The sequence below is a fragment of the Diospyros lotus genome, chromosome 1, assembly GCF_014633365.1.
Source record: "Diospyros lotus cultivar Yz01 chromosome 1, ASM1463336v1, whole genome shotgun sequence".
Classification (NCBI taxonomy): domain Eukaryota; kingdom Viridiplantae; phylum Streptophyta; class Magnoliopsida; order Ericales; family Ebenaceae; genus Diospyros; species Diospyros lotus.
In genome coordinates, this window is record NC_068338.1 from 4,014,803 (window position 1) to 4,086,891 (window position 72,089).

General features: G+C 39.1%; 1 protein-coding gene and 2 long non-coding RNA genes across 3 annotated transcripts; 1 reads left to right on the forward strand and 2 right to left on the reverse strand.

The window, feature by feature from the left end:
• Positions 1 to 14,113: 14,113 nt before the first annotated feature.
• Positions 14,114 to 14,470, forward strand: LOC127814122 (uncharacterized). The gene has a single exon (XM_052355396.1). The coding sequence runs from the start codon at positions 14,114 to 14,116 to the stop codon at positions 14,468 to 14,470; it is 357 nt and encodes a 118-aa protein (XP_052211356.1).
• A 15,900-nt stretch (positions 14,471 to 30,370) lies between these two features.
• On the reverse strand, positions 30,371 to 31,672 carry LOC127792909 (uncharacterized). The gene is made up of 3 exons (XR_008021232.1): positions 31,332 to 31,672; positions 30,951 to 31,044; positions 30,371 to 30,581 (listed from the first exon to the last, which is right to left on the reverse strand). It is a non-coding gene; the product is annotated as an uncharacterized LOC127792909 (long non-coding RNA).
• Positions 31,673 to 36,464: 4,792 nt separating this feature from the next.
• On the reverse strand, positions 36,465 to 37,269 carry LOC127799788 (uncharacterized). Its single transcript, XR_008022656.1, has 3 exons — positions 37,065 to 37,269; positions 36,713 to 36,773; positions 36,465 to 36,591 (listed from the first exon to the last, which is right to left on the reverse strand). It is a non-coding gene; the product is annotated as an uncharacterized LOC127799788 (long non-coding RNA).
• Between the last annotated feature and the right edge of the window lie 34,820 nt (positions 37,270 to 72,089).

The window sequence follows — 72,089 nt, forward strand, 5'->3', positions numbered from 1 at the left end:
CATTTCCAACCAAGTTGAGGTAAGTACACTATGAACTATGTACGATGTTTAAGCACGCTCATGAATCATGTTAATGTGGTCCCTCTCGTTAAGTTTCAAGCAAGTTTCATGTTCCCAAGCAAGTTACGAGACCGGGGTTTAGTAGTGCTACGCACGGAGGTTCTTACCCTTACAAGTTGGTAGAACTTATCGTGTCCCCTCATGTTATACGTTCATGTTTCAAGTTCATGTCATGTCATGTTTAAATACATTTGATAGTTCTCTTGTACTTACTGAGATTTGTGTAATGTCACTCCGTATGTTGTTCCCCCCCAGGTGATCATGAATGAGGAGATCGGGACGCGGACGTGGAGCATGGTGGCTCGTTGAAAAAGAATTTTCAAGAATTTATGTTTTAGTTTCCTTTTGAAACAAAGTTTTTCGAGGTTGAACTCTGATCTTTTCCTATATGTATGTCATAAAGCATGTCTTGGATTTTTATTTAATTTAAAGGAAGTATGAGTTTGGTTTTAAGCTCCGGATATTTTTATATATGCTATTGTTATAAAGCATCTTTGCAAAGTCTTTCATTCTTATGTTGAAACCATGTTTTCCATGTCAAATTTTATATTTACGCAAAACATGCTTTGAATTTTATTATGTTCGAAACTTTACTTAAGTTTATAAAAGTCTGGTTTCTCCAGTTTTTCTGCACTAAACCTTAAAGTTCATTCAAATATTATTATTATTGTTAAGTATGTAAGTAAGTTACGGGTGTCACATGGTGGTATCAGAGCAGAGTTTTACTTTCCTGTAGACTCAAATTGTTTTTAAAGAAAAAAAATTTGAGTTTTTTAGAATGATTTGTAAGGTAAATCTTTCAAGGCAAGTTGAAATCCACCACATCCTGTCCAAGCTTCCAATCTCCGAGTAAGTTATAAGAACTGCTATGCTTATTTCTTATGGATACCATGCTTATACATCATAGTTATTCTCAAGCAAGTCACGTCCCGCTTAACTATGCATTTATTCTCTCAAGCTATATTTATGAGCATATGTTGTTATATGTATGTACACGTATGAAGCTCACGTTGGAATAAGTATGTGAGAGATATGATTCTTATTTGGATTAATTAGTTTGCATTTTTCGCTAGTGATATTGCTTCAAACGCAAGAGTTCATGATTATAGCGGAAATACTTGCATAGGAAGGGCTTATTAGAGTGAAAGCAATTAGGAATCAAGTCCATCAAGAAGAGCTTACATAATGAATCGTAATAAAACACAAATTTATTGTTAAGTTTATTGATATGTGTGACCGCGCTAAGGGCTTTGTCACAAAGACCTAAACTGTCTAAGGCGAGCTTGGGACTTAAGTGGTCTACATGACCCCCCCTCCTTACCTGGAAGCTCTTTAGTTGCATGTTATACATAGGTAGACGAAACGATGGACTAACAAATCATAGTTAACACGTAGTTCCACAATAGTACTCTTTATCCTTCGGGACCCTATATTCAGGAATTAATTATTCTTTTTCACATAAGTTTATGGAAACCCATGCAAGAAGTGCCAATAGTAGGGGCATGCAGTCGCAAAATGAGGCTAACGAAACTAGCAATCTCAATGAGCAATTCATGCAATTTATTGACACCATTCGCAACATAACACCACCTGCCACACCTCCCCAAGGAAACTCAGGAAACAATGCTACCCTGGTTGAGCAGTTTTGGAAGCTTCAACTTCTAACTTTTAAGGGTGGCTTGGACCCTCTAGTAGCTGAAGATTGGATAGCAACAATTGAATGGATCTTTAACCTCATAGATTGTCCAGACCCTAGGAAGGTAACTTGCGCTATATATATGTTACAACATGGAGCAAGGCATTTGTAACACCCAATAATCCTAGTGTTATGAGAATGAGAAAAGAAGTAAGAAAACTTTCGAAAATGCCCTTGAGAAGGTGTTAGATCCTTGAGAATATTGGTGTCCTATGAGAGGGGCATTTTGGTAATTTGGATAGTGAAGTCCAATAAAAGGGTATTTTGGTGAATTGGAAATAATTCCTATGTGGAGTTAGGTGTGTAAGTGAATTAAATCCCAATTTGATATTTATGTGGAGATATATGGGATTAATAAATTCACAAAGGGTATTTTGGGAATTTTGGAATTAATTCCATGGAGGAATTTAATTATGGAAAATAGGGAAAATGGAGAATATGCAATTATTTGAGAAAATAATTAATTTTCCCTAAATTGGTGAATTAATGTGGTAATGCCACATGGCGAGATGAGATTAGAACTTGGGAGCCAAGGTTAGTGTCTTGTAGTGACACATGGCATTTTGTGGTCCAAGTTAAATGGAGAGATTTAATTAAATGCAAAAGATTTGAAATTAGTCTTTCAAGCATTAAAGGAGAGGCATGATGGTTTGGATTAAAAGAAAATCCAAAAAGAAATTAAATTAGTCATGCATTAATGCTTTGAAAAATATGGGATTTATTTAAATACATAAGAAAGTATTTATGTCTCTCAAATGTGATGGATATGAAAATAGTCTCATTTAAGTAAATGAGAAATAAATGGATAAATTCAAGAATCCAATGGATGAGATCTATTCTTGAAAAGAGAATGAATCCAAAGGTGGGGATTTAAAGAGAAGAAATGGCATGGATTGCCAAATATTAAGAGATGAGTGGTTGAGATTAAAAGCTTTCAAAAGCACTTGGATTGTGCTTTTAATTGAAGGTTGAGATCTTCTCTTGAAAAGTGAATAAAATCCAATGGATGAGATTAATCAAGGCAAAAGCACATGGATTGTGCTTTCTTGTGTGGTTAGGATTTTCTCTCAAAAAGCAAATGGAAATCAAGGGCTAAGATGAAGTCTTGAAATTGAGATTTCAAGACAAGAGTAGTATATAAAGGGAAAGAGAGCTCTTGTCTCAAATTTTGCCATTTGAAAGAAAGAAAGAAAGTAAGAGAAAGGAAGAAACCTTCCAAGGAGAAGAAAAGAGAAGAAAAGAAAAGAAGAAGGAAGTGAAGAATGCAAAGGTAAGGTTTCTACCTTATGGTATTAAAGAAAAATCCTTTTATCTTTCTTGAATGGTGGCTTGGCTACCTTATTTTTATAGGGGTTTTTTGAGAAGGAGCAAAGGTTGAAAGCAATGAAGGCCTTGAAGTTAAAGCATGTGAAAGCTTCAAAGAAAAGAATGAGGTAAGGGATGGCCCCATGGGAGGGTGGCCTTGCAATGTGTTGTAAGTATGGTTCATAAATGTGTATGTTGCATTAGCATACTCTATTGTGTTCATGAGACTTATGGCCATAGGGTAGTTTGGGAACATGGTTGGAATGGTGGGTTGATGCCTCTAACCTTGGTGGGTTGTGAGGGCAAAGAGACCTAGCCACACTTGCATGCATTTGGCATCATATAATCTTGTTATGTTCATATTTACTTTGCATTACACCCTTATTGAGTTTAATAGCTCATGAGGTTTTATGTTCACTTATAGGTTGTTAAAGCATGAGAAAGTCAAGGCAAAGTGAAATGGCATGGGAAAGCATGGGAATGAAGATCCAAGAGTTTATTTGGCTTATGGAAGCCTATGTTGTTGCATTTGATTTATGAGATGTAAATTTATTTGTTTGATAATGGCTTGTTAAAGCCTAAGATCATGTGTGTATTTTATATTTTGGAATGTTTGATTTTATTTTGAAATGAGATATTGGCTTATGGCATGTTGAAGCCTAGGTTGGGTGAAAGTCTCATTTTTGGGTGTGTGTTGTGGGGAGCAACAATGAAGTAAAATAATATAGATTTTGATTGGAAATGTGGAGATTTTAAATGCATTTATTAGTGGTGTAATTTCTGGAAAATTTGGGGTTTAAAGCCTAAGAAAAAAAAAAAGTGAAGATGGCAGTAGGTGGCAGTAGCAGTAGGCACTGGGGGCGCCCTGGGCTGTGCAGGCGCACAGCCCGCGGCCAGTGGGTGCTCGCGGGCTCGCAGCTGGGCCCCATGCGACCCTGGGGCGCATCGCAGGCCCCGTCAGCCAATTTTTTTTTAAAATTCCAGAAAATTAGGGATTTTTGGGATAATTCTTAATTGATTTTGGGCCCTGGAGAAATTTTCAAAATAAAGGGATTTTTCGGGCATTTTTGGAGATAAATGCCGAATTTTGAAAAATGAAAATTTTTGAGTTTTTCTTCCAAAATTGGTAATCAATCAATGTATGGATTGAAATGGTGGATTTTTGGAGCCTGGTGAAATTCTTGGATGGAAAAAGAATTATATATAAATATGAGAATGGCGATTAGGCATCATAATGAGATTTCTTTTTAGCCAAGTGCGGTGTGGTTAAGCTCAATTCTGCTAGTGAATCCTAGGGTTGAGGGAAGGGAAGGACAAACTTAGTTCCTACCTAGGGTGTTTTGTCTTGAAACATGGTTCGCCTTTCACCAATGGCCGGGTAGGTGGAGAATTCAGGTAATTGTTCATGAGTGGCACTTGTAAGTGGGAATGGGGCGTCACAGCATTGGTGGGATTCTACTACCAGATCCCGACCCCAGGGACATGTGCAGACCTGGGATCAATTCAAGGAACTTTTTCTTAAGAAGTATTACCCTGCTAACATTCATAACCAAAAGGAAGTAGGGTTCCTCGTGTTAAAACAAGGTAGCATGACCTTGATGGAATACGAAAGGAAGTTTGATGAGCTATCACGTTTTGCCCCAGCCTTAGTGGATATAGAACAAAAGTGGGTAAGGTGCTTTAAGCAAGGGTTGAGAGATGATTTATGGCAGGTAATCGTAACTTTTAAGTTAGGCACGTATCATGAGGTGCTAGCTAAGGCCCAACTGGCAAACTTTAGAGAAAGCTCTAGCAGCAATAGCAAGCTATCACAGTTGGGACCACCAAAAAAGCGTAAGTGGGAGGATAAAGGTTAAGGGAAGTAGGATTATTTGAAGAAGAATAAAGGAGGAGGTCTAACATCGGGAAATTAACAACTGAACTGTAATACCCCAAAATTTTATGTAAAGGTTGGATAATGCAATAAAGTGTTTTAAATGGAAGTTTTGAATTTAAGTGTAAATGGAAAATGGTTTAGGACCTAAATGCAAATATCAAAGGATAACTTCTCCAACAATAAGAATATTGCAATGATAAATGCTTATTTATGAAGGTTTGAGTTGGAGAAATTGGATTGGAGGGTTAACTTAAAAGTCCTAAAGTTTATGATGATAATACTTACTTTCACCCTTAAAGTCGAAGTGAAGAAAACTAGGAAGAATTCTATTGGCTCACCAAAGCAAATGGATAAGAAGGGTTGTCTTGGAGGCCACGTTAGGAGCAATTGGAGGCATGAGATTGGAAGAATGAAAGGCTTCTAAAGGAAGGAAGAATCAAGTGGAAAGAATTTCAAAGATAAGCTATCATTACTAGGGAAGAAAAGTAGATAACTTAAAGGCTAAGTGTGATCTTGAAACTTGGAAGATTTGTATTTGGCTTGCAAAAGAAGAGAATGATAGAGCTTATCCTAAAGCCACGTGAATGAGTATTTGGAAGTTTAAGATTGGAAGAAAGGAAAAGCTTGAATAGGAAGATAAATTATTCAAAGGAAGTAATGATTGATTCTTACCCCAAAAGTCTTAAGTGGCATGAGTTGGAAGACTATGAGTGGCTTGGAAGAGAAGAGATAAGGGTCTTTGGGTGCTCTTATCATGGAAGTCACGTGAATGGGAGATTTGATTGGAAGGAAGTAAAGGCTTGTTTGAGAAGCCTTGAGTTGGTAAAGGATAACGTCTCCAAATGAATGTCATGATAAAAGCTTGTTAGGAAAGCTTTGAGTTGGTAAACTTTCATTGGAAGACTTATGGTCATAATAAAGGCTTGTGGGAGAAGCCTTGAGGTGGAAAGATTGTATTGGGTAATTGTATTCAAAAGTCTTAAACCATGATTATCTTTATTTCTTAATTCAAAAGTAAATGGAGTTGGAAGCATGTTATTGGCTTGCTAAAAGATAAGGATAAGATGGGTTGAATAAAGGGTCACGTAAGGGGCAAATGGAAGGAGTGGATTGGGAGAGAAAAGGTTTCCAAGAGAAGAATAGAATCAAATGTGAGTTCTTTCAAAGATAGTAATCATGGCTAGGATAGAAAATAACCAAATGTGATCTTGAAGCTTGGAGGTAAAAGGACTATAAAAAGGGGTGGAGAGTTGGAACACGTAGAAGGAAAAATAGAAGAGGAAAAGCAAGAGAAGAAGAAACCAAAGAAGAAGGCAAGAGAAGCCAAGTGGGAGACCAGATTGGAAATCACCAAAAACGGAAAAGAAAGCTAAAAGGTAAGTCACTTTTCTCTCTGTAGGGTCATAGTACTCTGAAAGGGGAGTTCGTAGGTTCAAACGGAAGTCAAATCGGAGTTAAAATGAAGGAGTTATGGCTGTTTTAATTTTGGGTTGCAAAATAGAGAAGGGGTAGCGCGTGGCCACCCTTCCGGGGGCCCGTGAGGGCGCATCCGACCTCCATTTAGCCTGAAATTTTCACCGTTGTTCTCCTATTTTAATTACCTAGAACCCTGTATAAGAATATTTAAGGTTCAATTCACTTAAATACGTGATTTCTGCAAAAATAGCCCCTAGTGCATGAAACCGGGCTGTAAACTGTGCTATCAAGGGGAAATGATCGAGGTGAGTGGTTTCTTGCATTATTTGTGCTTCATATTGATCATTACTTGAACCATTTGTGTTGAATGTGGACATACTCACTTTCTCTCTTTGATTAGCATGATACTTTACTTGTTTCATCACTTCATGGCATGTGGTTGTTTATGGCAAGCTAGTGGCCGCCATGAGTGACTCGCGGAGTCACATATGCGTGTTTGAGGTGAGCATGGCATGCGTGGAGGTGATTGCAACACCCTGGCATGGCTTCCACAAAGGGGGTTTCACTTTGCATACTTGCATTTCATACATGATCTACTTCTTTCTTGAAACTATCTCACTTAGATGTAATTATCTAACTTGGGTGTTTCATACCCCTGAGATATTCAACGTCCCAGGTGTGTTAGATGTGCCAGGTGATTCAGGTTCCGGATTCTGATTCCGGCTAGAGCGAAAAGGTGGTGCTTGGCTAGCTTTTGGTTTATTTCATTATGTACCTTTGTAACCAAGTTTTGTATTGTGAATAGCAACTAGGGTACTCGAGTTTGTAATAAAAAGGTGCCCTACAGTTGTACTACAGTAATAAGTTGTGTTTTTGGAGTATTGAGAGTCTTTTATGTTTCTTGTACTTGGAAATGAAATCTAGTGGAAACCCACTTTATTTAGCTTTAGTTAAGCTTGCAGGTTCGATCCAATGCTTCCGTTGATAAGGGTTTCCATAACGCCCGTAGGTGATGATTTCTTATATTTCAAGTTATTGTATATTTGGAAAAGTGGGGCGTTACATGAACTCAGTGTGTGGCAAGTGTCAAAAGCGTCATACTGGACCGTGTCTCATTTGTGGTGAAATGGTCATGTGGCCAGATTCTGTCCCAAGGGTCAGCTAAAGAAACAGTAGCAACAACCATATCAATAGAAGCCAGAAAATCCCCCTAAGGGTTAAGCTAGGGTGTATGCACTCACAAGACAAGAGGAGGATCAGGACCGCAACGTGCTGGCCAGTAACATTTTTATCTCTAGAATACCTGTTTATACTTTGTTTGATTCTGGTTCGCAAGCAAACTCAATGCATATGTGGAACATGTAAGTACTCCCTTAGGAGTAGTGATACCCTCGGGAGGTATAATAAGCACGAATCATGTAGTAAGGACAGCTAAGGTGGAGGTCGAGGGAAAGTTTTTAGAAATAACCTTATATGTCTTAGATATGCAAGAATTAGACGTGATTTTGAGAATGGACTATTTTTCTAAGCCCCATGCGACCATTTTATGCTTCGAGAAGGAAATAGTTTGTAAGTATCCTGAAGGGATAAAACTTTGCCTTTCAGTGGCTGAGACAAAACACCTTCCATGTGTCATTTCAGCATTAAAAGCTAAGAAATCATTGTAGTCGAAAGGATGTATTGGATTCTTAATGTCAGTGGTGGCTAAGGGAGGAAAAGAATTAACAATGAATGACATTAATGTAGTAATGGACATTCCAGAGGTCTTCCCTAATGATCTGATTGAAATGCCACCAGAACGAGAAGTAGAGTTCACTATTGATCTAGTGCCCGGTTTCGCACCTATTTCTAAAGCTCCTTATAGGATGGAGCCAAAGCAGTTACACGACTTGAAAAATCAGTTAGAGGAACTATTGGGGAAAGGATTTATTCGACCTAGTGTATCCCCTTGGGAGCATTAGTATTGTTCGTCAAGAAGAAAGATGGATCAATGAGGATGTGTATTGATTACCGAGAATTAAATAAAATCACTATTAAGAACAAGTATCCTCTTCCCAGAATCGAGGACTTGTTTGATCAGTTATGGGATGCACGAGTATTCTCAAAGATTTATCTAAGGTCAGGATATCATCAGTTGAGGATCAAATCTAGTGACATCTCGAAGACAGCTTTCAAAACTCGGTATGGTCATTATGAGTTTTTAGTCATACCTTTTGGTTTAACTAATGCACCTGGAGTTTTCATGGACCTAATGAATCGAGTTTTCTATGAGTACTTGAATAAATTTGTCATTGTCTTTATTGATGATATCTTGTTGTACTCTCAAAGTGAAGAAGAACATGGAAAGCATTTGAGGATTGTTTTAGGGATTTTGAAGGAAAATAAGCTATTTGCGAAGTTCAAGAAGTACGAGTTTTCCTTGGGCATGTCATCACAACTCAAGGAATAAAAGTAGACCCCAGCAAGGTAGAAGCAGTGTTGAATTGGTCAAGACCAACCAATGTAACTGAGGTTCGAAGCTTTTTGGGTTTAGCTGGATACTATTGGAGGTTCATTGAAGGATTCTCCAAACTGGCAGGGCCTTTGACTCAGCTGACTTGCAAAGGTACTAAGTTTGAATAGACAGAGAAGTGTGAAACTAGTTTTGAAGAATTAAAGAAAAGGCTGGTAAACGCGTCAGTATTAACTATTCCTGAAGGGTCAAAAGATTTTGTTATTTATAGTGATGTGTCTAAACAAGAAATTGGATTAGTATTGATGCAAAAAGGTAAGGTAGTTGCTTATGCATCAAGGCAGTTGAAGCCTTATGAGCAAAACTACCCTACACATGACCTAGAGCTTGCAGCGGTAGTTCATGCTTTTAAAATTTTGGAGACACTGTAACATCCCAGATTTTCAACACAAATATGATGTAATACCTGAGATTATTAGGTTCTAATACTTGAGAAAATAGGTCCTTTCAAGGGATTATAAAAGCCTTGAGGCAAAGGTTCAGTTTCTGAACTAGTGGCAAAATCGTAAATACTGAAGTTTGGGTAAAAGTGTAATTTACTTAAAATCTTGGGGTGCTAAGTGTAATTTATCCATTTTTCAGGGACCAAAAAATGCAATTAAAAATGGCCCGGGGACCAAGTTGCAAGGGTCTAAGTGCAGTTACGTGAAAAGTTGGGGCCAACGCGTCGTTTCTTGAAACCTTAAAAATATCATGGATTTCAAACTCAAATCAAATGGAGGTTTGGATTCCAAATTCTATTAAATTCAATTAAGAGATGAGTGGTGCATTTGGGTTGGATGCACATGGGAGAAATGATGAAGCCTTATCTTCAATGACACATGACAATCAACCATTGGCCTCTTGGAAGATAAGATAAGATCACATGATGGCTCATAATGACCCTTTGAGGTGGCATTGCATAATTGGCTAAGGAAAAGCTTACTTAGCTTCCAAGTTTGCAAAAGTCTCCAAACCTTATCCCTAAGGACATGTGGCAAGCATTCATTGGCCACTTGGAGATAGGATTTGAAGTGTAATGATGAGAAATGTGGAAAATGCAATTAACCGTGTGGGATGTAGTTGTAATGATGGGAAATGTAGAAAATGTAATTTACCATGTGGGATGTAATGATGGGGAATCTTGAAAATCTAATTAAACATGTGGAGGCACAAATCTCTAGGGACACGTGGCATATTTTAATTGGATGCTCATGGATGGAATGATGACGTGACACGTGGCGCGATTTGGTTTGTTGAAGTTTCCTATAAATAAGGGCTTTGGGGTTATTAATTTTGGGCACCAAGTAAGGAGGAAAAGGAAAGGAGTTTGAGAGAGGAAATGCTGTCGAAAAGAAGGGAGAAAGTCGAGGGAGAATAAGCCTTGACAGAATTTTTGGGTCTTTCTCGAAGTTCATGCCAAGCAGTAAGAAAAACTGCGAGAAAACCCATTTCGCTCATTGAAAATCGTGCTTCCTAAGGTAACCGATCAAGGTGAGTGATTCCTACATATTTTGTGACACTTTGAGCATTTGTTGCTTCACTTGTGTGTGAATGTTGGCTTGCATATCATGCCTTTGTGGCTTACATGTCATATATCATGTTCATGTTAGTGACTGTGGCTAGTTGTTGGGCATCATGGAAGAACTCGTGCTCTTACAGTGAGCCAAGGGGTGATTATGATGACTGCGGGGGTGATTGCAACACCTTGGCATTGCTACCACAGGGTGGATTTCATAATGGCATTATTGCATTTACACACATGTACTCTCATTTTCTGTGTCACTCTGTAATACCCCCTCTCCTAGAACTGCTCGAGAAGAGGTGCTACGGGAAAAATAAAATAAACTAACTGACAAACTGAAATCTGATACCAACTGAACATCTCAATCAACTGAAATAAAATTTTGAGTCAACATCAATTGAAAACCATAAACTACATCTAAGGGGGAAAATCTCTAAACTGGAATATAAAATAAACCTAAACTGATAAAAACACCAACTAATAAACTCCCAGACATCTTTGGTCTTGAGCTGCTCCACGTACACACACTACTAGACACTACTGCTAGTCCTCACATCTAGTACTCCCCCACTAGGACCTGGAATGGTGAAGAGTATAAGGTGAGCTACAAAGCTCAGCAAGTAATAAACTGAAGAGAATAACTGAAGCTGAATCGAAGAATATCGATACTGATAAAAATACTTACTGAACTTGTACTAAGAGATATAATAATCACTGGATGGCATTTATAAGATGTAATGCACATAAACTGTAACTAAATGCAGATATGCAACATTGGCACATAGGCCCACATAACTGTAATACATACCTGGCTGATCTGAATCTTGCAAACATAAAAACTGTAAACACATATTGTGGGCAATATGCCCCTAGCCCCTTGGTCGACATCAGGCGAGCATCTCATAACTGAGATATAACTAAATTGATACTAGTGGGATCCCCGCGGACAAGTCGCCTGTGGCCCATAATGCAATGCTCATATAAGTGCTAGCACACGATATGTAGTGTTCCATATAAAGTCATGCTCAATGCTCATACAAATGTGTATGCACAATAATTTCACAAAATAATGCTGACCATGTCATAATGAACTGCTAAACATGGTATATGATTTTTACTAGCAATATTGAGATACAAAGATTCTGAAATTTCTGAGTATAGGCAAGGCATATTGGATTTTATCATATCTTGGCATAAAAATCAATATTTGAATAATTGAATATTTATATTAAATTTAAGACTTGCATCAAGAATTTATTGAAAACCATTCAGATGCCATATGATACTATTTGGATGGTTGAGGAAGCATAAGCAAGCAATTCGAATAAAACAGCAGCCCATTCGAATGAAAAAAATGGACTACAGCAAGCTCATTCGAATGGCAGAAACTCATTCGAATGACAGAGGCTCATTCGAATGATAGATAATATATAACAAAGGCTATTCGGATCTGATCAAGGAGTCATTCGAATGACTCACAAATTCATTCAAATGAATTTTGACAACTTCCAACTTTTGAACTGGCAAAAAGCGACTCATTCGAATGCAACAGTACCCTCATTCGAATGAATGAATGGATACTCATGGGTCATTCGAATGACAGAGAGACTCATTCGAATGCTAAACTATACAAAGCAACAACTTATTCAAATCTTCAGGGACTCATTCGAATGACAAGAAAACTCATTCGAATTACAGTCTCAAAACTTCAAAAACACATACGAATGATACGATAACACATGACTCATTCAAATGACAAAGGACTCATTCGAATGACTGATACATTATAAGGGAAAAACTTACGATAACACTGAAAACTCATTTGGATACCACTGAACTCATTCGAATGACAAAGAGACTCATTCGAATGATTGGAAACTTATACAAAACGAAGCTTACGATAACAGAGACCATATCTTGAATCAAAACTTAGCATCACTACACCATTCCAAAAGAAATCTTGGGAGAACAATCCCAATTGATATAAAATAATATCAAGATGTGTTAAATCAATCGCTTATGAAAGAAACACAGTAAAGAATTATGCATAGCTTAACATAACTCACTGGGTAATGATATACCGCATGAAAATATATATATATATATGCATGAACATTCTGACTGATTAAACTGGAAATCCAAAACAAGAGTCTTGGTATTCTGAGATCACTGCTAATATGATTTGAGGATCATATTTAAAAGATTCACTATAAAGAATCACACATATCTTCTTCATGCACTCACTGTTCTACACACACATATATATATATACACTGGAACTGGTATAAATATGAGAACTCATTGAAGAATTGGAATAAACTGAGAACGAACTAACTTGAATCTGTAATGAAAGGAATTATAGATAGGATACTTGCCTTATGCTAACTCTGATCGAATCGAACGATTGCAATGGAAAATCTAAACACTGCAATGCTTCTCAAACTCTCTGTTCTTCACAAACTTCTTCTCTTTCCGCGGCGTGAGAAAATTGTGACTTAAGAAACTATATATATACACTGATCTAAGAAGCCCTAACGCCATAACTCATTCTCCTATTATAACCAGGAGACTTCACCAACCCAAAACCTTCTCACGCTCGGATACCTCAATCCCTTAAGAGTAATAACTCTAATTAATTAATTAAATTCTAATCACAAATTGCTAAATGACTCTTATGTCTTTGCATTTAATTTCCATAATAAGTAACTATAATTAAATGCTATTTCTTCAATTAAAAATCTCTAAATTTCCACATTAAAATTTAATTGGCAAATTCTTTCAATTAAACAACAAAAATTAATTAAATAATTCTAAATAAATGCTGGGCCCTCTAACGGGTCATTACACACTCACTTAGATGTCATTATCTAACTTGGGTGTTTCACACCCCTGGGACATTCAACGTCCCAGGTATATTAGCATGCCAGGTACCCCGCAGTCAAGTAGGAGAAAAGGCTACGAGGAGGCTAATGTTTAGTTTAACTCCATGTTGTTCATATGCTATGGATCTTATGTAACCTTTGAATTCGTTTGAGACTTGTATATCACAATTGTATAAACAAGGGTTATGTAAGGGTTGGTTTTACCTTTTATGTTGTTAAGGGTGTAAGTCGGGGTTACTATGCACTATGAACATGGTAAGGGTTGTTTGTTGGATTTTGGAAGTCTTCGAATGATGCATTGTGAATAGCAGCTAGGATACTCAAGGTTGTAAGAAGTGTGTGTGAGAGTATCCAATTGTACCTACAGTGATGTGTTGTCATTTAGAGAATTAGAGGTCATGAACATTTATTGTAATTATAAAGGAAATATAGTGGAAACCCCTTTTATTTAGCTTTGGTTAAGTTTTCAGGTTTGATCCAATGCTTCTGTTGGTAAGGGTTTCCATAACGCCCATAGGTGATGTCTGCTTGTATTCCATGTTGTTTTGTATTTGGAAAAGTGGGGCATTACAGACACTATCTGTACGGAGGTAAATGCGATATCTATACTAATCATAAGAGTCTCAAGTACATCTTCACACAAAAAGAGTTGAATATGAGGCAAAAGAGATGGTTGGAATTGGTAAAGGATTATGATTGTGAAATCCACTACCACCCCGGCAAAGCAAACGTGGTGGCGAACTCCTTAAGTAGAAAGAAAATGGGCCAAGTAGCAGCTTTAACAGCATAAAAGCCTTTGTGGTAGGAGTTCGAGAGCTTAAGCCTAGAGATTATTGCTACGCTATCTAATTCTAATGCTTGTATGGTAGCACTCTCTGTCCGACTAACCCTCCGTGATCAGATTAAGAGCCATCAGAAGGGAGACCAATTCTTTGAGTACATCAAGGATGAGGTTAATACTGAGAAGCAGAAGGACTTCACAATAGCTAGTGATGACACGCTCTATTTCCAAGGGCGACTGTGTGTGCCAAACTTTGAGGAACTAAGGCAAGAAATTTTGGAAGAAGCCCACTCCATTCCTTATTCTGTACATCCTGGAAATACAAAGATGTATTGTGACCTAAAGGTAGTGTTTTGGTGGATAAATATGAGGGAAGACATAGCTAAATTTGTTGAAAAATGTTTGACATGTCAGCAGGTGAAAGCTGAGCACCAATGACCAGCAAGGTTACTGCAATCGTTAGAGGTTCCAAAGTGGAAATAGGAACATGTGACGATGGATTTTATTATAGGATTTCCAAAATTAATAGTAGGACATGAGGCTATTTGGGTGATCGTGGATCGACTTACCAAATCAGCTCACTTCTTACCTATTTGGATGACATTTTCAATGGATCAGCTTGCACGACTGCATGTTAAGGAAATAGTAAGACTACATGCTGTTCCAGTTTCCATTATATTAGATAGGGACCCGAGGTTCACATCCAACTTTTGGAAGAGCTTACACAGAGCCATGGGAACCAAATTGAGTTTTAGTACAGCTTTTCATCCTCAGATAGATGGGCAATCTAAAAGAATAATACAAACTTTAGAGGATATGCTTTGTAACACCCCCTCTCCTAGAACTACCCGAGAAGAGGTGCTACTGGGGATAATAAAATAAACTAACTGATAATCTGAAATCTGATACCATGACTGAACATCTCAATCAATTGGAATAAAAACTCTTAGTTAATACAAACTGAAATGCATAAACTCTTACTGAGGGACAATCCCTCAACTGAAATATAAAATAAGATCTAATCTAAGAAAACTCTATAGAACTCAACAGACTCCCAGACATCTTTTATCTTGAGCGGCTCCACGTTCACACACTACTGAACATTGCTGCTAGGCCCCACATCTGATACTCCCCTGCTAGAACCTGGAGGGGTGAAGAGTACAAGGTGAGCTACAAATGCTCAGCAAGTAATAAGCTGGAAAGAATACTGAAGCTGAATCGAAGAATATCGATACTGATAAATAACTGATTAAACTTGTACTGTATAATCACTGTCTGATTGCATTCATAAAAATGTAATGCACATAAACTGTAAACTAAATGTAGGTATGCAACTTTGGCTCATAGGCCCACATAATCTGATAATACATACCTGTCTGATCTGAAACCTGCATACATAAAAACTGTAAGCACATACTGTGGGCAAAGCCCCTAGCCCCCTGGTTGCCACCAGGCGAGCAACTCATAAACTGAGTTGAAACTGAAACTGATGGGATCCCCGCGGACAAGCCGCCTAGCGCGCATAATGCAATGCAATGCTCACATAAATGCTGGCACACGATATGTAGTGCTCCATATAAAGTCATGCTCAATGCTCATACCAAAATGTATGCACATAATTTCACAAAATAATGCTGATCATGTCAAAATAAAATAATATTGAACATGATATGATCTTCATCTATATATTGGAATACAAAGATTCTATTAATTATGATTTATGGTATGGGTATGATTAACTTGTCATGTTCTGGCTCATGAATTCAATGTTGGAAGGTATTGAATACATTGATTGAATTAAACTTGAATTAGTACTCACTGGAAGCTAAATTAGATTTCTGGAAAAGTCATCCGGATATCAGAAAGGATATCAGGATAAGAAGAAAGACATCCAGATATGAAGAAGGCTCATCCGGATACACTGACATTCAAAGAAGAAGCTATTTGGATATGCTGGGAAGTATTCGGATATGAACTAGGACATCCGGATATGATTCTGGTCATTCGGATATCTCACTGATGCATTCGGATATAACTGGGGACTATTCGAATGAAAAATTCAACTTTTTGAGGGAGGCATCCAGATATCAGGCGAGACATCCGGATATTATCTTGACCTTTCCGGATGTATAAACAAACCATTCGGATATCATACTTGAAGAACTTTAGATACATCTGGATACGATACAAGGTATCCGGATATTAGAACTTAGAGTAATAGAACTTGCAATCCAAAATGGATAAGGATTAATAGAACTTGCAATCCAAAATGGATAAGGATTATTGGAACTTGCAATCCAAAATGGATGAGGATTAATAGAACTTGCAATCCAAAATGGATAAGGATTACTGGAACTTGCAATCCAAAATGGATAAGGATTAATCGAACTTGCAATCCAAAATGGATGAGGATTAATGGAACTTGCAATCCAAAATGGATAAGGATTAATGGAACTTGCAATCCAAAATGGATAAGGATTACTGGAACTTGGAATCCAAAATGGATAAGGATTACTGGAACTTGCAATCCAAAATGGATGAGGATTAATAGAACTTACAATCCAAAATGGATGAGGATTACTGGAACTTGCAATTCAAAATGGATAAGGATTACTGAAACTTGCTCATAACTTCACTGTTATATGCATATATATATATATATACGTCTCTGCTTACTAATATAAAATCTGAGAACTCAATGAAGAACTGGAATAATCTGAAAAATTGATATGAACCTGTAATGGAAGGGATTACAGGAAGAATACTTGCCTGATAGAACTCTCTGATCGAACCCTGGAGCGATCCTGAAGACTCTAGCAAGCCTCTATTATCTCTTAGCCTCTTGGTTCTTCACATGGCGTGAAGAAAAGCTAAGCTAATGGGCTCTATATATAGACATAAAGTCCTAGATCTCTTTCCTTTTATAACTTGGAATCCCTCTCCCAATTGAACTTGGAGACTCTCAAAACCTTCTCCTATTGAGACTAGGAGACTCTCAATCCAATTCCATCTCATACATGGATTCTCATTCTTCTTTAAATACATAGTCCCACTTAATTAATAATAATACAAAAATTATTATTAAAACTCTCAAATAATAATAAAACTCCAAAATTACCTTCATGCCCTTGCATTTAATTTCTACAAAATAAATGTCATTTAAATGCTATTTAAATTCTATTATCTCAATTAAAAATCACTAGTTTGCCACCTTGGCAAATTCTGAAACTCCAAAATTAAAAAGAAATAAACGCTATTCTTTTCCTTCAAAATCTCTAAATTGCCACATTAAATAATTAATTGGCAAAATCGCTTAATCAAATACTTCAACAATTAATTAAATAATTCCTGAATAAATACTGGGCCCTCTAATGGGTCGTTACAATTTCTCCCCTCCTTAAAAGAATTTGGTCCTCCAAATTCGTACTTGGTTACTCAAACAACGAGGGGTAAAGACTCCTCATCTCTTATTCTTATTCTCACATCGCCTCTTTTGACGAGTGTTGCTGCCATTGAACCTTAACAAGAGGAATTGATCGGTTCCTCAAAATCTTTTCTCTTCACTCTAGAATACTGATAGGCATCTCATCATAAGACACATCTTCTCTAACTTCAAGAGTCTGAAAATCAATTACAAGCTGAGGATCTGGCACATACTTCCTCAACATCGAAACATGAAACATGTTATGAACATGGGACAACTGAGGTGGCAAAGCTAACTCATATGCCAAAGTCCCTATCAGTCTCAAAATCTCAAACGGACCAATGTAACGAGGACTAAGCTTCCTTGTTACGCCAAATCTACAAACTCCTTTAATAGGCATGACCCTTAACCAAGCATGGTCACCTACCTTAAACTTGAGGTCTTGATGTCACTTATCTGCATAGCTCTTCTGTCTGTCTTGGGCTATTTTCATTATAGCTTTGATAACTCGAATCTTTTCTGATGCCTGCTCAATAATTTCAGGACATAATAAAGCCCTATCACCAATCTCTTCCCAACATATTGGCGATCAACATGGTCGCCCATACAAAGCCTCATACTGTGACATTCCAATACTTGAATGGAAACTATTATTGTAGGAAAATTCTACCAAAGGTAGATACTCATCCCAACTACCTTGCAAGTCTAGAACATAAGTTTTCAACATGTCTTCAAGAGTCCTAATAGTCCTCTCTGACTGGCTATTTGTCTGCGGATGAAAATACTGTATAAACTTCAACAGAGATCCCAATGCTCATACAAAGCTCCCCAAAAATGAGAATTAAAATGAGGATCTTGATCTGATACAATGCTGGATGAAACACCGTGTCACTTCACGATCTCCTCAATATTAATTCTTGCAAATCTATTCAATGGATAAGTCTTCTTGATAGGCAGAAAATGAGCTGATTTAGTCAAACAATCGACAATCACCCATATAGCATCATAGCCTCTAGTAGTCCTGGGTACCCATCACAAAATCCATAGCAACATTATCCCACTTCCACTCTGGAGTAGGTAATGGAAGTAATAAACCTACTGGTTTCTAATGTTCCGCTTTAACTTGTTGGCATATTGAACACTGCCAAACATATTTAGTTACATCTTTCTTCATACCACTCCAGCAATACTGCCGCTTTAGGTCGTGGTACATCTTCGCAACACCTGGATAAATAGTATAACGACTCTTGTGCGCTTCACTCAAAATCTCTTACTTAAGATTTCCATCATCGGGTATACAAATACATCCTTGAAATAGGAGTATACCATCACTTCATAGAGTATATCCCAAAGGAGAAAGTTTCTCAATATCTGCTAAAATCTACGCCACCTTCTCATCTTTTGACTGTTGGTTCTTGAGTAAAACAAATAACTCGGGTTGTATTCTCATGTAAGCATAACTCATCACTGTACTATCTTCTGGAGCTGAAATAGATAAAACACTTAATTGCTCAAATAACTTCTATTCTTGAACCATCATTATAGCCACAAAAACTCCTTGCCGACTCAAAACATCGGCTACCACTTTAACCTTTCCTGGATGATGTAGAATCTCATAGTCAAAGTCCTTAAATAACTCAACCCAACGCCTTTGCCTCATGTTCAATTCTTTTTGGGATAAGAGATCATGTAGGCTCTTGTGATCTGTATAAATCTCAACTTTTTCACCATATAAATATTGCCGCCATATCTTCAATGCAAATACTACCACCGTCAACTCTAAATCATGAGTAGGGTAGTTCACCTCGTGTTTCTTCAGTTATCTGGAAGCATAAGTATTAACTCGACCCTCTTACATCAATACGCATCCCAAACCTGAATGGAAAACATTACTGTAAATGGAATATTTCTCTCCACTTCTTGGTATAGCTAAGACTGGTGTGATGGTCAACTTTCACTTTAATTCTTAGAAAGCACGTTCACATGCGTCATTCCATTCCAACTTTTCTCATTTCCTTGTTATCTTAGTCATAGGGAAGATAAACAAACAAATCTCTTAATGAATTGCTTATAATAGCCTGCAAGACTTAGAAAACTACATATCTTTTTCACTGTCATCGGCCTTAGCTAATCCATAACAGCTTTAGTCTTATCTAGATCCAATGAAATACTGTCTCCTGACACCACATGGCCTAGAAATCCAATTTGAGTGAGACAAAACTCACACTTACTGAACTTGGCGTACAATTGCACTTCTCTGAGCCTCTATAGTACTAAAGTAAGATGCTCTGTATGCTCTTCTATATTAGGTGAGTAATTATAACTCGATTCATCAAATCCATGAAAACAGCTAGAGCATTTGTTAACCCAAATGGCATCACCACAAACTCAAAGTGTCCTTAGTGAGTCCTGAAAGCAATCTTCGGAATATCATTATCTCTTACTCGCACCTGATGGTAACCTGATCTTAAGTCTTATCTTTGAGAACACTTTAGCTCATCGCAACTGGTCTAATAAATCATCCACTCGAGGTAAAGGATACTTGTTCTTCACTGTCACCTAATTCAACTGGCAATAAGCTAAGCACAACCTCAAAGATCCATCTTTCTTTCTCACCAATAATACTAGAACGCCTTATAGGGATGATCCGGGTCAAATGAAACCCTTCTCTATTAATTCCTCTAACTGGGCCTTCAACTCCTTTAGCTCATTAGGTGTCATTCGATATGAAGCTTTAGAAATAGGTTGTATACCAAGCAATAACTCAATAGGAAACTCTGCTCCTCTCCGAGGAGGTAATCCTAATAATTCATTAAGGAAACATCTGAGAAATCTTGTACTACTGGCACCTCAAACAACTTCCTCTTGCTTCCCTCATCTGAGGTAACAAAAACTAGGTAAGCTTCACATCCATCACCCATCAACTTTTCTACTTTCATCACTAAGATCATAGGAATCATAGCCATAGGCTTGACTCCTTTATATATCTGAACTGGCTGTCAAGGTAGATCAAAGTCAATAATGTTTTGTCAATGGTCAACTCTTGCATAATTCCATGACAATCAATCCATGCCAATGATCAAATCCAAATTCCTAACATCAAGAATTTCTAAGTCTCCAAATAGCTTCTTATCATGTACTTCAATCTCACAATTCTCAAACATTTCTCTTGATAGTATATGCTTGCTGAATTACCGTGGTATAATCCACACTCTAAGCTCCTCCAAAAGCATGGCAAATATCAACACGCAATCTTCTCTGAAATTTAGCAACCTTCTTAGCTTCAGTGGACACCAACTCTGAGGCCTATCTAGTCAAGGTTGTAAACTCTGCCTCACCTTAGGCCACCGTATTGGTACCTTACACCAACTCAACAAACTCAAAAACTTTTTGGTCCTTAACCCATGCTGAATAATAAGCGTTATTGAATACTTACTGAAATTTGACCCATGTGGGTTCTTGATTACCAACCTCTGACGGGTGATCTTCCACCATCTCTCGGCATCGCCTCTATACAAGAATGTGCTAAGTCGCACTCGGCGATCGTCCATACAATCAATAGCATCAAATTCTCAACTGCTGCTGCATCTGTGCCTCCATGGAATGTTGATGGTCAGAAGGCGATGAAATCCTTTAATAGCTAACTCCCTGTATTTGCCTCCACAACTAGAGCTGCTGGAGCGACTGGCTTATCTCCTCTACTACCTCCTACTTCTTGGGGAACTTGTGATTCCCTTACCTGATTAGTAACTAGGGTATTTATTACCCTCATCAATTCTGCTAACATACCTTGCATCTCGGCCATTCCTTGCCGTAGATCACGACTAGACTCTCCTAGTGAGCCTAGTGTGGACACTGGAACCTCGTCTTCCATAGAACCAGTCTTACTGCGAGTACGGGGTCATCCACCTCTATTACTCATCTTTCTGCATCACCACTTAGGGTTAGAATACTGTTAATTGGGCCAACATGTCTAACTGACGGACACAAGTCCTAACTCTACCCAACATCCTATGTGTGTACGGGAGACTCCTTAAAACACCGCTCTGATACCAATACTGTAACACCCCCTCTCCTAGAACTGCCCGAGAAGAGGTGCTACTGGGGATAATAAAATAAACTAACTGATAATCTGAAATCTGATACCATGACTGAACATCTCAATCAATTGGAATAAAAACTCTTAGTTAATACAAACTGAAATGCATAAACTCTTACTGAGGGACAATCCCTCAACTGAAATATAAAATAAGATCTAATCTAAGAAAACTCTATAGAACTCAACAGACTCCCAGACATCTTTTATCTTGAGCGGCTCCACGTTCACACACTACTGAACATTGCTGCTAGGCCCCACATCTGATACTCCCCTGCTAGAACCTGGAGGGGTGAAGAGTACAAGGTGAGCTACAAATGCTCAGCAAGTAATAAGCTGGAAAGAATACTGAAGCTGAATCGAAGAATATCGATACTGATAAATAACTGACTAAACTTGTACTGTATAATCACTGTCTGATTGCATTCATAAAAATGTAATGCACATAAACTGTAAACTAAATGTAGGTATGCAACTTTGGCTCATAGGCCCACATAATCTGATAATACATACCTGTCTGATCTGAAACCTGCATACATAAAAACTGTAAGCACATACTGTGGGCAAAGCCCCTAGCCCCCTGGTTGCCACCAGGCGAGCAACTCATAAACTGAGTTGAAACTGAAACTGATGGGATCCCCGCGGACAAGCCGCCTAGCGCGCATAATGCAATGCAATGCTCACATAAATGCTGGCACACGATATGTAGTGCTCCATATAAAGTCATGCTCAATGCTCATACCAAAATGTATGCACATAATTTCACAAAATAATGCTGATCATGTCAAAATAAAATAATATTGAACATGATATGATCTTCATCTATATATTGGAATACAAAGATTCTATTAATTATGATTTATGGTATGGGTATGATTAACTTGTCATGTTCTGGCTCATGAATTCAATGTTGGAAGGTATTGAATACATTGATTGAATTAAACTTGAATTAGTACTCACTGGAAGCTAAATTAGATTTCTGGAAAAGTCATCCGGATATCAGAAAGGATATCAGGATAAGAAGAAAGACATCCAGATATGAAGAAGGCTCATCCGGATACACTGACATTCAAAGAAGAAGCTATTTGGATATGCTGGGAAGTATTCGGATATGAACTAGGACATCCGGATATGATTCTGGTCATTCGGATATCTCACTGATGCATTCGGATATAACTGGGGACTATTCGAATGAAAAATTCAACTTTTTGAGGGAGGCATCCAGATATCAGGCGAGACATCCGGATATTATCTTGACCTTTCCGGATGTATAAACAAACCATTCGGATATCATACTTGAAGAACTTTAGATACATCTGGATACGATACAAGGTATCCGGATATTAGAACTTAGAGTAATAGAACTTGCAATCCAAAATGGATAAGGATTAATAGAACTTGCAATCCAAAATGGATAAGGATTATTGGAACTTGCAATCCAAAATGGATGAGGATTAATAGAACTTGCAATCCAAAATGGATAAGGATTACTGGAACTTGCAATCCAAAATGGATAAGGATTAATCGAACTTGCAATCCAAAATGGATGAGGATTAATGGAACTTGCAATCCAAAATGGATAAGGATTAATGGAACTTGCAATCCAAAATGGATAAGGATTACTGGAACTTGGAATCCAAAATGGATAAGGATTACTGGAACTTGCAATCCAAAATGGATGAGGATTAATAGAACTTACAATCCAAAATGGATGAGGATTACTGGAACTTGCAATTCAAAATGGATAAGGATTACTGAAACTTGCTCATAACTTCACTGTTATATGCATATATATATATATATATATATACGTCTCTGCTTACTAATATAAAATCTGAGAACTCAATGAAGAACTGGAATAATCTGAAAAATTGATATGAACCTGTAATGGAAGGGATTACAGGAAGAATACTTGCCTGATAGAACTCTCTGATCGAACCCTGGAGCGATCCTGAAGACTCTAGCAAGCCTCTATTATCTCTTAGCCTCTTGGTTCTTCACATGGCGTGAAGAAAAGCTAAGCTAATGGGCTCTATATATAGACATAAAGTCCTAGATCTCTTTCCTTTTATAACTTGGAATCCCTCTCCCAATTGAACTTGGAGACTCTCAAAACCTTCTCCTATTGGGACTAGGAGACTCTCAATCCAATTCCATCTCATACATGGATTCTCATTCTTCTTTAAATACATAGTCCCACTTAATTAATAATAATACAAAAATTATTATTAAAACTCTCAAATAATAATAAAACTCCAAAATTACCTTCATGCCCTTGCATTTAATTTCTACAAAATAAATGTCATTTAAATGCTATTTAAATTCTATGAGGCGCTATATGGAAGGAAATGCAGATCACCTGTTCATTGGAATGAAGTTGGCGAGTGAAAGATTTTGGGTCCAGAAATTGTGGAACAAACTGTACAAGCCATTGAAAAGATCAAGGATAATATGAAAAAGGCTCAAGTTAGACAGAAAAACTATGTAGGTAAAAGAATAAGGGATTTGTAGTTTGCCATTGGTGATAAGGTATTCTTAAAAGTTACACCCATAAAAGGAGTTTTACGGTTTGGGAAGAAAGGAAAGCTTAGATCTCGGTTTATAGGCCCATTTGAGATCCTGAAGCGAGTTGGGAATGTGGCTTACCAACTAGCTTTACCACCAGATCTTTCAACAGTACATGATGTTTTCCATGTATCAATGCTTAGAAAATATGTCCCCGACCCAACCCATGTAATAAAGCATCAACCATTAGAAATCCAACAAGACTTGAAATATGAAGAGGCACCAATAAGCATTGTTGCTCGGGAGGTACGAAGGCTTCGCAATAAAGATATACCATTTGGTTAAGGTGTTATGGCAACATCATTCAGTCGAAGAAGCAACTTGGGAGCGCGAGGATGAGATGCAATCCAAATATCCCTAGCTGTTTAATGACAAGAAGTAAGGTAAATTTTCGAGCACGAAATTTTTTTTTAGGAGGGTAGATTGTAACACGAGATTTTTAGACTAAAATATGATGTAATACTCAATTTTTAGATTCGGATACTTGAAGAAATAGGACATTTCAAGGGATTGTGAAAGTCTTGAGACAAAAATTCAATTTCTAAGCTAGGGGCAAAATCGTAAATATTGAAGTTTGGGTAAAAGTGTAATTTACCTAAAATCTTGGGGTATTAGCCTAATTTATCCTTTCTTCGGGGGCTAAAATGCAATTAAAAAATGGTTCGGGGACCAAGTTGCAAGGGCCTAAGTGCAAATTATCTGAAAAGTTCGGGCCAAGGTGTAGTTCTTGAAACCTTAAAATATCTCATCAAAATATCTCAAACTAAGTAGTTAAGGTAACCAAATATAGCTAACTAGTTAAAGGTATAATGATGGGAAATGTAGAAAATCAATTAACCATGTGGGAGTAATGATGGGAAATGTAGAAAAATGAATTAAACCATGTGAGATGTAATGATGGAAGCGTTGAAAAACTAATTAAGCATGTGAGGCTTAAAATATCAAGGACACATGGCAAGCTTCCATTGGTCATTTGGAAGATAAGATAAGATCACATGATGGCTCATAACGACCCCCTTAGGTGGCATCGCATAATTGGCCAGGAAAAAACTTACTTAGCCTCCAAGTTTGCAAAAGTCTCCAAATCTTATCCTTAAGGACATGTGGCAAGCATTTATTTGCCACAAATGGAATGTAATAATGAGGCCTCATGATGATGGGACATGTGGCAAGCATTTATTTGCCACAAATGGAATGTAATAATGAGGCCTCATGATGATGGGACATGTGGCAAAACATGATTGGCCGAAAATGTCTATAAATAGGCCTTAAGGTAGTTCACAAGTTTTAGGTAGAATTTGGGCAAGGTTGAGAGAATCAGAAGAGAGGATTTTGAGATAGAGAATAAGGGGAAAATTCTGCAAAAGGAAAGAGCAAATTTGGTGTAGAAATAGGAGCAAAATAGTCTCGCCAGAAAATTTGGGTCATTTCCAACCAAGTTGAGGTAAGTACACTATGAACTATCTATGATGTTTAAGCACGCTTATGAATCATGTTAATGTGGTCCCTCACGTTAAGTTTCAAGAAAGTTTCATGTTCCCAAGCAAGTTATGGGACCGGGGTTTAGTAGTGCTACGCACGGAGGTTCTTTCCCTTACAAGTTGGTAGAACCTATCGTGTCCCCTCATGTTATACGTTCATGTTTCAAGTTCATGTCATGTCATGTTTAAATACGTTTGATAGTTCTCTTTTACTTACTAAGATTTGCGTAATGTGACCCCTTATGTTGTTCCCCCCCCCCCCCCCAGGTTGTAATGCCCCACTTTTCCAAATACACAATGATATCAAATATAAGCTAACATCACCTACGAGTGTTATGGAAACCCTTACGAACAGAAGCATTTGATCGAACCTACAAGCTTAACCAAAGCAAAATAAGCGGGTTTCCATTAGATTTCATTTCCAAGTACAAGAAATGCTCATGACTTCCAACATTCCAAAAAAAACTCAACTCATCGTTGTAGGTACAGAGGTAGGACACCCACATACACACTTGTTACAACCTTGAGTACCCTAGCTGCTATTCACAATACATAACTTAGGTTACAAGGGTACATAATGAAACCAAAATCCCAAAGCTAGCAAAGCTCCACCTCATTTCCCATGCTTTTGATCTGGAACTTGAAATACTTAATACTTCTAATAAAGCTGGGACGTTGAATGTCCCAAGGGTATGAAACATCCGAGTTAGATAATTACATCTAAGTGAGTGAATCAGAAAAGGAAATATATGTGCGTGCTAACGCAATAATGCCATTATGAAATCCACCCATGTGGTAGCAATGCCAGGGTGTTGCAAGCAACCCCACGGTCATCATAGTCACCCATGACTCACCGTAAAAGCACGAGTTCTTCCATGATGGCCCAACAACTAGCCACAGTCACCAACACAAACATGATATATGACAAAGCGGAAAGAATATGCATAGCCAAGGGAAAATAAGACATGTAAGCCATAAGGCATGATATGCAAGCCAACACCCACACACAAGTGAAGTAACAAATGTTCAAAGTGTCACAAAACATGTAGGAATCACTCACCTTGATTGTTTTCCCTTCGATAGCACTGTTCACAGCCCAATTTCGAGCATTAAGGGCTATTTCTTCAGAAATCACGCATTTTAGTGAACCAAAACTTAAATATTTTTATATAGGGTTGTAGATAATTAACATAGGAGAATTATGGTAAAAATTTCAGGTCAAACGAAAGCCTGACGTGCCCTCACGCGCCTCCAGAAGAGTGGCCATGCGTTGCCTCCTTCTCTATTACGGATTTTGCAACCTAAAATTAAAAATGCTATAACTTGATCATTTTTGCTCCAATTCGCTCTCCGTTAGAACCTACGAACTCCCCTTTTTGTGATCTAAGATCCTATGGAAATAGAATCAACTTGCCTCCTTGATTTTCTTGCTGTTTCGACTGATTTCTGATGAGATGTCTCCACCCTTCCTCTTCCTTGCTTTCTTTGATTCTTTCTCCTCTTGTTTTGCTTAGTGTACTCACCACACTTGTTATAATTCACTCTCAAATAGGTCTCCCCCCCTTTATATAAGCTTTCAAAGTATCCATATCTCTAGATATTACTTTCCTCTTAAGTTACCCATTTTTCTCCTCAAGCCATCATTACTACATTATCCCTTAGCTTTTAAGTTACCCTGTTTTTCTCCTCAAGCCATCATTTCTACATTATCTCTTAGCTTTTAAGTTATCCCATTTTTCTTCCCAAGCCATCATTACAACCCTTGAATTATCTATTTGGTTTATCTTTCAATTCAAATTTTCATTTCCTTCCAATCCCAAGTCTCCAAATCTCATCTTCAAGTGACTTTTAGGATAAGAACCCATTATGACCATTATCTCTCTTTTTCAAGGCCAATCTTAATCTTCCAAGTCATGCCAACTTAAGACTTTTGGGGTAAATGTTCATTATTACAATCATTCCTTCATTAGACTTTAGGGTAAAGTTCATCATTCCTTCATAAGACTTTAGAATAAGGACTCATCATTACAATCATTCCCTTATTACGTTAATGCCCTGAATCAAAATACCATTCATTTTGCTACTATAATTTCCATTACAACATCCAAGCTTTATATCAAGTTCTGGGGTATTACATCCTCCCTCCCTTAAAAGAATTTCATCCTCGAAATTTTACTTCTTAGCTCACTCTGAATCTACTTCCGCAAGCAAATTTCTTAGGCAATCATGGAAACCTCGACCTTTTCACATAGAGCTACCAAAGCATGCTCACTACTACATTAGCATTTGCGTTAGCAAGGGCAGAATTTAGGATAATCAAACCAGAGCCAATTACTCACAATTTTGGGGTGTATAACAATCTGCATACCAAATTGAAGGCTAGGTCAGTAACCAGAATAAAATTTCCCTTCCCTTAGGGCCAAGTATGGGAACCGCAATCCCATTGCTTGCTATTATGGTAAAACACATTTCCTAAGCAAGCTCACAACACGTCACATGCCCACATCGGGGAAAACATTCCATTCATAGTTATGACCTACCCCGACCCATGTATGCAATTTACCATTCCTTAAAATCACATACCCAAAGTTACAATTAACACACATTAACTAATAATATTCCTCAACACACAACTACCCAACTTACTATTTGGCATTCCCTACTTTGCCAAAATGCAGGTTGACACGTGCATGTGAATAAGCAGACCTGAGGTTGACTAACTCTCACATTGAGGGGAAATCGATGTACCTTGTACAACCGTTGGGCTTGTGTCGGCATCTTCTCCCTTCAGATGATACACCTGGCCTCGTCGTGGTTCTTGGCCTCCCTGGTTTGTCTGAGATTGATTGACTCCTCTTCTTTGCGAGCATTCCTTAGAGAGATTGCCCGTCTGTTGGCAATTAAAGCACATGGGTCCTTTGGGGCAATCTCAAGACATGTGGTCATTTCCTCCACAAGTATAACATTTTTTATTCTCTCGATCATAAGGTTTTCCCGGATGAAATTTTTGACATCTGGGATAGTTCTCTCTATTTTTGAAATTTTCTTTTCGAACCCCAAGATCATGTTTTTTCTCAAGTTTCTTGTCCTCAGGCTCCCAAAATTCCGTTTTCAAGGCGTTCATTCGGTGGAGGTTGCTTTCCACGGTTAGGGCTTGTAGGACCACTTCTGCATATGTGCAAACCCCCCGAAGAACTTAACACCAGCTGAATTTTTGGCTTTAGTCCACTAAGAAATTTCTAAGCCTTTGCCTCTTCATCCAAATTATAAATGGGCATATACTTGATTAGCCAAGTAAAATTATCTTCACACTGTGCAACAGTCATTTCCCAGCCTGCTTTAGGTTCATAAATTCCCAACCCTTTTCCATTTTCTTGCACAGGGGAAAATACTTAGTATTAAAAAGTTCCTTAAATTGCACCCATGTAATACTAGGCGTACCTTGCCCTTCAGGATCTTGTAGGTTCCTTTGCATGGTTTTCCACCACTGGTCAGCCTCATCTTGGAGCATGAATGTAGCACAACCAACCTTATCCACTTCCTCGCACCTAATGAAATCAAAGATCTTTTCAATCTGTTCCAACCAATACTCACTCTCACAAGGGTCGGCTCTTGCCTTTCCTCGAAATATGGGCGGGTTTAACCGCTGGAACCTATCACTAACGTCAGAGTTTTGGGGAATAACCTAACCTGTCATTCGTGCCCCCTACATAAGTGTGACCATACTCCCTAGGACTCGTTCCATCTGGTCCATATGGTTACTTCCTCTTTGGTCCCGTTCAGGTGGTGGATTCTCTGGGGATGTTTCTATCCTTTCATCATGGTGGTCTGGCATCTCCTCTTCTTGGGTGTTGTTCCCGCACTCAAAGTTCCGGGTTCGACGGGTGTTTACCATCTGCAAATAATCACACTCTAAAATTATGAGTTCAATATGAAAACTTTTGTAATAAAACGATCCTAAAATAATCATAACCAATGAAATAGATGGAAACTCAAAGTTCATAAATTCTTGACTTTCCTGACTCACGCGAATCTAGCTGACCACTAATACAACAAATCCCACATACCCACATCTAGAACCCTGCACAAGGAGTTCATGAGCTAGGTACCTACTAAACCTTCATCGCATCAATACTTAACTCAGGAAATTCTCAAATTCCAAATCTCTGTGAAACATTAAATCAGAAAGATAATCCTCACCACCTGTAACCATTTAGTAATTCTAATGAACCTCAATTTAAGTATTTACTTGTTCCATTCTCTAACCTACTCATCCCACTCACCCATCAAATTCTATATGTTCTTCAAGCTATCATCTATTTTTTTTTTTCACCATAAAGCCTTCATGGTTAGTTCTTCTAATATGGTTGCAAATACAACTCATAGGGAATTTTCCACTATTACATATGTACATAGCCATTCTTGATTCACTACTAAACACTATCTTGTTTCTTTCGTACACATCCACAAATTTACATCCTCAAACAACAAAGTTTGTTCCTTAGGACAAAGTTACTCTTCCTCGGTTTCTGATCCTGGAAGTGGCGTAAGATTTCATTCTTCAGGTTCCTCTTCGCAACTTTGGTTTGTCGCTTCCCCACAGGGTTTATGTATGCCTCTACCTCGCGTAGGTGGGTAATAAAAGTTACAAAATCATCATAAGGTCCCAAAATGCGTGTAACGCCCCAACCCCAAGATAGTATATAAGGTACTATAATATTTACACGGGCGTTAAGGAAATCCCATATACTACAGTAAGGATCGTAACCTGAAATGTTGGGACTTCCATAAAATAAACATTCACACACACAATTTATCAAGATAGCAGGGAAAGTAGACTTCATTCTCCACGAGACAAAATATTGTCAAAGTTAAGAGTACAAATCTTGTAACATACTACAACATCATAAGAGACGCCTAAACAAGATAACTACACTCGCGCCGCCTCTAGGCCTTCTCCCTTTGAGCCCGAGCCTGACAGATCTGGAACATTTGAATATTCCAGGGGTATGAACACCCGGGTTAGATCGTTAAATCTAAGTGAGGGTTAAAATAACTTCATGCGTGCAAATGCAAAATGCAGAGATGCATGCTCCAGGTGGATGTGACGCCAGGGTGTTGCAATCACCCCTGCCAACCTTATCATGTAACACAGCCTAACAACATGGCCAAGTGAAGACTCCCTTCACCCATGATATTCACAACTAGTCACAAGCCACACGTAGTGATGCATGAACAAATGGAAAGAAACATGCGTATCAAATGAAATAACATGATATGCGCATGCAATCACCGCCATCATGCTCAATAATATGCACAACATGTAAGAAATACAGTTTAGAAACCACTCACCGAAGCTTCCCACTTCTTGGTTGCACAAATTCACGGCCAAACGTCGCTCCAAGTGGACTGTTCTATAAAAACCGAGACCTTTTTGTATCCAAACCTAAAATAAGTTTAGATATATAAGTATCTACTAAAATTAGGAGTTTTCATGAAAAATTTCAAGCCAAGAAGACCTATAACGCGCCCACACGCGCTCCCACAAAGTTGGCCACGCGCCTGGACGCGCAGCTCTGTTGGGCGCGTGCGGCTCACGCGCCAGACGGACTTCCGACCCTGAAAATTAAAACAGGCATAACTCTCTCATTTTAACTCCGATTCGAGTGCCGTTTGAACCTACGTACTCCTCTTTCAACCCTCTACGTGGTTACAGAAAGAAGATGAGCTTACCTTGCAGTTTTGGTTACTGTTTTGCACGGATTTCAAGGGGCTCGTGCCTTCCAACGGCTTGCTTTTGGCTCCTACTCGGGCAGGGTTTCCTTCCCTTCTTTACAGCAGAGTTTCCCCTCCTTTATAAGCAACTTACCCCCTTAATTTGGTGGCCAAAAACCCAACCCAAGGCATTCTTATATAGTGCCCTTAAATCCATAGGATTGTGACACTTGGCTTTCTAAGATGGTGACACTTGGCACTTGAGATTTACACCCTAATTATTGCTTTCTTCCCATGGTGACAAGTGGCTCTTGAGATATGAGCCTTATCATGACATTTTTAACCCTTTAACGAATGAATTTTCGCCACATGTTATGGAGATTTGAGCCGTAATGATTGCTTTCATCCTACGGCGCCACGTGTCCTCGAGATATGAGCTTTCATTATTACTTTTAATTTTCCATCCAAATTACGCCACGTGTCCATGTAATCATTTCTACCCATGTGTCTCCATCCATATGGTGACATGTGTCCATTAATTGAATTTAATTCGGGTTTGAAATCCACAGCCACTTTTGATATCGTTTTGGAATCCAAAGTTAGGTTTAAATGAACTTTGAAGTCCATTGCCCTTAAGTCCCCTAAAGATCCTTGAATCTCACAAATTCCCAAGTCTTTGAGAACCTAAAGAAAATCGGGAAATCGTTTAATTTATTAAATAGAAATAGCTTACAAGTTTTAGGGTATTACAATGCGAAGGTTGTTTCCAGCGTCCTGCCACTCCGGGGTTAGTAAGGAAATCAAATAGAATATTTGTAAGTCCACCATATAGGGATTCATCACATAGGTTGGAAACTGTTGTAAAGTAGGGGTAACTAAATTCAGAAAATCTCCTAACCTCTCCCCCGTATGCATATATCGTCCTCCTAGCAACGCAGTTTATCCTCCTATGATGGCATGCTGAAATTGGTTTTCTTCTATCCGTGGATCCATTCCTGTCACATACCAAAATATCTTCCAAGATTAGTCATATCATAACTCAAAATAACTCATATCACTATTGCATCTTCAAAGTTAATTAACTCAAACCCAAACCAAACTATTTATTCTAGCTCTGATACCAACTGTAACGCCCCACTTTTCCAAATACACAATGATATCAAATATAAGCTAACATCACCTATGGGCATTATGAAAACCCTTACCAACGAAAGCATTGGATCGAACCTGTAAACTTAACCAAAACTAAATAAGCGGGTTTCCACTAGATTTCATTTCCAAGTACAAGAAATGCTCATGATTTCCAACATTCACTACAAGAAATTAGGGTTTTTGTGATAAAATATTTTGTCGAAATAACTATGAAATTTGTCACAACATACTTGTTGTGACGAAAATGTTTGTCATCATGTTAGTCACAACAAGCTTGTCTTAATAAGTATATCGTGACAAAATTGAATTTTGTCACAATATCAACAGTTCTATTGTGACAAAATATTTTGTCACTTAAACCAACTTATTATGACAAATTATTTTGTTGTAAAAGAATTTTTTTTTTTCACAATAGGTACTATTTAGTCATAATAAATCCAAATTTTAAATAAAAATCATAAATTTTATCGTGACAAAATGTATCTTGTGACAAAAAGTATTTTGTCACAATTTAAATACTGACAAAATTTTTAATGCGATAAAATTAATTTTGTCAATTATTTAATATTGTGATAAATATTTTTTTGATAAAATGGAAATAGTGAGAAGATAAATTTCTCAAAATTATTCAATAGTGATAAAATATTTGTGTTAATTTCCCAATAGTGATAAAAATATTTGTGTCAATAATTAGTATAGGTGACAAATTTTTTTTGTAAGAAAATATTAATATTGACGAAATTGTTTTTCATAAAATTAAAAAATGTGACAAAAATTGTTTTTGTCAAAATTATGAAAGGATGATAAATATTTTTGTCATATTCTCAATGTCCCAACAGTGACAAAAATATTTTTGGCAATAATTCACACAAGTGACAAATTTCTTTAATAAGAAAATATTAATACTAATGAAATTATTTTGTCATAAAATTGAAAAATATTTTCACAATTTAAATAGTGACAAAACTTATTTGACATAATTTTTAATGTGATAAAATTAATTTTGTCAATTATCTAATATTGTGACAAATATTTTTTTGATATAATAGAAATAGTGAAAAAATAAATTTCTCAAAATTATTCAATAGTGACAAAATATTTTTTTTCAATGTTCCAATAGTGACAGAAATATTTTTGTTAGTAATTGTGACACCCGTAATCTTAAGAGCATGATTAACAATAATAATATCCATATGAAATTCAAAGTTTAGCGCAGACAAAAACTTGAGAAACAAAACTTTAATAAACTTAAGTAAAGTTTCGAACATAATAAGATTCAGAGTATTTTTCGTGTAAATATAAAGTTTGATACTGAAAACATGGCTTCAATAGAAGAAAGAAGAACTTAGCAAATATCATAGCATCCATACCGAGAAAACCGGACTTAAAATGAGACTTGGCTCTGTTCATAAACTTATATAAGGTTTAAGAACATATGGTGTAGCAATAGTGTACATCTATCATAAGAGTGTAATATTGAAAATCTTTCTAATACAAGAAGAGAGAAACATCATTTTGACTATTAAAATTTATCTTCAAATAGCCACTAGATTTACATAAATCCTTTTTAAAGGAGCCACCATGTTCCACGTCCTTTCTCCATTCTCCTCATTCATAATCACCTGGGGGAAAAATATGGGATGAGATTCTTGCGAGTCTCAGTAAGTACAAGAGAACTATCATATGTATTTAAACAAGTCATGACATAACATAACATACAATATCACATGGAGACATGAGAGGTTCCACCAACTACGGGGGCACGAACCCTTGTGCGTAGCGCTACCGAGCTCCGGTCCCAAAACTTGCGTGAACATAACATATCATGAGGGACCACATAACATAATTCATGGGCATGCTTAAACAACATAAATTGTAAGGCCCCCACCTAGGTCCCCAAAGAACCCAAGCGGGTGCCCTACTGAAATAGAAGCAACCTGATCTCAAAGGACCTATCATGCATGCTACTGATAAATATCAAAAGAAAACTGAGAAAAGAAACTTACCATCCTGGCATGCATTTCAAAACCTCAATCTGGTACACAACAGCTGATCTCTAGGCTTACATAGCCCAGGCATGCATGACATACATCACCGGCACACCGGCCACAAAAATAAATACAATCCATACAGACCCATATAAACTGAAGAAAACTATAGACTGGAAGCGACAAAATGGATAAAAATAAACTCCCAGGCTGACAACTGCTAGGTCTGCATAGCCCTGTACACTGTCTAACCCAGAGGTCGGGAACCGCTAGACTCGCCCATGACCGGGTCCTTGCCTTTACCTGGAATGAAGAGAAACAAGGTGAGTCCAAATGACTCAGCAAGCTCATAAGAAAAGAAGGCACAAGAATAGGCTCTAAGAATACACTTGTCTCTTAAGTACTTAACAAACTAAACTCATGCATAACATGTCATGTAGGCTCATAAACTGAAGCAGGTATCAACTGAAAAGTAACAATGCTCACATACTGGATCTTGGGGCCCAAATAAAGAATGCACTGGCACCCAAGACCTGATACAAACCTGCCACTGCCCTGAAGGCAGACTGTCTCTAAACTACGAGCTAAAGCTCGCTCGAGTGGGAGCGACCACACTCGCTGGCACGCATAAGCGTCCAAAATAAAAACTAGGCACGCCAAGGCGTCCTTAATAACTCGGTTCGGGAAAGCCCGACACCGTACAGCTGTATCTCAAAACCGGCGCCAAGACTCATGCAAATGCAGCACATAAGGGTGGCGTAGTAGACTGGACAGGATACAAAGCCCCATAAGCCAAGCATCCCGCCAAGCCTCGCCCAACTAGTAAATCACACGCCAAATGCAAATGCTTGTGCTTAACAACTAGCAAATAAATAACATGATCGTGTGACAAGCACTCAAGCCAAATGGAATCCCCCATGCATACCTCATGCCTTTACATGCATAAAAAAAGAACTATAACTATTCTGAAAATAAAGGGATTCATATGCTGGACTTTCATCCACAACAACCTCTAACAAGAACTTAGGGACTTAGCTTCATTCCTGAAATAATTAGAAGGGAGAATCAATCCCTTCAAAGCTCACAATAATGGACTGACCAAATATTATCCAAATGGGTTTAATTATATACCAAAACGAAGCCTATCGAGTCTAGTTTACAACCCTTCAAATGTTCGTCAATCGGAGTTTTCTACTAAAATTTATACTTGAAACACTGGAGCATGCGCAGGCTGAAAACGGGAAAGATCGGTCGACCAACAGTGACCAAAACACCTAGTTGGTCGACCGATTAAGCCCTTGGTCGACCAACAGAACCCTCTGCAACCCATCGGTCGACCGATTAAAGACATTTGGTCGACCAAACTCAAAGAAAAACTCCCGATCATCCCCAAATACATGCCAAAAACCCAAAATCACTTATATAAACCACTCTCCTTCAAATCCCACCACAACTCCCATGGATTATAGGGTGGAAGAGACCCTATTTGAAGTTCCAAGACACTTCAAGTGAAATAACTAAGGGTTGAGGGAGATTTACAATCCTTTCTACATAGGTATCCACATGGGTTTGGGTTTTGCAAATCATAGGGGTATTTAACTCCGAATTCTCAAATTACCAAGATCAAAGGGTGTAGAAGAGATTGAGAGGAGAAGAGCTTGCCTTTAGAACTCCTCCTCCTTGCTAGACTTGCTTGAGATGATTTTTCTCTTCAATATACTTGATCCTACACTCAAAATGGAAGAAAAAGAAGAGAAAAAGGGAAGAGAAGAAATCTTAGCTTGATTAATCACTCTTGGAGGCTTCAAAATCTAGAAAGAATGGAAGAGGAAGAATTTACTTACCTTGGTTCTTCTCTCCCGCTCTCCCGTTCGGCTCCTCTCCCTTCTCCAATTTAATTTCTTCACTTAGGGCAAAATAAGCCTTCTCTCTCTCTATATATAATTACCCTCTTTATTCATTTACCAAAATGCCCTTTTTCATTTAATAAGCTAACTCCTTAATATGAAAGGGTAAATTAGACATTGATTAAACACCACAAGTTGCAAAGAGATAATCCGACACATACCTCGGAATATAGCGGGTCCCACTTTACTAAAGTCAAACATTTGACTTTTCCATATTTTCTTGGAAGTAACCTACAATTACACATGATAATCACCACAACTTATCATTCTTATATCATAGATGCCTCATTGCAAAATATAGCACCCGGACCCACTAACGGGTCGTTACATAAATAGTTCATAATGTACTTACCTCAACTTGGTTGGACAAGATTTGAATGTTTAAGGCTTCAGACCTTACTGGGTTTGTATTTCTGTAGACAAAACGCATATTTTCGTGAACTAAAACTCATGTAATCTTATATTGGATTGTAGGTAATCAAATAATGGGTTCATATGTGAAATTTAATGGGAAAAGAGGATTCCACGCGCTCTCACGCGCCCCAAGAAGAGGTGGCGCCTATTTTCACGTCTTGGGGGCAGATTTGACACCCTTTAGTATTTTTGCCATATCTTTCTCATTTTAACTCCGAATTGACTTCCGTTTGAACCTACAGACTCCTATTTCAGTCCTCTACATGATTATGGGAAGAAATAATACTTACCTCTCCAATTGGAAGACTCTTATGGCAGATCCTTGTGACTGTCCACTTTCCGTCAAGCCTTTGCCTTTCCTTCATTTTCTTGGATTTCTTTCATTTTCTTGTTGCACTTGCTTTCTTTCCTATTTTCTTAGCTTCTCGTGGCCTTAATTCCTTCCCTTTATATAGCCTTTAAATGTCCAAATTCTCAAGATTTTACTTGGCCTCCAAGTTGCTCATTTTCTACCCTAGTAATTATTACAACTTTGAATTTTCTTCCAATCTTCCAATGCAAGCTTCTTCTTCTTCCAATCCTAGGTCACCAAATACACCTTCAAGATAAGCCTTATCATCTTCTTCCCTTGCAAGCTAAATCATAGCCAATCCTAACCTTCCAACTTTAGACTTTTAGGATAAAGATTAATCATTACAAATTTTGAATATTTCCTTCTTTGATTTTAGCTTCCCATACAAGCTTCTATTCTCTTCCAATCCAAACTCTCACATGGCCTCCAAGATGAGTCTCTACTTCTTTTGTAAGCCAATACAATTATTACAATTTAAGGCTTCCAAGTCAAGTCTTCCAAGTTAAGCCATTCCAAGACTTTTGTGTAAAATTCATCATTACAAAGACTTTTAGGGTAAAGTTCATCATTACAACTTCCAAGCTAAGTCATTCTAAGGCTTCTAGTGTAAGCCAATCTCTTTCTTCCAAGGTAAGCCATTCTAAGACTTTTGGGGCAAAGTTAATTATTACAACTTCCAAGATAAGCCACCTTAAGACTTTAATTGAAATCCGGCCAATAGATTTGTGCCACGTCATCGTTGATCTTATCCTTAAACACCCAATAGGATGCTTCCACCTCACAAGGACACTTGGAGAGTGTTCATTGGCTAATCCTTGATATTTTTGGTTGATATTTTGGCTAGTTTACCAACATTACACTTGTGCCCGAGTTTTTCCAAGAATTTTGCTTTTACCCAGACTTAGTATTTACAGTTTTGCCACTACTTTGAAAACTAAGTTTTTGTCTTAGGATTTTCGTAACCACTTGAAAGTGTCTCATTTCATCATATATCTGAACTTAAATATCCTTGGTACATTTCACAATTGAAAGTTCTTGGATATTACATATTTGAACCGAGAAAGGAAATAAACAAAAATCTCGGGTGTTACAGTAATTACTTGAGGTGACAAATTTTTTTAGTAAGAAAATATTAATATTGATGAAATTGTATTTCATAAAATCAAAAAATGTAGCAAAAATATTTTTGTCAAAATTATAAAAGGGTGACAAATATTTTTGTCATATTCTCAATGTCTCAATAGTGACAAAAATATTTGTGTCAATAATTCACATAAGTGACGAATTTCTTTAGTAAGAAAACATTAATATTAATGAAATTATTTTGCCACAAAATCAAAAAATGTGACAAAAATATTTTTGTCAGAATTATCAAAGGGTGACAGATATTTTCATCATATTCTAAATGTCCTAATAGTGAGAAAAATATTTATATTAGTAATTCATAAAAGTGATAAATTGTTTTTGTAAAAATTATTAACATTGATGAAATTTTTTTTTTCCAAAATCATAAATAGCAACAAAAATATTTTCATCAACATTATTAAAGGGTGACAAATATTTTTTTGTCATATTCTCAATGGTGACAAAATTATTTATATCAATAATTATAAAAGGTGATTTTTTTTGTCAAAAAATGGTAAAAGTTATGAATTTTTTGAAAAATGTGATTTTTTGTCAAAATTTGAAAATATAAAATTATTTTTCAATAATCTAATTGTGACAAAAAAAATTCATTTGTCGTAACTATAATAATAACAAGCAATGAATTTTTTTTCTTCATTTAAATTATTTTTTGTGATAAAAATCATATTGATGGAATTATTTTTAAGACAAATATTATTCATCCTTATATCAAATAAAAAATTTAAAAAAGCTTGAAATAATAAAGTCAACAATGCTAAATATAATAAATAAAATCAACAATACAAATAAAAAAAAACTTCATATATGGAAAGTCATCGTTTCTAAAATAAAAACAATGCTTCAAAAAAATACTACTTTCACTCTTGAAACATAAAAATTAAATAAAGTTATTTGACACCAAGCATCCTTGATCTTCATCTACTTGTTTCTCCATAATTATTCTTGTTGTTCCATAATTTCAATCTACCAAAAAGAAAATCATTAGAATAAATAAAAATTAAATGAATTTGAATTGAATAAAACACTTAATTAATAATTAAATTATATATTTACCCTCATAAAAAGAAACAGATGTATTCACTTCGCCACTTCGTTCATGCCTTAACTCATCAATCAAAAATTTAAATGTAACGACCCGCTCCCACTTACGGGCGCCACCGGTAAATAATCGACCGGATTACTCACCCGATAAACCACAACTGAAGGGTTGGACTATGTTTCAATAAGAAACGCCCTAGGTGGGAACTAGGCTTCGTCCTTCCCTTCGTTCCACTCAGGAATCGATCCCAACTTAAACAAGAAAAATTCAGCGGACCAAGACTCGAGACCCAAGTGAGCTTCACCTCTCTTCAGCTCGCCCCATAGCAAGCCAGAGATGACCCAGGCACAAAGCTAGCATACAAACACGTCGCTGAGTATTGGGGATTTATGAGAACATATCTCGCTGATCTTTACTCGGTCCGAACTTAGTTTCAACAACTCAAGCCACATATAAATCACGCAAACTCACAATCATCTATCCCACTAATGATTTACAACAATTAGATACATCTACGCTCAATAACACATACATTTACTCACAAGGGTATACATACACAACTCCCACCTAGCTACATACAAGCAATAATAAAATACATAACTCGGGCAACACAGCTAGTTGCCACAACGGCCTCCCGGCGCCATCCCTGTTTGCATCCGGACTTGCATCATCTACACATGAGGTAAAACCTCATGAGTCATAAAGACTCAGTAAGGGTGCAATGCATGTAAATATGAATATAATCATGTTTATGTATGCCAATGCATGAAAATGAGGCTAGGTCCACTCATCCTCACAACCCACTAAGGTTTGAGGTATTAACCTATCAGCCCCCACCACACTAGTCCTCCATATGGCCATTGGTCCACTAGGTCTTGCATCACACAAGATATAACCACTACATGCCAATGCAACATAAAAACATTATCAGACATATTTACCAACTTGCGAGGCCACCTCCACATGGGGCCGTCTCTTACCTGGCTCGAAGCCTCATCTCTGCTTCGGCACGAACTCTAGCCCGAACTCCGAGCTCTTCTAGGATCACTGCCTCCCCGGTCGAACCTAGATACAAATACACACAAACCCAACTCTATCAACATCTGGCATTAAACCAATGCCCTCAACTTCGCCACACGCATCGTCAAAACTATCCATCAACAAACATCAAATAACCCCAACACAGGGTTTAATCCAACCAATACTACATAATTTATTACTTCACATAATGAAAGTAACTAGAAAATAATTAAATTTATTTACCTCAACTAATCTGGAGGAGAAAGCCGATCAAACGCCCACACTGGCGTTGGCTCCTTAGCTGCCACTTGCGCCTAAAATCCCATTTTCAAACTTCCGACACGCTTCTCAAGCCTCGAATTAATTTCCAGAATTATTCCCCCATTTTTCTGGAATTTTTCTTATTTTTCCAGATTTTTCTTTTTATTTTTTTTTCTATTTTTCATTTTCTTTTCTATTTCTTCTTTTTTTTTCTTATTTTCTTTCTCCCGCGGCACTGTTCATCTTCTTCCTTCAATCTTCTTCTTCCTCAAGATGCACAGCCACCCTCACGCGGCCGCACCGCTGGCCTTCACTTGGTCTTCCAGCGCCATTGCCACCCCCGCCAGAGCTGCCATCGACACTCGTTGCCATCGGTTCCAGCACCGCCGCGCACTGCCATAGCCACTGAGAGTTACCCCCTGCGCGCTGCAGCTTCGGCGCATCCGCCATGGCCGCGCCTGGGAGCTTGCAGCTCAGCCACCCCGGGTCACATTCGTCGTAGCCAACAGCCATATCAGTCTCTAACGAGCTCGCCGGCCTCTTCCATGGCCGCCACCAGCTGCCTCGTGGCCACTCCAGCTCTGCCTAGCGCGTTGTTTGAGCTGCCATCGCCAACCTCTAGCGCACCTAGCATCGACCTTGCTCTAGCTGCCGTTGCTGTCGACTTTAAGCTGCCCCCGCGCCGCTTGAAGCTCTACCCGGAACCGCCCCTGGCCTGCTGCAACCAGCTTCCATCATCGGCCATGGTAGCTGCTGCCATGGCCGATCGGCCCTCACACTCTCAAACTCTCTATCTCTCACTCTCGGCTGCTCTCCCGAGCAATCTCACGAAGGCTCTCGGCCCTCACTCTCCTTCTCTCTTTCTCTCCTATTTGATTTCAAATTTTGAAATGGAAGCAACCCGCGACTCTGCCTATATATATACCCACGCCTATATATATATAATTACATATATAAAGTTTTTAATCCCCCTATTTTATCATAATTCCTCTTAAGGAATATAAAATTACACTTAGGGATTTTTATAAATAGCACTTGGACTCTCCCAAGACTTTAAATTATACCACCAAGCTACACTAAACCTCGATTTATCAAAATTAATAGCCGACCGCTACTCGGGAATACCGACCTCGTCCCTGCGTTTGCACAGGACCTTTATTCGACCCAAAAACGCTTCAGGATTGCCTTTCACACAAAACCGAACCACCCTTAGGGTCCCCTCAACTTCCCGGAGGTCCCCTACGACCATTGGGTATTGACACTCATTCGGGTTTATACCGAATTTATTCAGAAAATTATTCCCAATCGGACCACTTCCCGCGTCCTTATTCTCATCTCGAGACGCTCATCAATCTCTTGCCCTCTTCCTTGGACATCCAAGTCCCGAGGCACTCCCTGCCGCTAACTCGGCAAATTTCATTACTTAATTTCTCAGAACCGACTCTTGGGTTTCCCGGACCACCCGAGATCCTTCCAAAATAATCAAAAATTATTTATTTTCAATACCATGTAATACCGGGTATTACATTCCACCTTTCTTAAAGAATTTCGTCCTCGAAATTCACTTTACCTTAATCTCTTGCCCAAGACAATCACATTCTCAAGCTACTCTCCAAATCCCCTGCTCGAGAATCTCGTAGCCGAACCATTTCTCAGCCTTTACCTTGACTTATTCACCTTAAGGCTTCACTTAAGCATTTGGTCCTCCGTCTCTCAAGGACATTCACCACTGAACACCGTCTTGGCCTCCAGCCAAATCACGCCACTGGTCGCTGGTCATGCTTACTGTAATGATATCCATCTCCGAATGGATTTTCTCTGCCTCGAAGCATCGCTTTGCAGGTTTTCTTCCCATTTCCCCTTTTTCTCATCAACCGAAACAACTCTCACTAACATTGCATTATTGATCAGTCTAACACGATTTTACGCCGATCACACACGGCAACGTTTCCAACTACCAATCACACATGGCCACGATTTTACCCTGGTCCAACCAGCAACGTTTTAGCACTGATCTGTTGGAAATGTATGCCCTAAAGACACGTTTTGTTTAATTTATGGTAATGATGTTTCTTTTATTCAGTTTATGGCACATATATTATTTGCATTTAATTGTTGGAAAGGTGTCCATGCTATTAAGTAAGTGATTCATGTGATGGGTCGTTCTTCACAGTTATGCATGAATCATGGGTACTTAATAAGCAAGAAAATATTACTCTTGATCTTTTGATAGAACTGGGCATTCTATCATGATAAGATCATTGTGCAATAGATCCTAATGGAGGATGGCTTGCCTTAGCCAGTAAACAGTCCGTTTACTCTAATTGTACAAGCGCATTTGGAATGCGTAGAGTGGACCTGTGATAGAAGCTAATGACAAAGTACTAATTATCATGGAGCTAGTCTATCACTGCTACTACGTGGACGAGTACTCTAATACTTGAGTATTAGTTGGTGGTCTAGTGAACCTAGAGCTATATTCTTAGATTCATTGTAGGTGAGGTCTATCAAAGATCAATATCCTTTTGAGTTGGGAGTATGGTTTCTAATTAGCTAAGACAGACTAATACAAGATAGTTTCTGTGATTCACCCCCTTGTGATTGTCCAAGAATAATCGAATAATCCAGGGCCCTAGCAACGTGACTTAAGAGTGTGTGCTTCTGGGTAGCTCCCAGTGATAAGCAAGTACATTCGAGTAGTCACGGATTATTGGACTAGTGATCTAAGGATGGTAGAAGTCATTTAGAAAGGTGTTAGTACATTATTCCTTTCTAAATGATGGGTGTTACGCAGAGGGGTATTTTTGTCATTACACTAGTAGGTCAAAGACATGGCATATGCAAAATTATTCGTGGGGTCAGTGTTACCATATGGTGATAGTTGGAACACTTAGAATGACAAAATATAGCTACTAGGTAGCAGGGATATTTTGGTCATTTTAGTAGCCGTGAATAATTTGTCTTTTGGTCCCCGGGGTAGCTCGATGTAACTCATGTATTTTTTAATACATTTGGCTTGTTGGATGAATTACATTGAGAGATAATTATTTTATTCAGAATGGTCCATAATTAATTGGGCTAGAATAAAATAATAGTTCATTAGGGTTTTAATTAATTAATTGGGCTAACCCAATTAGAAAATTAATTAAATGATCTTGGCCCATTAGGGTTTGGCCCACTAGGGTTTTAACCCTAGGGTTCTCCCTATATATTCTCTCATTATTTGTTTTTTCATCTAAGTCGTTTTTCATTCTTCTTCACCGAAGAAAGGCCACGAGTTCGAGTCATATTTCGGAAGATCGAAAGAGAGCCTCGAAGTTCTGATGCGAAGGAGCCGAAGGATAGCAGGACAGCCATCGTCTCCACCACGCGAATAGGCTACCGCGCATCCTGCCCCTATCGCCCCATTCCGACCGGTAATCCGCCGTAAAAGTAAGTCTCTTAGATTCTAATCAATACGAGGATCGTTTTTTGATTAAAACGCTTTCGTTGCATGCTTTTGTATCCTCGTTTTTGATCCTTCATGATCATCAGTCGCAATGTTTCCTTTAGTGCCCACAAGACACTTAGACACCCATTTATCATGGCATACTGTAACATCCTGCTCGAGCGATAGGAAGAACCGGAACAACTTACCCTGATGGGCCTACACGAACTTCCCAGGGGGGTCACCCATCCCTGGATTACCCCAGGTTAAGCACACTTAACTTGGGAGTTCTTTGCCAACATTCAGCCCAAAAGGTATCCAGCTGGTGTTGTTTCCTTTCTTAGACTATCCTCGATATATTCTAACTTCTCTGGGCTATCGGGGTATTACATTCTCCCCCCCTTAAGCACATGACGTCCTAGTCATGCGACCTTACAACCGGTCCCAGATCTCCCCCCGTGCATGGGCGATGTGGGATTCGCCTAAGGTGCCTACACGCACCCCCCATAGGGGCCTCACACCCCTTCGGGACTCAGCCTTCTCACTAAGGTTTGCCCCACCACCGCCCTCAGAGGCTCGGGGGTCGGCTCTGATACCACCTGTAACATCCCGCTCGAGCGATAAGAAGAACCGGAACAACTTACCCTGATGGGCCTACACAAACTTCCCAGGGGGGTCACCCATCCCTGGATTACCCCAGGTTAAGCATGCTTAACTTGGGAGTTCTTTGCCAACATTCAGCCCAAAAGGTATCCAGCTGGTGTTCTTTCTTTTCTTACACTATCCTCGATATATTCTAACTTCTCTAGGCTCTCGGGGTATTACACATACCGTCATTAATCACACACATGCATAGCTTGAGTTGATCCTCATGGCAATCTCTCATTACCGATCAACTTATCACGCTAGCACTACATGGGAAGCACCCATTTAGCCCACCCTGCCAACTTCGACCATTTCATACATGGTCTTCTACTTTGACCAGCTGACCCTCATTTATCGATACGATTACACAAAATCGATATACCTAACACCATGTCAGGTAATTACACACTTCAACTATACGTGCATTACTCGAGTCCACCTCGAGCTTGGCGATGCATGCACCATTGTCATCTCACCTCGAGCTTAATCATGCTCGGGTCACAACCTTCTCCCAACCAGGAGTTCTTCACATTAAGCACACAAAGACACTTAGGCCTTTCTTACTAGTCGATATCACACGCTAGTAGGGTCTCATACCCATACCAGGGAACTCTTCACTGAGCAAACCCTCCTCAATTCTTCACCCGATTTAGCTTTCACAATCATGCCCCATGCTAGGCATCACCTTGGTTATTAAACCCTACTGCGAGTCAAGGATCCTACCACTTCGCTTAAGGTCGCGGAACCATTAATTGGCCCTCGTCATCACTCACGGTGCGTGGCACAAGTGATTGGTTCATTACCATCTGCACAATCACTTATTGCACCGCACCTGTAGGATGACTCGTGCCTTTGGTCCGCACCACAACAAGCTAACATGGTTACACCCCCACTCTTATAGCGATCTTCTAGCCAAATTTACTCGCCCAGCTTCAATTTCATTGGGACCCTTCAAATTTTTGCCATCTCTTGGCAGAGTCTCATATTCTAGAGGCACAAAACTTTCGGCCAACTTAAATCAGGTTCATTTTCAATCCGCAGTAGACACCTGATTTAAACCATGCATAATGATTCTCGTTGTTCTCCTCGGTAAGGACAACACTATAATAGCAACGAATTTCCCTCCACGGTCGTTGTATCTCAAATTTCACAAGCACCAGCCTTTATGGCCATTCATATTTGGCTTCGAGGTCCTACCTTACACCATGGTTACCTTTGACCTCCCTGACAACATCTTTTCCCTGCCAGCGACGACGACACCACCATGTCACGTCAAAGATTCACTGCTCCTTGAATCTCACTGGTCATCGCAACCAGCACGACCCCACCCTTAGGCCGCCTTCCTCATATCACTTGCTATGCTTATAACAGCTAGCCAATACCCTGAGAGACTTTGGCTTCTCTCGGACTTCTTATAACTTTTGCTACAACTAGCTCACGTCACTCAGTGAGCGATCACATTGGCTCTAATGCCATCATCGTTAGCTAAGATGACCTCTCGCCATCGCTTTGCGCCACATCCAGCCGCAGTCGCAACTCCGGAACCACCTACGCCACTGACCGACTACTCTCACGATGCCACACCACCATGGCCAGATGCTGCATTGTTGCTGCCGCTATTACTAGTCGGCATCTTCGGTCACCATCAGCTACCCCCGGCCGGTCACCAAACGGCTCCACTAGCTGATTTTCTTTCTTCACAACCATTAACCCCTAACCACGAGGTTAAATCTCATCAATTTCCCACATTCCAAGGCATCCCTCTAGCTGCATCACTCACAGCTTTCAGGTGATTTCATCACCTAAACACCATTCTTGGGATCCAATCTCGTCCCATAAGCTCTTTCTTCAAGCTCTCTTTACCCATTGGCGACATCTTAAAGTCGCCCTCATCTTCCAGCTAACCAACTCGATTAGCTCTAACCGGGTCGCCCGGCTTGCAACCAACACAACCTTCCTCCTAGCACTACTCTTACAATCAATGACTACTGCTTCGATATAAACTCCATCCATTGGAAATCACCCATGCTACTCCTATGGAACTCACACTTCCACTCGATGCCGTAGGACTCACATTCCCACTCAGGCTCTTGCCATCCCGTTGGCTTTCCCTAGGTGATCTATCCTGTTAGAGTGGTAGTGCCTTAGGAGGTTCATTTAATGTTGTTGCCCTATGCTCAACTTTTCTCGGGAAAACCTCTCACGTTCTACCCAGGACACATTTCAACTCCACCATTTATAACTCTCATTACGGAGTAACACTCCTTCCAACGGCACAATTTTGCCTTGACCAACCATCTATTAAAGTCTTGGATCTCTTTCTCAAAAATTCACCTGGTCTAGCCACCAGGACCCACTGAACCTTTCTATACACGGAAATCAACAAGGCTTTACATTACAGTCCTCGAGCCTCACGCTCTTACCATTGCCATCAGGTGCTATCACCTGGCAACTAGTCCTGTGTCAACAACTGGAAACTCATCCAGTGCTACATGAGGATACTTCCTCAATTTCGCATCGACACATCAGGACTAACAGTAGACTGTGCAATTGCGAGCCTTTATGGATTTCGAACTGTGCCTTAGCCACACGTTCAGCCTACCACAACTCACATCACAGGATTAGAGATCCTTTTATTTGAAACCTTTGCACGTTTCAATAATATCATCTCATGGTTGGCTTCCACCCGTAAGTCTCGGTCTCCACGACACTTACGTAACATCCTGGAGCCATTTACCGACTCCACCAATTGACCCATCTTCTCGCATTATCACAAGGTTGCACTGGGTCATCATCTCAATTTACCCGTTCAATTTTGATTAAATTTAATCACAACCACATTAGCATTCTTTAACAAGGAGCATTGCCACACATCTCGTTTTCATGCCCCAAGATATCATTCAATCGATTCACAAACCTTCTGCTGCCTAGACAACAGAAGGCACTACCGGGATTCTTCAACCCTCACGAAAATTTTAGGTCTGGCTCAGGCATAACCTACAGCATACCCCAGGTCTTTGGCATCTAATATTCTCCACTACAAACGAGTTACTCCACGTAGAGGGCTGCAGTCCCTCCTGTGGACTAACCGTCTGCATCCCGTGGTCCCTAGCATTAGACCCGTCACTGATAGGCGTCAACCATAGCATTATTCCCATGGTAGACCTGTTTCTTTTCCCCGGGTTTCTTTCTCAAACATCTCATAGATCTTTAGTCCCTGACCATTTGCATAGTCACTGTGTTGCCCTGTGCTTTAGGTGCACGCCAACACCTGGTCACCATCATTGTGTCACTCCCATACACTGGCCCAACACTGGTTCCCCATCGTGTCGCCCTGTGCTTCGGAGAGTCAACACCCAATCATTATTACCGTGTGGCTCCCTTACACTGGCCCAACAACAGTTTCCAACAGCATGGCTCAGGTCCCACTCTGATCTGTTTCGCACCTCGTAGTGTGACTTTCAGCCTTTCAGTCACACCTCTGATATCGAACTTGACATGACCACCTCGCTACGCTCGCAGCCACTATTCTTACCAGGCTTCCTACTCGGCAAAATCTATAGGATCATTACCGCGTTCCACGATTCTTCCTTAGGACTACCCTAGTTGTCCTATCCTTAGCAGAAGATTCTCAGTCTCACCTGACCAAATTTCCTAGGGTGCTGCTCCGAATCTTCAGCGTTTGACCATCACCTGCAGTTCACTAAATTGCTCAGGCCCATGGGCCACTTGCCCTTAACACGAGCCAACTCATTAGTCCTCTGCCACACGGTCCATAGCATCAGATCAGTCACATCGAGCCTTGCACCCTTAGCATCAAGGCTACTTAAAGCCTTCCCGAGCTACGATGGTTCCGCCACCATCTTACCAAAGCCAACTTACTTGGTTATCCTTACCTTGATAACCTCAAGCTCATACCAGAAGCCTTACTCCTTAGGACTCTACATCTCTTACTGCTTAAGAGACTCTTAAACCACATCACATCTTGAGGCCTCATGATCTTACCCCACAAGATCATACCTCAAGCTCCGGCACCCATAACCATAGAGCACCTACAATTACCTTCCAGGTAAATCGAGACCTCTCGCCTCTCCTTGCACACTCATGAATGCATTCAGTCACGACGCCCGGCCTGGCCTTCCAGCACGCCTCGCACGGGCTTCCATAATTTGGAATTTAAAATTCGGGGCCTCCACATTACTCACCATGCCCCTGCCCACCTAGGCATCCGAAGTTGGCATTTCCATTGCGCACATAGCCTATGGATGTCCTGTTGCCACACACTCATCACCCTCGGACCACACACACCCGTTTATACCCTTCATTGGGTGACCTCCGCGTCTCCCATCAAGGGTCCCGTGACTTTAGGCGTCATCCCGACCCCAAGCATCACAATGAGGGTTTATTCACCTCTCATCTCCCGACCTTAGGTGTCCCACCAGACCCCAAGCGTCATAATGAGAGTTTTGATTGACCCCTCATCCATCACTCACATGAACGGTCTTCTGGCCCTGCACAACTAGGACTTCTAACTCGATGGCTCTCACACGCATATCAACGCATGCCCAACTCCTTAATCCCAAATCTGGATTCCCCTGGATTCCAGCTTGACTCATTTGGGACTTCCATCTCATGCAAACACCAGCTAGGGTCCACTTGCCACACACCTATCACTCCCAAGGATAGGCGTCGTCTCATCGTGAAACCAACTAGGGTCTACCCATACCCTAGGCACATCCCCTCTGGGATCATCATAACAGTATGATCACATCGCATCACATACATTTAGCATCCTGACTCCCCTCAGAGTCCTTCCAGATGCTACTTACTTCATGCCATCATTGGCCGTGACATACAGATGCCTTACAGGCACACTCCCCATAGAGCCTCACTGACGTCTCATCTCCTTGAGTCTCGAGCTAACTCTCACTATAGCTCACTCTATCTCAAGCACACAAGCCTTATTGCACCACTTTCAAGGGACAACTCTATTCCCTCGAACATCCTCGGCAAATCCCTAACATAGGGACGCTCCACTAATCCCCTCCCGAACTAGTCACACTTCGGCTTCGTGTCCCCACACGAGCCTCAACACTTCAATCTCAAGGAGTCCTGATTCTTAAAACACTTCATATCCCTGAAATGCCTCATTCGAGTTTTCTTGACACCGACACCCACACTTGGGTTTACGGTTCTTCTTTGCTCAACACGTAGACCTCTCACAGGTATATCATCTCAATCCAGGGTATTTTCTCATCCCTAGAACAGGAATATCCCAACATACCATTCAAACCATTGCAAGCCTCAATGACTTAACCCAATCCTTTAGGGTCCTCGGTCCACATGTCCAACTTTCAAGGTTATTGGACCAACCTTACATTGAAGTCTCAAAATTTCAAATCAATTGTTCTCGACCCCAACTCAGCAGTTAAGACATTTCGACTTACATTCAAATCATGCCAGACATCATCGACTCACTACATTGGCAATCGCTCACATCAATCACTTAACCGACCATACTTAACACCCAAGCACGCTAGCCTTCCTCACTCATATAGCTAGCCATGCTCTAATACCAACTGTAACGACCCGCTCCCACTTACGGGTGCCATCGGTAAATAATCGACCGGATTACTCACCCGACAAACCACAACTGAAGGGTTGGACTATGTTTCAACAAAAAACGCCCTAGGTGGGAACTAGGCTTCGTCCTTCCCTTCGCTCCACTCAGGAATCGGTCCCAACTTAAACAAGAAAAATCCAGCGAACCAAGACCCGAAACCCGAGTGAGCTTCACCTCTCTTTAGCTCGCCCCATAGCAAGCCAGAGATGACCCAGGCACAAAGCTAGCATACAAACACTTCGCTGAGTATTGGGGATTTATGAGAACATACCTCGCTGATCTTTACTCTGTCCGAACTTGATTTCAACAACTCAAGCCACATATAAATCACGCAGACTCACAATCATCTATCCCACTAATGATTTACAACAATTAGATACATCTACGCTTAATAACACATACATTTACTCACAAGGGTATACATACACAACGCCCACCTGGCTACATACAAGCAATAATAAAATACATAACTCGGGCAACACAGCTAGTTGCCATAACGGCCACCCGGCGCCATCCCTGCTTGCATCCGGACTTGCATCATCTACACATGAGGTAAAACCTCATGAGTCATAAAGACTCAGTAAGGGTGCAATGCATGTAAATATGAATATAATCATGTTTATGTATGCCAATGCATGCAAATGAGGCTAGGTCCACTCATCCTCACAACCCATTAAGGTTTGAAGCATCAACCTATCAGCCCCCACCACACTAGTCCTCCATATGGCCATTGGTCCACTAGGTCTTACATCACACAAGATATAACCACTACATGCCAATGCAACATAAAAACATTATCAGACATATTTACCAACTTGCGAGGCCACCTCCACATGGGGCCGTCTCTTACCTGGCTCGAAGCCTCATCTCTACTTCAGCACGAACTCCAGCCCGAACTCCGAGCTCTTCTAGGATCACCGCTTCCCCGGTCGAACCTAGATACAAATACACACAAACCCAACTCTATCAACATTTGACATTAAACCAATGCCCTCAACTTCGCCACACGCACCGTCAAAACCATCCATCAACAAACTTCAAATAACCCCAACACAGGGTTTAATCCAACCAATACTACACAATTTATTACTTCACATAATGAAAGTAACTAGAAAATAATTAAATTTATTTACCTCAACTAATCTGGAGGAGAAAGCCGATCAAACGCCCACACTGGCGTTGGCTCCTTAGCTGCCACTTGCGCCTAAAATCCCATTTTCAAACTTTCGACACGCTCCTCAAGCCTCGAATTAATTTCTAGAATTATTCCCCCATTTTTCTGGAATTTTTCTTATTTTTCCAGATTTTTCTTTTTATTTCTTTTTCTATTTTTCCTTTTCTTTTCTATTTCTTCTTTTTTTTTCTTATTTTCTTTCTCCCGCGGCACTGTTCATCTTCTTCCTTCAATCTTCTTCTTCCTCAAGATGCACAGCCACCCTCACGCGGCCGCACCGCCGGCCTTCACTTGGTCTTCCAGAGCCATTGCCACCCCCGCCAGAGCTGCCATCGACACTCATTGCCATCGGTTCCAGCACCGCCGCGCACTGCCATAGCCATTGAGAGTTGCCCCATGGGCGCTGCAGCTTCGGCGCATCTGCCATGGCCGCGCCTGGGAGCTTGCAGCTCGGCCACCCCGGGTCACCTTCGACGTAGCCAGCAGCCACATCAGTCTCTAACGAGCTCGCCGGCCTCTTCCATGGCCGCCACCAGCTGCCTCGCGGCCACTCCAGCTCTGCTTAGCGCGTTGTTTGAGCTGCCATCGCCAACCTCCAGCGTACCTAGCATCGACCTTGCTCTAGCTGCCGTTGTTGTCAACTTTAAGCTGCCTCTGCGCTGCTTGAAGCTCTACCCGGAACCGCCCCTGGCCTGCTGCAACCAGCTTCCATCATCGGCCATGGCAGCTGCTGCCATGGCCGATCGGCCCTCACACTCTCAAACTCTCTATCTCTCACTCTCGGCTGCTCTCCCGAGCAATCTCACGAAGGCTCTCGGCCCTCACTCTCCCTCTCTCTTTCTCTCCTATTTGATTTCAAATTTTGAAATGGCAGCAGCCCGCGACTCTACCTATATATATACCCACGCCTATATATATATAATTACATATATAAAGCTTTTAATCCCCCTATTTTATCATAATTCCTCTTAAGGAATATAAAATTACACTTAGGGATTTTTATAAATAGCACTTGGACTCTCCCAAGACTTTAAATTATACCGCCAAGCTACACTAAACCTCGATTTATCAAAATTAATAGCCGACCGCTACTCGGGAATATCGACCTCGTCCATGCGTCTGCACAGGACCTTTATTCGACCTAAAAACGCTTCAGGATTGCCTTTCACACAAAACCGAACCACCCTTAGGGTCCCCTCAGCTTCCCGGAGGTCCCCTACGACCATTGGGTATTGACACTCATTCGGGCTTATACCGAATTTATTCCAAAAATTATTCCCAATCGGACCATTTCTCGCTTCATTATTCTCATCTCGAGACGCTCATCAATCTCTTGCTCTCTTCCTTGGACATCCAAGTCCCGAGGCACTCCCTGCTGCTAACTCGGCAAATTTCATTACTTAATTTCTCGAAACCGACTCTTGGGCTTCCTGGACCACCCGAGATCCTTCCAAAATAATCAAAAATTATTTATTTTCAATACCATGTAATACCGGGTATAACATTAAATTGATCATAAAATTCTTGTAAGCTGCTTATTTTGATTTGTTGACATTTTATTTGCTCTCTTAATTCAGTATTTCGCTTTTCAGATTGAATCTTTTTAGTTTCTAAAAGAACTTTCTAGTTTTAATTCTCTAGATTTACTTGGTTTCACCCCATAACCAAGTCCACGAATATATCCAGATTTTGGCTTCAAAACCTTTTCGAGAATCTGGCGTCTAGTCATTTCAGTACCATCCTCCATTGCTTTGACCCAAAGAGCATTCATTTGCTCTTATAAAAATAAAAATAGAAGTTAATTCAAGCATAAAAATTTATATAAATTAATAGTTAAAATAACATATCATTAAAAATCAATAAAATAAACTTACATAGTTTTCTTGAGCTTGTGGATGAGTCCAAGTTCCATCACTTTTACGATGTCTCTCAAAATAAAGCCTTACTTCAATAGGCTGGTCAACTTTGTCTTCTTGATTTTCTTCTAAAATCTCTTCCAAATTTTCCTCAATAAGTTCCTATATTTAAAATTGCTAAAAAAAAAAAAAATTATACATATCAAAATATTTTAAAAAATATGAAGTATAAAGTAGTTTAAATAACTATACTTCAAGTTATAACTAATTAAACATACCATTTCATACATGCGTTGGCAATAAGACTTTGAGCCTAATGTGTGTGAAACTTGCATCTTTGCTCGATTACTTGTATTTGATGCACTTTGAGGCTACAAATTTATATAATATATAATAATAAGAGGGAAAAAAAGTATGATGAACAATTAAATCACAAATGAAAAAATTTATTTATTATATCTAAATTTATTAGAAATAAAAGATTACCTTAAATTTTTCCTCTTCAAAATGAGTACATAAAGCTTTCCAATCATCCAATTCCATGTGATCAATAGGATTTGAGCGTGCTTCCTCTGGGTTAGCAAATTTCTTATAATGCATGTGGCATTGGTATTTGTAAATGGTAAAACGCCTAGCCATAATCTTATCCACTACTTTTTTTGTATGTGGATCACTCAAATCTATATCAAACTCACTCTACAAATATTTAGCTCAAAATATGTAATTTGTATATTATAAAATTTTATTAACACATAAAAGTTCTTTTAAGAAAATAAAAAATTATAAATATATCTCACCTCGATTTTTGAGAAGAGGGGCTTCTTAAGAGCATCTGTCATTTTTTTTTCCAATAAAACACTCTTAATGGTGACAACAATCGAGTAACAACTCCTATCTCCATTTTAAATATCTTTTCAAGAGGTCCAATTGGTAGATGCATTGATTTTTTAATAATAACTCCTCCAATCTTTTTACCCTCCTTCATCCGCTTTTTAACCTCAAATCCTCTAGTTATTCCCCAGCCTCTTTTCTTTGTATTACCAGTTGTAATTTAACCACATCATACAAATAAGCTAAGTTTATCAAACTAAACTAAAATTAAAATTAATAAAATGGAAATACAATTAATGGATAAATAATTAATTGGAAAGAAAAAAAAATATAAATAAATAACCAACCTCCATCACTTATTGACTCAAATGTCACCGTGTCATTTAGAGAAATTGATGAACTCCCAATCTTATTCAAACTGGATGGTGAAATACCATCATTTGTTCTTGGTGGTGTTGAATCTTTTTCTCCAGGTTGTGTAGTATGAATCATGGTTGGCAAAGCGACATTCTTCTTGAAATTAGGTGGCAAAGTAGTGGATTGTATTTGTGTACTAGAAACCTTTGATGGTAAAGTATTGGATTTGGATTGCACAAGTGTAACAGGAATATTTAATGGTACAGTAGTGGACTTTGATTTCAAAATAACTATTTTTTTCTGACCAGGTGCCATAGTAATTGTAACACCCCAATTCCCGGGAGCGTTAGGCAACGTAAGATTCCGGGGATATATTTTTTTTTCCAACAAACAACAGAAACTCAACATAAATCATTCCCCGAAGATCCCGTTACACCTTCTCAGTATATCAACTATGAACGATCAATAACTAAGACAGGTTCACTAACACAAATGCGGAAGCTAGATCGAAATCATAACAGGTCATAACTGAAACCACTTTATTTATAATATAAAGCTGAGCCAACGTTTACATGATGTTTCCAAAATAAACAACATAACTGAAAATGACATAAAGTAAACTATCCATTAATCGTCGTCATTCCTCGGCAATCCCCTTTCCTTTTGGACCGCTGCCTTCACCTGGAACGTTTGAATATTCCAGGGACATAGTCCAAATTAGATGATGAATCATCTAAGTGAGAGTTCAAAATCATATTTTTCATGAATGAATGCAAGACATGAAATAAACCAATACACCCGATAAGCCCTAGCCTAAGAGAATCCCACGTGCTTAACCCTACCACGGGAAAAGAGCAATTTCTCTAAAAGCTATGCCACCATACCGACTCAACGACACGACGCGATTCTAGCTTAAATGGGGCTGCCAACGCATCTAACCAGAATACGTTCCCACCTTAAGCATCCAGGAACCACCATACAATCCCAACTCCAAAATTTCACATGGACCACCTAGTCATCCTAGTGCAACTTCCCTGGCCAAACGGCCTGGCATGAAAATCAAGGCGGCTATCTTGACATGCTCACCAACATTAGATACCCCTATTATTCCGTCACACCCTTGGAGAATTACGGCTACACTATCCAGACAACATCCTAGGCTGACATCCCACATGAACAATCGTATATATTGAGTAATTTTGAATTATTAATTTTGGAATTTTAAGCATCTCGATAAATTTGATGTTTGAGGGTGTAATTGTAATTAGAGAATTATCCAAACGAAATAAGGATAAAATTAAGAGCTTATGTGGTAAAATATTAAAGTTGAGGACTTGAAATAAGGGTCAAAGTGTTATTTGAAAGAAGTTTGGGATTTTAGCTTGGATTTCAAAAGATCAATTCATTCTAGTTTTGGATTTCAAAAGCCACTCAATTATGGCTTTGAGTCTGTAGAGTCCATGGCTAAGATTGTGACAAGTGGCATAATGTGATTGGTTGGAGAAATCTATAAAAAGGCACCATGGGTTGTTCTCAAATCATTCCAAAAAAATTTGAGAGTTGAGGCACTCTAAGAGGAGGAGCTTTCTCTAGAGAGAGAGAAGGAAGTTCGATAAGGAGGCGGGAAGAAAGCGGCGAAGAAACTGCGGAGAACGAGTCTCGTCGGAGTTACGATTCTTCGTCGGAATTCACCAAAATTAGTCAGAAAAAAAGTGAGGTAAGTCCCATTTTTTTATCATCTTGTATAGGGGTAAGAGAGGGTCGCGTAGGTTCAAACGGGGGTCAAATTGGGGTTAAAATGAGGAAGTTATGGCCGAAATACCAACCCAAGGCGAAGCAGTCCGAGACTGCTGTGCAGCACGTGAGATACACGCGCCGGATAATAGCTGCGCGTGAGGGCGCATGGCTAGCCTTCTTTTGGTGCGTGAGGGCGCATGAAGGGTCATTTTTCCATGAAATTTTCCAGTTATGCCCCTAATTTAATACCCTTTAACCCTGTATAAAAAATATTTGGGTTTAGGTTTACCGAAACGTGTATTTTCCACAGAAACCTAGGCCGTTTGTTGTGAAATTATACCGTCGAAGAGATAAACCAACAAGGTGAGACTCCTATACTCCAAATCCTATTTTTTATTCTCTTATGAGAGACTTCTATTGCATGAGACGTATTTTGTGAAGTTCTTATACATAAACGCTTGTTATTCTCTTACGTGAAATCATATTGCATATATGAAATGTATTTTTCTGAAAAATATATGATATTGTCTTTTTAACTGTTGCATTTATAAAATTCGTATGGCCATACTATTGTACCTATTTGTTGTTGGCCAATGAAAAAGTCAGATATCCCCCGAGAGGCTCTATGCATGCGCCATCGAGAAAGCTCTCGTGGGGAAGACTGTGAGCCTAAGGAACAATGAATGTGGTGCTTGCATGAGTGCTATGAAGTCGGGCCAAAGTGATATGGTTAGGGACCTCTTGAGAGGCGCTATGCGTGCGCCATTGAGAAAGCTCTCATTGGAGGAGGCTAACATGTTCACGAGGCACTTCGGAGTAGTTCTCGTTATCTTCTCATACATTTTATACCTGATCATGCATCGATATAAACTATTTTTGGATTTTCTCACTAGAAGATTCATCTTCTAATTGGACTATGTCCCTAGAATATTCAAACGTTCCAGGTTCGACGAGCGGCTCTAAGGGAAATGAGGTAGCTGAAGAATAAGTTTAATTTGCTGTCTATAGCATGTTTAGAATATTTTTATTTATATGCGAACCTATGTATGTCTTGGATATGTTTAAGACGTTCAGTTATATCTTGCGAGAGATGATGCCCATGTAATTCATTTTGTAAACGTCTTGAACAATTTTATGATAAATAAAGCATTATGGTTGTGAACCATATCAGGTTCGATCTAGCTTCCACATTTGAAATTTTAATGCCTGTCTTAGCTATTCAATAATTGGGTTTGTTAAGCTGAGAAGGTGAAAATTAGGGTTTTTGGGATGTTGTGTGATGTATGACAGCTATTGAGATATGAAAAATTTTATATTCCCGAAATTCTAAGTTATAACACGCTCAAGAAATTTTGGGTGTTACACCTTCATGGTATGCTCTCATTCTGCATATGACAAAAACATCTCTTTAGTGCTTCACAAGTACTTAAGAATCTTATTCGAGCTTAACATTCCTCCCACTAGCCACAGCATCGAAGAATTCCTTCTCAAGGAATACCACATGCTTGGCAACAAAACACTTTTTGTTCACATGGGTGGTAAAAGTAATATCCATTTGGATATCCCACAAATAGATATCTCATCGATTTGGGTTGTAGCTTATTACTGTCAACACGTTTAACATAAATTTGACAACCCCAAATCTTAAGGAAAGATCGCAGTGAGGAGTGTGTATCCCCAAAATGAAATAGGGAGTTCAGCGCGACTCATCATGGACCAGACCATGTCCAACAAGGTCCTATTCCTCCTTTAGACACACCATTCATCTCTGATGTTCCAGGTGGAGTCCATTTTGAGAGAATCACATTCTGCTTCAGATGATCTAGAAACTCACTGTTCAAGTATTCACCACCTCGATCTGATCGAAGTACTTTGATATTTTTTCCAGTTTGTTTCTCTACTTCAAATCTGAATTATTTTAAACTTTTCAAAAGTCTCAGATTTGTGTCTCATAAGATACACATAACCAAAACATGATCTATCATCAGTAAAGGTTATGAAGTAGACATATCCACCTCTAGCTTGGGTGGACATGGGTCCACACACATCAATGTGCACAAAGCCTAGCACTTATGTAGCCTCCATTTACTTTAAAAAGAGACTTAGTCATTTTTGCCAAGTAAACAAGATTCGCAAGCACCATATGATTCATAATCAAATGTGCTGAGATATCCATCTTTATACAAGTTGGATGTGCGAATCTCATTTATATGGCCAAGGCGACAATGCCATAAATAAGTGCTATATAAATCACCTGATTTAAGTCGTTAAATATTTATGTTATTGATAGGAGTATCAACATCAAGGACATACAAGCCATTACGTACTGTTGCTTTACCATAAAACAACTCATTTTTATAAAATGAACAACTATTGTCTTTAAATAAAAATGAAAATCCATCCTTGTCAAACAAGAATTAGAAATTATATTCCTAGTCAAACTAGGATTGTAGTAACAGTTATGTAACTCCAATACAATCCCTGTGGGTAATGTCAATAAATAGGTCCCTACAACTAATGGAACAACTTTTGATCCATTTCCCATGTGTAGGTACACTTCTCCTATTATTAATCTCCTCGTACTCCTAAGCCCATACACGAAAGTGTAAATATGAGCATTAGATCCAGTATCTTGTACCCATGTGGACTGATCAGAAATAGATAGATTAATTCCAATAACATAAATACCTGAAGTGTCATGAGTAGAACTCTTCTTACTCTACACCTCTTGGTTTATCACAGTGGAGATAAATTGCATCCTCTTTGCCCTTTCAGGTTTTGGTCTTCTAGACTTTTCCAAATTGCGCTATGGAAGAACTCTTCTTCCTTTTGGCTTTCTTACTCTTGGGCTTGCCCCTGTGCGCCTTGGGCCCTTCAACTAAGAGAACACTTCCCTTAGCCTATAATCAATTTTAGGCTTGGTCTCCCTAAGTATGGACAACCACTTTCCAAGAGTTTTTTCCATAACCGTTAGGGACGGATTGTAGCACCAAATCTAGGGTAAGTTTCGGCATCCATACCCAAGTTCAGCTCTACCAACCTATTGATAAAACGTATCATCTCCATGATATGCTTCTCAATAGATGATCTTTAAGCCTCGCCATGATCTCATAGGCATCATAACTCTTATGTTGCGACCTATGTTTCGGGGTCATGGCAGCCAAGATACACCAAGCGATGATCATATCACCCTCGTGCATCGTCCAGCCCTAATGTGCTACTATTTCCTTAACAGGTGGCTTCGTAAGAAGAGATCTCTCTATCGCATAGAGAATCTTATCATACGTGAGGACTATCCTCAAGATGGTCTCCCAGTTATAGAAATTAGTCTCGTTGAAGGTATTATTGCCCTCGAGTATCGATCTTATCGACATGTTTCCAGACATTCTGGATCAACAACTGAATAAAGATATTATTATAATCATATTAAATTACGAAATCATAAATTGCAAGAAGTAACATTTTATGATTGCACCCACTATTTTCTACGAGTTCGCCACCCTCAAGACATAACTCGGGAAATCCCGTTGGAAGATTTCCTAGCAGGCTAGGATCCCATCTCCCCTCGCACAACATTGAGTGACTCAACAAATTGTGCTAAGATCGATTAGGTAGGTACTTGCTACCAATTGCATCTCCATGCAACTCCTAGATTCATTGGGTTGACAACTCCTTGTCAAGCACATCTTAAGTGACTCCCAATCTTTGCCTCTATACTCAGTAAGGCCTTGAGTGACTCAACAAACCCCACCTTTCTAGTTAAGTCGGACCCATCATTTAGGGACATCTCATGGCCCATGAAGCATAGGAATCATATGTGACACATGACCTTGAGTGACTCAACAAATCAAGTGCCAGCTAGTAACCTAATGCTTCATAATGATAGAAGGCAAGTTGGCTTAATATTAATGAGGGATTTATTATTTATTTATTTATTTAGATCTCATCACATGCAATTAATCAAATTAATAATGCATAATAAACGATTCAAACCAGTGTATGGTATGGATAACTACGGCTAGCCCCCTCGAGCCATAAAAGGAAAGCTAGTGGGTCAAACCTAGGTGAAGAATCACAACTTGCTTCTCAAGCACATTCTCCAAGCCTTCGTTGGTTTTCGAATCTTGTCTTCAATTTGGCTCCATCTCTAGCTCTTCATACAAACTATAACTATCACTACTCTATTCTATTCTACATACATTACATAGAATCAGAAACCCCGAGTTACATTCGGGGGGAGTGAGATGAGAAGAGAATGTACATCAAAGTATAAGAGAGGTAGGACACGCATGCCCTATTTCAAAAACCAAATTTACAAGCATTCATTCCCAACATAAAATAAATGGTCGACTCGATCCATACCATACACCCATACAATCAATCACATTGATTCATTTAGATTATGTTAATTAATTGTCGCATCTATTTCAATCTTAATGAAACGCTTTCAATAAATTGAAAATTTGTATAATTTTTGAAAAAAACAAAATTATTTTAATTGTATTGGGCTCCATCCATTAGTCTAACTAACAAGACTCAACAGGCCTTGGATCAACCAATGCATGTCAAACATACACTAGTAGCCCAATAATTACTAATTAATCCAATTAACAGCCCCGACCCATTTTTAATCACGGCCCATAGGTGTCATACACTCATGGATCGAATAAAAATAGCCAAACAATTTGGTCGGGCCCCACCTGAGGGAACGAAACGCACTGGGCCACCGAAGGGTCAGCTCGGGTGCTTCATGTGAACCCCGGGAAAGGGTCAAACCGAAGCTCGAGGGAGCGGGAGGGGCCGGAGGCGACCAGGCAGCCCAAAAAGCCAACTGGGCGCGGCTGGGGCCGCATGGGGCGCGCGCTGGCCGCGGCCGCGAGGGCTGCTAAAGGGCAAGTAGGGCGCACGCAGGCTGCTAGGTCACGCTTGCTCGCGCGCGGATTGGCCACGGGTCCATGCGCGGGTCGCGGCTCGCACTCGCGGGCCCCGCGTGGCCTCGCCTTTCGGCCCTCCGGTGCATCCGTATGCACCCCGAATCCCGTTTCGCCCTTTTTCGTGTCATACATGATCTTTTGCCCTTCACCCAAAAACGTTTTGCAATCCAAAAATACAAATGCAACATAACCGAATCCGCACGTAAGGAATTGAAATATTTCGACGATGGCTCTGATACCACTGAAAGTAAAGCAAGATCGCTACGGGGTAAACAGCGTAGTTCAAAATTTTTGGACTTACCTCGATCCCAGCGATTGGATCAACGTCGAAATTGAATCATTTACAAACAAATAAATAAATCTAACCTTTAGATTATCGAGTCATTCGCGGATTTGAGCCGTCCAAGCGTTCGGCCTCTAACTCGTGATACGTGGCACGCGTCCGTTGGCAAAGAGAGTGGAATATGAGTGCTAGCTCCTTCTGGCAAAGAGAGTGGAATATGAGTGCTAGCTCCTTCTCCTTTGCGCGGCTTGTCTATGGACGGTAAAAAAACGCCCTCGTTTCGTATTGATGCCAAAAGAAATGGGGAAGAGTGAACGGCAATGCATTTTTCAACTCTTGAAAAACGACACCAAAAACCCCTTTCATTTGGGAAACCCATAAATAGGGTATTTATAAGGAGCTCTAGGGTTTCTTAAACCCTAATGGATATGGGCCGACCCACTTAATTTAGTCCAATTAGGAACTTAAATTAAATGGGTTTATTCTAGTCCAACTAGGATTATAATTAAATGGTCCAATCCTTTTATAAGTTTAAATATAATATTTTGGCCCAAATCTAATTCAAGCCCAAGCATAATATTTAATATTTGGCCCAAATCAAATTTAGTCCAAATATAATATTTATTTTAATATTTGGCCCAAATCCAATTTAGTTCAAATATAATATTTAATATTTGGCCAAAATCAAATTTAGTCCAAATATTAACTTAAGCCCAAATATATTTTATTTTCTATTTGCCACTCCAACAAATAGAAAATTATTAAATTAGAAACTCCTTTCTAATTTAATTAATTGCCATTTTAGGAAACTCTTTCCATTATGACGACCCCTCGCCATATCGACGTCATTACGTCTATTTGTTCTTTTTCCGTGAGAACCTATGACGGCACAACTTCTTGCCAAAGTGTCCCACTTAACCATACGTCCACTCTCCTGGTTTAAGCCAAGGACCGTGCCTATTGCGTATGACTCATTAGGCTTTCGAATATGTTGGCAATGTGTCGGTACAAACACATAAGACAAGATTGGCCTCTAGCAAGGCGTCATGCCTACCCAATTATTCAGAATGATTCATAATCCGCAAATAACCTTTCACGAGAATGGTTACCGTGTTATTCGATCCTCTCGTTAATGTATCTTATGTGATCTCAAGTATGGCGATGTGTTGCTTGATAACGATCACATGAGTTTTTTTCGGTCTTCTGGATATCTTCACTTAATAGAAAGTAAATCAATAACTCCTTATTGATCTCTTTTACCATGGTCATGGATTTAAAGTGAATATCCACCGAAGGCGCCTTAGATACATCATCCTCTATCAAGGGATAAACGAGTTCCATCTTGGTTATACACCCATCTCCATAAACCTCACGATATACCCAACGATCGCCCACGTGCAGCCTTTGTCTAGGCCCATCGAAACGATGTCAAAGCATACCGGTCTTCTTATGAGATGACCGTGACAATCTCAGGTCCAAGGATTAGTTACACCCATCTTGTATGAGAATACCATCAACATATAACTAAAATAGATTCTCAAGGTGAGTCATGTCCAGTGACACGTTCTCCAACATTGGTCACCTATGTACTTGTCTAGGCATTCCCATGCCTATGGGTGTGAGACCCCCATTGCTATCACATAGCACATACAAGTCTTACCGCAATTGTCATTGTCCATTCTTGACATTGCTACGACTTGGGACGTTTAATGATGTCTAGAAACTGTGATGCATCATCTCACATCTTTATAGATTATTCACAGTATACATCATATGGACTTCTATCTAGTTTCATTCAGTTATTACAATAATAACAAGAAACTAATAGAATGACTTCTTGTAAATTTGAACAACTCCTTATTCAAATAATAAACATGATTACAATTGTCAGTGTACAACATGCCCAATCTGATTGGGTTTAGAGCACCTACATTAACACCGACATGCACACCAGCATCAGATACCCCTATTATTCCGTCACGCCCTTGGAGAATTATGGCTACACTATCCAGACAACATCTGAGGCTGACATTCCATACGTACACACAAAAATCAAGACAATGCCACATTTCACAATTCAATGCATCATATAAACAACATTTATAAAATGCAATGCACAAGTTCAAAACATTTAGGGACGAACCTCCCTCATAAAATCAACCATCATCGATTACTGTTTTAATGCACAAAACCATTTTGCATGAAATCTCCACATGTTCAGATAGATCGAGCACAATAAATCAAGTTTTGGGGGCGAACACTCACCTTGAACAAAACTCAGAACACCTTAAATCTTGTGTCGAACATCGACTTTTGTGTAACTCCTCAAGTCTTTTGACCAAGCCACCTCCTTACACGCCCTCACGTGCTACTCAAATGCTCTACGCGTGTGATACTTTGCGTATGCTTAAAAAGCCCTATATCCACTAAACCTAAAGCACTCTTGTATAGCACGAACTTCTCACAATTTCGAATAAGAAACCTTTGGCCATGAACCCCTATTTATAGGTTTTGGAAACTTAGCCACCAAGAAACATATATTCTGCAATCATTTCAAATCTTCCAAAATCTTTTACAATAATTCCAAATCTTCTAAAGATCTTCTGCAATCATTGTAAATCTTCCAAGATATTCTGCAATCATTCTAAATCTCCCAAGATATTATATAATCATTACCAAATCTTCTAAGATATTCTGCAATCATTACCAAATCTTCCAAGATATTATATAATCATTATCAAATCTTCTAAGATATTATGCAATCACTACCAAATCTTTCAAGATATTATATAATCATTACCAAATCTTCTAAAATATTCTGCAATTCATTACCAAATCTTCTAAGATATTCTGCAATCATTGTTATCCGAATCAAATCTTATTCAAATCAAATCTTTATCCAAATCAAATCATATCCAACAAAATCTTATCCAATCAAATCTTATCCTTAAAGTTATCATGAGCCTTCATCTTATCTTTAACGTCATTATGAGACTTTTCCTAAATCTCCCAAATGCCTCTAGTAAAAGGTTTCAAGAATTACACTTTGGCCCGAACTTTTGGATAATTGCACTTAGACCCTTTTCAACATAGTCCCTGGACTAATTTTTAATTGTATTTTAGTCCCTGAAGAATGGGTTAATTACGCTAATGCCCCTAATTTTTAGGTAAATTACACTTTTACCCGAATCTCAAAAATTACAATTTTGCCCCTGGCTCAGAAATTAAACTTTTATCTCAAAACATCCATAATCCCTTAAAACATAATATTTCCTCAAGTATTTGAATCTAAAAATCTCAAGTATTACATCCCTTACGATCATTCGATTTTCTCAACCTGATAGATAGTTGTACCAAAAACTGTTTCCGATTCCATTTCTTTCATCATCAAAAATCATAACTCAAATCACTCGTCAATACTATACCATTTTCCTTGGCTATCTAGGGTCCGGGGTACTCCCTTCTTCTAATTCGACAATTACTTAACTAAATTCTCAAACTAATTTTCAATTCTTTGAACTTACTTGACACTTTGCAACACGAGGTATTACGGTAATTAAATCTATTATATGAAAAAACAAAAATATATAAGTCATCCATAATAAAATTATTTATCGACTATCAAAGTGAAATTTCTAATGTATTGATCTATTAAATCAAACTATATTACAAGGAAGAAATAAGAAAAAAAATAAAAGAAAAATTATGAGGTATTTTATTTATCCACCCACCCACCCTCCCTTTATTTATTAATTGAATCCATTAACATAAAAAAAACATTAATTTGATAGGGCCATATCATAATTTTGCTCTTTATTATTTTTCATTGTTGCTAACAATTACTAGTATCGTTAGTATCAAAATTGCCAACTATTTTCTTGAGATAAAAAGAAATAAAGAATAATTTAATATTAAAAATACTAGTATATATATCTTTTAAAAATTGATCTGTTGCTCAATAGATTAATTTTAAACAACTCAATTAGCTAAAAATAATGATTAGGAGTTTGGCAGCTTGACATGTGTAACACCCTGCCTTCCAGGGCATTAATACATGCTAGGATTTTTTTTTTTTTTTTACATCAAATATAAACTGGCAATAAATTCTCGACATAACTTTTATTTAATGACACTCCCAAACATAATAAAGGAATTACACACTTTAAACATAAGCAGAAGCAGGATCAAAACCTGTATGAAACTTCGAAAACACAACACATGTGGATACATACAAATCGTTCACCCAATCATAACATCACTAATAATATTAAAATCTAAGCAGTACATCCGAATAAAATAGATAGTCCTCGTCCCACAAGGGACCCACAAAATCTCCATCACGATCATGCCTCGATCACTTCCTTGCCCTTCCGGTTGCTTGCCTTGCCTGGAATGTGGAATATTCCAGGGACATAGTCCAATATTAGAAGATGAAATCTTCTAAGTGAGGGTTAGATAAGCATGAATGAATGATGCATGATGCATGAACATTTATAAATATACACCCATAATGTAACTTCCTAGGTCCACTGACCCGGCACGGAACCCTAGGCAGAATCCTTAACCTCTGCAGGATAAGCCTAACGTTGTTCCTTTAATTGGCCTAGGGGAATTGCGGCTACACTCTTAGGGTAACATCCCAACCCCATACACGAGTTTCAATGTGACAAAAATATTGTGTCGTGCATACATCACGTTTTCCCATGCAATAGTATATGGATGAAAATAATTACAACATGTGAAAATATCATGCATAAAAAAAAAATCACATCATATATGTGTTATAGGGACAAAACCACTCACCTTTCACAATTATCGGGATACCTCGAAAAGTATGTAAATTGGCTCGATTTACATGCCAATCTTGAAATTCGCACCAAATGTTTCACCTCACTTCCTAAAGCACCCTAGGTAAGATATTGTTTAAATAATTAATAAAACATATTTTTCTTCAATTTTCTTGCCTTTTTCTCTATTTTTCCTCAATTTTTCCTTACTAATATTCCAAAATAAATACCTACACCTATTTTTCTCCAAATATTTTTACATAGGAAATTCTAAATTATTTTTCTAAAATATTTAAAAAAAATTGCACAAAAAACCAAGCCCGCACGCGCTGGCGCATGCTAGGGCGAGTGAGACTAGTGTGTGGGGCCCATGCGCCGGTCATCTTCTCTGGCCACGGCTTGCCGAAAAAATGCAAAATCTATACCAAAATGAAGCTTAGGCCAAGTCGATCATAATGGTACCTAAATGGGCTCGAAAGGTGGTCTGGAAGCTAGTCAACGAAGACCTTGAAGTCTCGGCCAGGCAGTCCGCCTAGGGTTTCGGCGAGGCTTTGATTTGGCTTCGTTTCTGTTCCGATGCTCACCAAATGCTCCAGATATGACCCTCAAGCCATGAGCAAAAAAATCCCCTTATCCTTGCCTCTCAATTCGTCCAAAATAGCCCTCGATTTGAAGCTTATTTTCTTGAAAATTTTAGCCATCTTGGAGCTCTATTTATAGGCGATTTCGAAGCTTCAAATGGCCTTGGATGCCTTGCCCATTGCCTTAGGAGTCTCCACCATCCCTAGATCGACCTAAAAGCACTGATATTCGCCTACAAAAGCGAGTTGCAGGTCTCCTATTTTTGGCCAGCTTTCTTGGCCGATTTTCTCAAAATTTCGGCCACTTCGGTGGCCGTTGTTGACTCATGAAGACTCCTACGAGATCCCCAACCATCCCTCGTGCTAGCCCATTGCTTGAAACGGCCGGCCAGAGATTGTACGCCACTATCAGAAGCTATGGCCAAATTTTTTTTTTTTTTGCACTTTGGCCCTTCAGTTTCGATTTTTTCCATTTTGGCCCATTTCCTCACAACCCCTACTCTTTCCTTAATTGAAATTGAGCCCCTTAAGTTCCAATCTTTCCATTTCCTCTTTGAAACTTTTGCAAAAATGTCATTTTGACCCTCCTTGGGCAACTTTGGAAAATTGCACTTAGGCCCGTTTCTCCATGTTGGCTTTAAACTTACTCGTTTCTTTCTGAAACTTCTGAAGGGTTATTCTACTTGATAAACCAAAGCTTCCCATAGCTTCCATCATCATTTTGGGAGTCTCTTGCGAGAATTCGATTTTGCAGCTTAAATGGCAGCTGCATTTTTATTGTACCAAAAATTATTCCGATTGCATTTCTTTCGGTCCTAAAAATCATGCATCGAGATGCTTGCTAGAGGCGTTCCTATTTCCTTAGACATTTAAGCCTTAGGGTACTCCCTTCGGCTGATTTGGTAAATTTTTCGAGCTTTTCAAATACTTAATTTTCCTAAATTTCCAATTTTCCTTTAAAATAATAACCCAAAGTTCTTAGGTATTACAACATGTGCCAGGGATGCAGCTAAGATTGCAATTCATCATGTGCTAGGGATGCAGCTAAGATTGTGAAATATATATATATATATATATATATAGATTACAAAGATAGAGAAAGTGGGCGGGGTGGGAGGGGAAGGAGAGGAAAACAGAGAGAGAGATGCATAACTTATATGGGGTGGAGGTAATATTAAAAATACTAGTGTATATCTGTTTTAAAAATTAATTTGTAACTCAATGTATCAATTTTGAACAACTCAATTACCTAAGCAACTGCATGTAATCTATATATACAGAGGTAGGACACCCACATACACAACTGTTACAACCCCGAGTACCCTAGCTACTATTCACAATACATAACTTAGGTTACAAGGGTACATAATGAAACCAAAATCCCAAAGCTAGTGAAGATCCACCTTCTTTCCCATGCTTTTGATTTGGAACCTAAAATACTTGATACTTCTGATAAAGTTAGGACATTGAATGTCCCAGGGGTATGAAACATCCGAGTTAGATAATTACATCTAAGTGAATGAATCAGAATAGGAAATATATGTGAGTGCAAATGCAATAATGCCATTATGAAATCCACCCATGTGGTAGCAATGCCAGGGTGTTGTAATCACCCTCGCGGTCATCATAGTCACCCCTGGCTCACCGTAAGAGCACGAGTTCTTCCATGATGGCCCAACAACTAGCCACAGTCACCAACACAAACATGATATATGACAAAGCGCAAAGAATATGCATAGCCAAGGGAAAATAAGACGTGTAAGCCATAAGTCATGATATGCAAGCCAACATCCACACACAAGTGAAGCAAAAAATGCTCAAAGTGTCACAAAACATGTAGGAATCACTCACCTTGATCGTTTTCCCTTCGATAGCACTGTTTACAGCCCGATTTCCAGCACTAGGTGTTGTTTCTGCGGAAATCACGCATTTCAGTGAACCAAACCTTAAATATTTTTATATGGGGTTGTAGATAATTAAAATAGGAGAATTATAGTAAAAATTTCAGATCAAATGGAGGCCGGACGCGCCCTCACACGCCTCCAGAAGAGTGGCCACGCGCCGCCTCCTTCCCTGTTACGTATTCTATAACCTAAAATTAAAAATGCTATAACTTGCTCATTTGTGCTCCAATTCGCTCTCTGTTTGAACCTATGAACTCCTCTTTTCGTGCTCTACAATCCTATGGAAAGAGAATCAACTTACCTCTTCGATTTCCTTGCTGTTCGGCTAATTTCTGATGAGATGTCCCCACTCTTCCTCTTCCTTGCTTTCTTTGATTCTTTCTCCTCTTGTTTTGCTTAGTGTACTCACCACACTTGTTATACTTCACTCCCACGTAGGTCTCCCCCCCCCTTTATATAAGCTTTCAAAGCATCCATATCTCTAGATATTACTCACCTGACAAACCAATAATTGAATGTTGGACTATGTTTCAATAGGAAACACCCTAGGCGGGGACTAGGCTTCGTCATTCCCTTCGCTCCACTCAAGAAATTAGTCCCAACACAAACATGAAAGCACGGCGGACCAAAACCCGAAACCCGAGTGAGCTTCACCTTTCTTCAGCTCGCCCTGTAGCAAGCCAAAGGTGACACAGGCACAAAGCTAGTATAACAAACACTTCACTGAGCATTGGGAATTTATGGGAACATACCTCGCTGATCTTTACTCGATCCGAACTTGGCTCCAACAACTAAAGCCATACATACATCACGCAATCTCACAATCATATATCCCACTATGATGATTATAAAACTAGATACCAACCCGAGCCTAACATCATATTCATTCACACACAAGGATATATATACATACCACCACATGAATACATACAAGAGATAATATGATACACAAACTCGGGAAACACCGCTAGTTGCCAAAACAGTCTCCCGGCACCATCCCTACTTGCATCTGGACTTGCATTATCTACAACATGAGGTAAACCTCATGAGTTATAAAGACTCAATAAGGGTGCAATGCATGAGTAAATAAAGAATGAGAAAGCATGTAATGAAAAATGCAATGCAAATGGGTAGTCTTCCATGCCCTCATAACCTCCTTAGGTTAAGGCACCGACCAACCCTTCCCCCAACACTAATCCTCCATATGGCCATAGGTACACTAGAACACATATCATGCAAATGTGACCACTACAGACAACTCATAAATAAACACTTACAAATGCAAGCAAAACCCACACCACTTCAGGACATCCCTTACCTGGCTCGAAGCTTCATCTCTGCCTCGACACGAACTCTAGCCTTAGCCTTGAACTCTTCTAGGACCATTGCCTCCCTGATCGACCCTAGATGCAACCACACAAAACCCAACTCCATTAACATCAGACATTATACAACCGCCCTCAACTTCGCCATACACCGCAAAACCATCCCTCAACAATTTCCAAACAACCCCGACATAGGGTTTAATCCAACAAATAATTATTCCCCATTATCTCGCATAATGAAATTGACTTGAAAATAAATTATAAATTTACTTCAACCAATCTGGAGGAGAAATCCGAAAAATGCCCATACCAGCGTTGACTACTAAGTTGCCACTTTTCACTTAAATTTTGATTTTCAAGCTTCTGGCACGCTTCTCAAGCCTTGAAATGATTTTCATAATTTTTTCACAATTTTCTAAGATTTTCTCATATTTTCCCCATTTTTCCAAATTTTCTTTATTCTTTTTCTTTCTTTTCTTTTTTTTCCTTTCTATTTTCTTTCTTCACTTCATCTTCTTCCTTCTTCTCCTGCGCGTGCACAGCGCCTGCGTGCTCCGCCTGCCTCCGCCAGCTGCCAATGCCAAACACCAACCGCCTCCATTGCCGCGCGCCCGCCATCACCGGCTGTTAGCCACCATAGCCATTGCAACGGCATTGCCAACTACCGCCTCTGCTGCAAATGCCTCGGCCAGGCTTTCCAACGTGCGACCCAGCTGCCGTTCGCCGCCGCACCAGGCAGCCTCTGCCTCCATCGTCGCCTCCAATCACTACTTGCGCGACCTGCCTATTAGAACGGGAGGTGCTATGGCACACACCAAGAGAGGGGGTGAATTGGTTATTTTAAAAACTTAATTGAACTTGAAAAGCTTTTTAACACAAATTGAGGTTTTATGAAATAAAACGTGAAGTATATAAAAGTGATAGATGAAAGTTTACAAAAAATAAATATGTGAACCAAGTGAGGAAAAACGAAATGCTTGGAAAGATAAATAGATCAAAGAGCACAAGCACAAGAAACACAAGGATTTATAGTGGTTCGGCTTAACCCAAGCCTAATCCACTACCTTAGCTCCTCACTAAGGATTTTGCAAACAATCCACTAAAACCCCCTACTTAAACCAAGTAGGTCCTCTAGTCCAAGACTAGGAATTACAATCTCTTGCTTATACAAGCAAGCCCTCTAGCACCTAGCTAGGAAATACAAAACCTCCCACTCAAAATGGGCCCTCTAGCTACACAAGCTAGGAAGCATAGGAAATATAGAATGTGAGAGAATCTAAGAGATGAATCTCTTAGTTACAATGTCTCTCAAGATTAAACAAGGCTTAAATGAATGTATTAACAATAATAGAACGAAGCCTTGGAGAGAAAAGTATAACAATGAAAGTACAGAACACTGTAAATACAAACGAATATAAAATGTAAGCTCAAATCAATTCGTTCCCGTCCATTAGCCTTCTCTTGATCATCCATGACTTGTATTTATAAGCTTCCCACAAGATTAAAGAGAAATGAAGCCGTTTGTGACCATTGGAGAATGAGAAACTAGCCATTGGAGATTGAAAAACTAGCCGTTGTAAGTTTTTGTGAAACACATAGTCGACAGAGAAAATAGGTTAGTCGACTATTTTATAAAATAAAACTAGCCATAGTCGACAGATAGAAAAGCATAGTCGACTATTGCTCAACCAAAACTTCTCATAGTCGACAGATCAAAAATTACAAAGAAAATTTTGAAATTCATGAACAAACATAGTCGACAGATGAAATAGCATAGTCGACTATCCTTACACAATAGTCGATAGAATGAAATATAGTCGACAGAGGCCATATATAGTCGACAGATTAAACAAGCATAGTCGACTATCCTTATACATAGTCGACAGCACTAAACAACATAGTCGACTATCTTCTTGAAAAATCTGAAAACTTAATAGATAACATGTAGAGGCACACTTGATTAATACAAAACATCACCACATATTTACATTTCTTTAGTTTAAGTAAATGTCCTCATTTTTTTTAATTTATAT

What these genes read in the sequence shown, in the direction of transcription:
- LOC127814122 (XM_052355396.1), top strand. Translation starts at nt 14,114, where the DNA reads ATGGTAGCACTCTCTGTCCGACTAACCCTCCGTGATCAGATTAAGAGC.